Here is a 72,089-nt window from a genome sequence, read left to right as displayed (position 1 = left end):
TGTCCGGTGGCGAGTGTATCAGCATATGCAAATTGGAGGGAAGCCCGCCGCTATTTAAATCCCTTCAACCCGGCGCGCAGTGCACGTCCAGCCGGACGTGACGCACGCACGCTGGGTCAGGTCCCCAACGGCGCCCGCCCCCATTGGGAGCATGCGCCGTGCTGCACAGTGATCAGCCACAAGAGCAGCTGTGAGCAGCCACATAGCCAGAAGTGGGAGGAGAATCCTCCCAGCATATCAGCATGTCCGGGGACCACACATCCATTAGGAGTGCTGGGGAAGGCTGACCCCTACTGGCCAATATGGGGAAGGGCATGAGACAGCACAAAAGAACATGTACAGAAGTTTCACATACAGAACAATACTTGGAACAAAAAATTAATAACAAAAGATTTCTAATATTAGTCAATATATGTAGTTCATACAACACCCTTTACAATATGCAATAATAATGGATATATTCATATATTATACAGCCAGAAGAACAAGCTTATAAATCTGTATGTGAAACTTCTGTACATGTTCTTTCGGTAGAGGCTTATCAGTTAAAAACAGGAAGTGCTAATATTACCAGGATCTCCACGCATGTAACTCTTCAACAGCTACACAAAAACAACTTGCTTAAAGGTTAACTCCACTTTCATTGGGAAAAAATCAGCAAATAAAGCAAAAACAAAATTGCATATACAATTGTGACACAAATCATATTGTAATTTACTGGGCATGGCCGCAGCGCGAAAGATGGACGCATGTTGATCCAGCTCCTCTGAGCCACCAGGGACACGCTACGACTACAAGAGCATCGGGAACCGCTGAACCCCGCAAGATACTCCCCGCACTCCCGTTTACTGCCGCCAACATGACACGCCGCAAGAAAGGACCGGAGCAGGCGAACAAGCTATCCGGTTTCTTTATTTCTCAGAGCTCCGGGCTCCAACAAAATGGCGGCGGCCCAGGAACTTGAAGAGGACACAGCGCTGCACCGCTGCAAAAACTGTCTCCGCTGCCTTCATCTCCTCATGCTCACAGGGTAATTGCCAACCCCGATAGTGGCCAATCCTCCGGTTCTCCTTTGCCTCCATCTCCCTCATCCAGAAGCCCAGCTAAGACGCGGCAGAGGAGGGACTCACCGCAGACGTCACACGTGCACTCAGGTATGGACATCAGCCTTCCAGCACAAGCCATCCCTGCCTCTCAATCCATTATATCTGACCCATTTGCATCTTTCCCCTCTGGGCCCAATCCCATATCCGAAGGGGTCATGAGAGACATGATGTACACATTACGTACTACCATGTAGAGATGTATAGAACTGTTCGCCGGCGAACAGTTCCCGGCGAACTTAGCATGTTCGCGTTCGCCGCTGCCGGCGAACATATGCGATGTTCGGTCCGCCCCCCATAAGACATCATTGAGGCAAACTTTGACCCTGAACTTTACAGTCAGCAGACACATTTCCAGCCAATCAGTGTACCTCCCTCCCACACCCTCCCACCTCCTATAAATAAGCAAGGGCAGCATCCATCTTAGATCATTCTGAAGCAGTGTGTGTAGTGAGAATAGGGAGAGAGCTGCTGCTGCTGCTGCTGCTGCTGCTGTTAAGCTAGGGACAGTTAGTCAGTGTTCCTGGTCTTGCAGTGTTCTTGGTCCACTACTGCTGTAATATCAGCACCCCAAAAAGCCCTTCTAAGGGCTGGTATTTGTGTTTTTTTTTTTATATATATATATATATATATATATATATATATATATATATATACCTAGCGTCCCCAAAAGCCCTTTTAAGGGCTGGTAATTGAGTTGTTTCTTCATATATATATATATCTATATCTATCTAGTGTCCCCAAAAGCCCTTTTAAGGGCTGGTAATTGAGGATTTTTTTATTTATATATATACATATATATATATATATATATAGTGTCCCCAAAAGCCCTTTTAAGGGCTGGTAAGGTAATAGATTTTTTTCTTTATATATATATATATATATATATCTATTGTACACTGCAGTTGCCTGCCCGCTGTGTGTGAGAGGCCACAGACCTACCACAGACTGTACTGTGTGCACACCACACTCATTTCGGGTGGCACAGGCACAGTACCTGGCATTTTAAAAAATATTTTTTTTTCCTCTGTCATAATTGCAGTGAGTGCTGTGTCAGGTCCACAGAGTGCACTGTACCCACTGCAGTGCACTGCCCACCACTGATATATATACGTTGGCACAGCATCTTGTTGCAATAAATTGAAAAAAAAAAATATTTTTTATTATTGCAGTTGCCTGGGCTGCCAGTGACTGTCAGGTCCACAGAGTGTACTGTGCCCACTGCAGTGCCACTGTGTGCCCACCCACCACTGATATATAAGGTGGCACAGCAGCTTGCAAAGTAAAAAAAATATATATATTTTTTTAAATTGCAGTTGCCTGGGTGCCAGTGACTGCTGTCAGGTCCACAGAGAGTGTACTGTGCCACTGCCCACCCACCACTGATATATAAGGTGGCACAGCAGCTTGCAAAGTAAAATAAAATATATTTTTTTAAAATTGCAGTTGCCTGGGTGCCAGTGACTGCTGTCAGGTCCACAGAGAGTGTACTGTGCCACTGCCCACCCACCACTGATATATAAGGTGGCACAGCAGCTTGCAAAGTAAAAAAATATATATATTTTTTTAAATTGCAGTTGCCTGGGTGCCAGTGACTGCTGTCAGGTCCACAGAGAGTGTACTGTGCCACTGCCCACCCACCACTGATATATAAAGTGGCACAGCAGCTTGCAAAGTAAAAAAATATATATATTTTTTTAAATTGCAGTTGCCTGGGTGCCAGTGACTGCTGTCAGGTCCACAGAGAGTGTACTGTGCCACTGCCCACCCACCACTGATATATAAAGTGGCACAGCAGCTTGCAAAGTAAAAAAATATATATATATTTTTTAAATTGCAGTTGCCTGGGTGCCAGTGACTGCTGTCAGGTCCACAGAGAGTGTACTGTGCCACTGCCCACCCACCACTGATATATAAAGTGGCACAGCAGCTTGCAAAGTAAAAAAAAAATATATATATTTTTTAAATTGCAGTTGCCTGGGTGCCAGTGACTGCTGCCAGGTCCACAGAGAGTGTACTGTGCCACTGCCCACCCACCACTGATATATATGCCTGCAAGAGAAAAAGACAGCCGCAGAGAAGCCGTATTCCTGAAAATATAAGAAAAATGCTGTTTTTTAGGGGTTCTGGACATGCTACAGAGCTGAAACTTGACAGGTACACTTTTTAGACCCCCCAGACACTAAATACAAAAAATGACATGCCTGCCTAAAAAAATGCCCGATAAATGCCTGCAAGAGAAAAAGACAGCCGCAGAGAAGCCGTATTCCTGAAAATATAAGAAAAATGCTGTTTTTTAGGGGTTCTGGACATGCTACAGAGCTGAAACTTGACAGGTACACTTTTTAGACCCCCCAGACACTAAATACAAAAAATGACATGCCTGCCTAAAAAAATGCCCGATAAATGCCTGCAAGAGAAAAAGCCAGCCGCAGAGAAGCCGTATTCCTGAAAATATAAGAAAAATGCTGTTTTTTAGGGGTTCTGGACATGCTACAGAGCTGAAACTTGACAGGTACACTTTTGTGACCCCCCAGACACTATATTCAAAAAATGACATGCCTGCCTAAAAAAATGCCCGATAAATGCCTGCAAGAGAAAAAGACAGCCGCAGAGAAGCCGTATTCCTGAAAATATAAGAAAAATGCTGTTTTTTAGGGGTTCTGGACATGCTACAGAGCTAAAACTTGACAGGTACACTTTTGTGACCCCCCAGACACTAAATACAAAAAATGACATGCCTGCCTAAAAAAATGCCCGATAAATGCCTGCAAGAGTAAAAGCCAGCCGCAGAGAAGCCGTATTCCTGAAAATATAAGAAAAATGCTGTTTTTTAGGGGTTCTGGACATGCTACAGAGCTGAAACTTGACAGGTACACTTTTGTGACCCCCCAGACACTAAATACAATAAATGACATGCCTGCCTAAAAAAATGCCCGATAAATGCCTGCAAGAGAAAAAGACAGCCGCAGAGAAGCCGTATTCCTGAAAATATAAGAAAAATGCTGTTTTTTAGGGGTTCTGGACATGCTACAGAGCTAAAACTTGACAGGTACACTTTTGTGACCCCCCAGACACTAAATACAAAAAATGACATGCCTGCCTAAAAAAATGCCCGATAAATGCCTGCAAGAGAAAAAGCCAGCCGCAGAGAAGCCGTATTCCTGAAAATATAAGAAAAATGCTGTTTTTTAGGGGTTCTGGACATGCTACAGAGCTGAAACTTGACAGGTACACTTTTGTGACCCCCCCAGACACTAAATACAAAAAATGACATGCCTGCCTAAAAAAATGCCCGATAAATGCCTGCAAGAGAAAAAGACAGCCGCAGAGAAGCCGTATTCCTGAAAATATAAGAAAAATGCTGTTTTTTAGGGGTTCTGGACATGCTACAGAGCTAAAACTTGACAGGTACACTTTTGTGACCCCCCAGACACTAAATACAAAAAATGACATGCCTGCCTAAAAAAATGCCCGATAAATGCCTGCAAGAGTAAAAGCCAGCCGCAGAGAAGCCGTATTCCTGAAAATATAAGAAAAATGCTGTTTTTTAGGGGTTCTGGACATGCTACAGAGCTGAAACTTGACAGGTACACTTTTGTGACCCCCCAGACACTAAATACAAAAAATGACATGCCTGCCTAAAAAAATGCCCGATAAATGCCTGCAAGAGAAAAAGACAGCCGCAGAGAAGCCGTATTCCTGAAAATATAAGAAAAATGCTGTTTTTTAGGGGTTCTGGACATGCTACAGAGCTGAAACTTGACAGGTACACTTTTGTGACCCCCCAGACACTAAATACAAAAAATGACATGCCTGCCTAAAAAAATGCCCGATAAATGCCTGCAAGAGAAAAAGACAGCCGCAGAGAAGCCGTATTCCTGAAAATATAAGAAAAATGCTGTTTTTTAGGGGTTCTGGACATGCTACAGAGCTAAAACTTGACAGGTACACTTTTGTGACCCCCCAGACACTAAATACAAAAAATGACATGCCTGCCTAAAAAAATGCCCGATAAATGCCTGCAAGAGAAAAAGACAGCCGCAGAGAAGCCGTATTCCTGAAAATATAAGAAAAATGCTGTTTTTTAGGGGTTCTGGACATGCTACAGAGCTAAAACTTGACAGGTACACTTTTGTGACCCCCCAGACACTAAATACAAAAAATGACATGCCTGCCTAAAAAAATGCCCGCTAAATGCCTGCAAGAGAAAAAGCCAGCCGCAGAGAAGCCATATTCCTGAAAATATAAGAAAAATGCTGTTTTTTAGGGGTTCTGGACATGCTACAGAGCTGAAAATTGACAGGTACACTTTTTAGACCCCCCAGACACTAAATACAAAAAATGACATGCCTGCCTAAAAAAATGCCCGCTAAATGCCTGCAAGAGTAAAAGCCAGCCGCAGAGAAGCCATATTCCTGAAAATATAAGAAAAATGCTGTTTTTTAGGGGTTCTGGACATGCTACAGAGCTGAAACTTCACAGGTACACTTTTTAGACCCCCCAGATGCTAAATCCAAAGAGATTTTTTATTTTTATTTTTTTTTAATTTTTCCAATAATTGGCTCTCTATCAAAAAATTATAATTTTTAAGAACTTTTTTTTGCGTGATCCCTCTCCGGCATGCCACAGTCCAGGTGTTAGTCCCCTTGAAACAACTTTTCCATCACTATTGTGGCCAGAAAGAGTCCCTGTGTGTTTTAAAATTCGCCTGCCTATTGAAGTCTATGGCGGTTCGCCCGGTTCGCCGGTTCGCGAACATTTGCCGATGTTCGCGTTCGCCGTTCGCGAACCGCGAATTTTAGGTTCGCGACATCACTACTACCATGCAGGCAGACATGTTGTCATGTATGCAGCAACTTAGATCTGATGTGGGTTCCCTGGGCTCTCGGGTGGATATCGTGGAGCGAACGGTGGACACACATGCTTCCACAATAAATTCCATCATTACCACAATTATTACGCAAACAGATGAGATTCAGTGGCTAAAGGGAAAAGTGGCAGATTTGGAAGACCGTTCCAGACGGAACAACATTAAAATCCGGGGAATTCCAGAGACGGTCCTTCCTAACCAGATACTAGAACACGTCACCGCACCTTTTTATGCCCTGGTTCCTTCTGCATCTGCCTCTGATTTAGTTGTGGATAGGATACACAGACTGCCTAAACCATCGTTCCGGGAGATATTAGGAGAATATCAGGAGATATTCCCAGGGATGTACTACTCAGGATACACTTCTACCACATTAAAGAACAGATTACGCTTGCCGCCAGGCAGAACGCAACTCTTCCTGAGGGGTACGGCAACCTACAATTACTCCCGGATCTTTCCCGGCATACGCTACAAGCCCAACGAAACCTGGTTACTATAACGAAAGCCCTCATCTCCAAAAGACTACAACACCTCTTGCCTGACCTCATTGCTAGAGACCAAATGGGCTTTACTCCCGGGCGCCAGACTTCTGACGCTACCAGACGCATGGTTAATGTTCTCCATTTAGCTTGCACGCACAAAACCCCCTCAGTACTACTCACCCTAGCTGCAGAAAAAGCTTTTGATAGGGTACATTGGGGATATATGAATGCCACCCTGCGTAAATTTGGATTTTCAGGCCCTATCCTATCAGCTATCCAAGCCCTTTACTGCTGTCCATCCGCCCAGGTGTACACATCTGGTATATTTTCCAAAAAATTCCACATCACTAATGGCACGAGGCAGGGTTGTCCCCTGTCCCCCACAATATTTAATTTACTCATAGAGCCCCTCGCAGAGATGATTGGATCTCATACCCAGATTACTGGCTTCCGATTTCCTATGTCCCATCACAAAATCACCCTATTTGCGGATGATATCATCCTGATGCTCACCCACCCTTCTAAATCTCTACCAGCTGCCTACAAAGTTCTGCGACGATTCCATCGCATCTCCTACTATAAATTGAATGAATCCAAATCTACAATACTCAACCTAGGAGTTGACTCACATACTCAAAACAAGCTTGAATCTTCCATACCCATTCCATGGTCCTCCAATAAAATTCATTATTTGGGCATTGATCTCACCACAGATCCCACAAAACTATTAGCAGCTAACCTTGCCTGACTTCTTTCCAAACTGGAGGCGGAGACTGTGCGCATGAAGACCCTGCAATTAACCTGGCATGGTAGGGTGACCGCGTACAAAATGTTTCTATTGCCGCAAATTCTGGTCTGTGGTCTGTGGATAGGATACACAGACTGCCTAAACCATCGTTCCGGGAGATATTAGGAGAATATCAGGAGATATTCCCAGGGATGTACTACTCAGGATACACTTCTACCACATTAAAGAACAGATTACGCTTGCCGCCAGGCAGAACGCAACTCTTCCTGAGGGGTACGGCAACCTACAATTACTCCCGGATCTTTCCCGGCATACGCTACAAGCCCGACGAAACCTGGTTACTATAACGAAAGCCCTGCGGAACCACAATGTGCCACACAAGTGGAAATACCCGGCAACCCTCTCTCTCACTCATGGTGGATCAACGGTGCTAATGAAATCACTGGATGAGGGCATACAGGCCCTAAGGAGATGGAATATCCTGCCACAACAACATGCTGATCCTCCTGCATCACCACCTCTCAGGCTTCTAGAAGCGGACTGGCAAGTGGTCTCTCGCAAAAGACCCTCCAAAGCGGATTCCAACCTCCCGAGCTCTACCATGTAACTAAACTTTCCTCCACAAGTGTCCCTGGCCATAGGAGCAGTTGCCCTCTGGCCCCACGAGTTTTGAATCGGATATGACCGATCACGGACTGCAGAGACGGTCCTGTTCTTATCTTTGTCTCCAGTTTTTTCTTTGTTTTTTTTCATATTTTCATTTTTCATTTTCTCTGCATGGCATTTTCATTACCTGTTTTGAAGTGATACATCAGTGTGACGAGTCTCGGATTACAATCCCTGGTCATTTGGTTGACTCCTATTCCCCGGCTGTCTACAGTACCACACCATCTGAGTCCCCGAATCCTTCTTCAACTTATTACATGACCATTAAGTTCCTGTCTATAAGTACGAATGGACTGAATCATCCTGCCAAAAGACGTACTCTCTGGAATGAAGCTCTAGCTCACAGGGTGGACGTTCTGGCGGTCCAGGAGACCCACTTCAAAAAGGGAGATCACCCACCATGCAACCATAAGGACTTTCCCCAGACTCTACTGGCTTCTGCGGAAGATAAGAAGAGAGGAGTCCTACTGGCCTTTCGGTCTTCATTGTCCGCTAAAATTATCCTTTCAGTTTTAGACCCTCAGGGCAGATTTATAATTGCAGTCTGCCATCTTAACCACTCTCTCTTCACTATAGTGAATCTATACGCCCCGAACTCCCACCAACTTCGGTTCCTGAGGCGCCTGCTCAAGCAAGTATACAAAATTCGACAAGGCCGTTTGTTACTCTGTGGGGACTTTAATATTGTTTCAGACCCCAGGCTGGACGTCTCTTCGTCCCTCCGGGGCCGGCAACAATCGATCTGAGGGTTGCTACATGCTGAGAAATTGTACGATGTATGGTGGTGTCAACATGCTAGTGAGAGGGACTACTCTTTTTTTTCATCTAGGAATTTTGTTAATTTAATCTCCGTCGGTCTCTGACCCCTGGGTGTTGTGGGGTGCACACAAGGCCTTCGTTCAGGGTGTGTGCATCCAGCAGCAGGCTAGGAGGAAGAGGCTGCGGAACAAGAAAATGTCTTCACTGTTAAATGATATCCATGTTTTAGAAGAATGCAACAAACGAAATCCCACTGCCACTGTGTCCACACAACTGACCCAACTCAGACATGATCTCCGCCTCCTTCTACTAGAGCAATCGGATAAACATCTCAATTATCTGAAACAAACGTCCTATTCCCAGGCAAATAAGGCAGCAAATTTCAGTCAGAAGCAAACAGGCCAAGTCTCGAATCCCATTCCTTATAGACCCTATCACCAAACACAAAATATCTCATCCACATAGTATTAAGACACTACCAAAAGGGAAATCCCCGGGCCCCGACGGTCTTCCCAACGAATTTTACCAGTTTTTTTTCCAACATATAGGCCCTACTCTAACTGTCGTCTACAATAAAGCCATGAGCGAATCTGCTCTTCCCTCGGACATCTTGGGTGCCCATGTAGTTACATTACCAAAGCCTGGCAAAGACCCCACCACCCCGGCAAATTTTCGTCCTATTTACCTCCTAAACTCTGACGCCAAGATATATGCGAGGATCATCTCCAAAAGACTACAACACCTCTTGCCTGACCTCATTGCTAGAGACCAAATGGGCTTTACTCCCGGGCGCCAGACTTCTGACGCTACCAGACGCATGGTTAATGTTCTCCATTTAGCTTGCACGCACAAAACCCCCTCAGTACTACTCACCCTAGCTGCAGAAAAAGCTTTTGATAGGGTACATTGGGGATATATGAATGCCACCCTGCGTAAATTTGGATTTTCAGGCCCTATCCTATCAGCTATCCAAGCCCTTTACTGCTGTCCATCCGCCCAGGTGTACACATCTGGTATATTTTCCAAAAAATTCCACATCACTAATGGCACGAGGCAGGGTTGTCCCCTGTCCCCCACAATATTTAATTTACTCATAGAGCCCCTCGCAGAGATGATTGGATCTCATACCCAGATTACTGGCTTCCGATTTCCTATGTCCCATCACAAAATCACCCTATTTGCGGATGATATCATCCTGATGCTCACCCACCCTTCTAAATCTCTACCAGCTGCCTACAAAGTTCTGCGACGATTCCATCGCATCTCCTACTATAAATTGAATGAATCCAAATCTACAATACTCAACCTAGGAGTTGACTCACATACTCAAAACAAGCTTGAATCTTCCATACCCATTCCATGGTCCTCCAATAAAATTCATTATTTGGGCATTGATCTCACCACAGATCCCACAAAACTATTAGCAGCTAACCTTGCCTGACTTCTTTCCAAACTGGAGGCGGAGACTGTGCGCATGAAGACCCTGCAATTAACCTGGCATGGTAGGGTGACCGCGTACAAAATGTTTCTATTGCCGCAAATTCTGTATTTATTCAGGGCCCTCCCTATACATTATCCAACCACAAGTCTTATTAAATTCTCTGCACATATGAAAATATTTATCTGGGATGGCAAGAAGGCTCGCTGTGCTCCGTCTATTCTCACTACCAAACGATGTTTCGGGGGAGCTGCGGTGCCTGATATTCAAAAATACTAAAAATACTACTGGGCCACCATTTTGACCCAAACGTGTAAATGGCTTAGCACATTAGACGCCCCCCTTTGGGTGGATTTTGAAACTAACATGGCCCCTACAAAGAATCTCTGGGATATGCTCTTGGGAGATATATGGATTCCGTGGAATCTAGCTGCCCTTTCCCCCACAATGCAAGCCTCGCTTAGAGCCTGGCACACAGTCACTGGGACACATAAGGATCGCGACATAACACATTCCTATCCCATTCCATCCTCGGTTCTACATAGCCACATTTCAGACATCCCCTCGAGCCTTACTATGAAGGGAAGCTTTAGTACCCTGAAAAACCTTTATGAAAATAACATTTTGTTAGCTCCGGTTGAGATACAGGCCAAGTACCACATGCCAAGCTCGAGTCTCTTTCACATCTTTGGCATGCACCACTTTATGAAACAACACCCCCTACAATGCACAAAGGTGGATGGCAAGATATGGGATCTATTTGTAGCCACTTCAAAGACCCCTCCGAGACTTTCTAGCTATTACCATGTCCTGCTAGGTAACGACACATTCTTTAACCACTTAAGCTCCGGAAGATTTTACCCCCTTCCTGACCAGGGCCTATTTTGCGATTCGGCACTGCGTGAATTTAATGGACAATTGCGCGGTCGTGCGACGCTGTACCCAAATGAAATTGACATCCTTTTTTTTCCCACAAACAGAGCTTTCTTTTGGTGGTATGTGATCACCTGTGTGATTTTTTGATCATGCGCTATAAACAAAAAAAGAGTGACAATTTTGCAAAAATAACAATATTTTTCACATTTTTTTTATATAAAATTCCCCCCAAAAAAACTTAAAAATCTAAATTTTTTAACATTTTAGGCCAATTTGTTTTCTGTTACATATGTTTGGTGAAAAAAATCACAAAAAGAGTACTTTGATTGGTTTGCGCAAAAGTTATTGCGTTTACTAACTAAGGGAAAGATTTTTGTCATTTTTATTGTTTTTTTTTTTTTTTTTAACGAGTAATGGCGGCGATCTGCAATTTTTTTTGCGGTACTGCGACATTACGGCGGATAGATCGGACCCTTGACTGACATTTTTGACACTTTTGGGGGTACCAGTGACATTACTACAGTAATCAGTGTTATATATATGCACTGTTACTGTAAAAATGACACTGGGAGGGAAGGGGTTAACTTTATTGGAGAGGGAGGGGTTAAGTGTGTCCCTAGGGGCGTGATTCTTACTGTGATTGGATGTAGCTTTGTGTGTAACAGCACAGATCAACGGTCCTACATAGCAGGACCGAGTGATCAGTGCTTTTACACAGGGGAGAGTGAAAGGCGGCTTTGTTTACATTAGCCGCCTGCCTTTCTCCCTCTCCACCCGGCGATCGCGAGTGACCGGCGGACATCGGGTCCACCGGTCATACGCGCCGGCTTCTTCGGGTACGAGCGGGGGCGGGAGCGCGCCTCCGGCGGCGCGCGCTCGCCCCCTATTCGCTCCCAGGCTAGAGACGTACCGGTATATAGTCGGGCGGCGGTCGGCAAGTGGTTAAACCGTGGACCATGTTAAAATGGGATAGAGACTTACGAGAAAGCTTCACGATATCACAATGGCAACGTGCAGTCTCAGAAGCCAATCGCCATACGCACTGTGCTAACCACTGGGAGATGACCCTTAAACTTACTCATAGGTGGTACTATACCCCTTACAGGTTAGCAGGGTTTTCCAACAAATACTCCCAATTATGTTGGAGGGACTGCTCTAATGTTGGAACATTATTACATATTATGTGGGCATGCCCATCCCTCACTAGCCTGTGGAATCAGGTGTTTAGCTTCGTTGCCAAACACACTGGGTGTATATTTAAACCCAACCCAGCTCTAGCTGTTCTACACTTGGGTATAGAACGACTCCCCTCACAATATAGACCTTGGACCTCACATGTCCTGCTGGCAACTAAGGATGATCGAACTTTTGAAAAGTTCGGTTCGACCAGAACACCCGAATTTTCCAAATGTTTGGTTCGGATTTCAGAACCCCATTGAAATCAATGGGACCCGAACTTCGGTAATCAAAAAACACAATTTTTAAGCCCTAAAACCCAATAAATGCCCCTAAAAAGTGCATAGGGTTCTGGGTCATGCCCCATTAACTATTAATCACACAAAAAAAGTTCTTAAAAATTTTCATTTTTGATAAAAAAAGCCAATTATTGAAAAATTAAAAAAAAAAAAAAGAGAATTTTTGATTTTTACTTTGGATTTAGTATCTGGGGGGTCTAAAATGTGTGCACGTGAAGTTTCAGCTCTGTAGCATGTCCAGAACCATGAAAAAAAAAAGATAATTTTTCAGTAGAACAGGGATGTGGGTCGGGACCCTCCTTTAACTTTAACACCTATATGATCTTTTTTTCTGGTTCTGGACATGCTACAGAGCTGAAACTTCACAGGTACACCTTTTAGACCCCCCAGACACAAAATCACACAAAAAAAGTTCTTAAAATTGTCATTTTTGATAAAAAAGCCAATTATTGAAAAATTTAAAAAAAAAAAGAGATTTTTTGATTTTTACTTTGGATTTCGTATCTGGGGGGTCTAAAAAGTGTACATGTGAAGTTTCAGCTCTGTAGCATGTCCAGAACCATGAAAAAAAAGATTGTTTGTATTAGAAAACTTTCAGCACAGGAGGTTGGCTCCGCTGCTGTAACACCTTGCCGGTTTAACCACTTCCATACCGAGTCATGTAAAATGACGTCGGCAAAGTGGTTGTCTAGATCCGGGCCGCCGTCATATGACGTCGGCCCGTTCTAGCTGCTACTGCGCGCTCCCGGCGGCACGCAGCGGCGCGATCGGGGATGAGGCTCGTCCCTCGGACATAGCCCATCCCTGATCAAGGTAAACAGCCGATAGAAATTGGCTGTATACCACGTGATCGGCTGTGTCAATCACAGCTGATCACATGAGCGGCTCTAGCACGAGCCGCTCGTTCTCTCTGCAATGCGTGCCCCCGGGGGCGCGCAGAGCAGCGATCGGGGACGAGGCTCGTCCCTCGGACAGAGTCGATCCCCGATCTAGGTAAAGAGCCAATGAAATTGGCTCTTTACCACGTGACCGGCTGTGTCCAATCACAGCCGGTCACAAATGTCAACAGAGAACACGGTAACTAGCTGTCACCGTGTTCTCCTCCTCACACACTGATCCTGTGTGAGGAAGAGAGTGTGGTAACAGCTAGTTACCAACTACAGTGCACCCCAAACACACTGATTGCCCCCCCCCCCAATAAAGAGCACCTGTCACTAGCCCATCAAAGTACCCGAGTACCTGTCATCAGCCCATCAGGTACTCAGATGACAGGTACTTGGGTACTCTGATGGGCTGGTGACAGGTACTCGGGTACTCTGATGACAGGTACTCGGGTACTCTGATGGGTACTCGGGTACTCTGATGGGTACTCGGGTACTCTGATGACAGGTACTCGGGTACTCTGATGGGTACTCGGGTACTCTGATGACAGGTACTCGGGTACTCTGACGGGTACTCGGGTACTCTGATGACGGGTACTCGGGTACTCTGATGACAGGTACTCGGGTACTCTGATGACGGGTACTCAGGTACTCTGATGACGGGTACTCGGGTACTCTGATGACAGGTACTCGAGTACTCTGATGACAGGTACTCGGGTACTCTGACAGGTACTCGGGTACTCTGATGACAGGTACTCGGGTACTCTGATGACGGGTACTCGGGTACTCTGATGACAGGTACTCGGGTACTCTGATGACGGGTACTCGGGTACTCTGATGACAGGTACTCGGGTACTCTGATGACGGGTACTCGGGTACTTTGAGTACCTGTCAACGGAGTAGCCGTCATCAGAGTACCTGAGTACCTGTCACCTACCCATCAGAGTACCCGAGTACCTTCCACCTGCTCATCAGAGTACCTGACGCCTGAAGTACCCAAGTACTTGCCGCCTGCTCATCAGTACCCATCACTACTCATCAGTACTCATCAGTACCTATCACGTATCAGTACTGATCATCAGTACCCATCAGTACAGTATCACCTATCAGTCAGTGAGTACTACTCATCAGTACCTATCACCTGCCTGTCACCTGCCCATCAGAGTACCCGAGTACCTGTCACCTGCCTATCGGAGTACCCGAGTACGTGCCACCTGCTCATCAGTACCAGAGTACCTGCCACCTGCCCAACAAAGTACCCGAGTACCTGTCACCCTTCATACAGCCACCATGTCCAAGTCCAAAAAGGTTTATATACGTCCTCCGTTTAAACCTAAATACCGGTGTTATGGCAGCAGATAGCTGCCATAACCCTGGTATTTTTTTAAACGGTGGACGGTTGGCTTTCCGATAAGGGTGGTCCCAGCGGCGGATTCGCCGTGGGATCACCCTTCTGGGATGGCGGAAGAGGCGCCCCCCCCCCCTCCCGACGCGTTCCGGTCCTTTTCCCCGCTTACCGGACCCGCCGGCAGCGGGGAAAACGATCCGGTCCCGAATCCTCACAGACAGGATGTCGAGTGAGGGCAAGCTTGCCCTCACTTGACTCTATGGTCTTGGAGGACCGGAGCTACGGAAAATGTTGTTGCCTAGCAACCGGTTTAAAGGTCCTTTTTTTTTTTTTTTTCATTTTATATTATAATTATTTATTTTTTTTTTTTTCTATCTTTTAGTGTACTTGTGAGATCTGAGGACTTTTTGACCCCAGATCTCACAAAAAAGAGGTCCTGTCGTGCCTATTTCTATTACGAGGAATATTTACATTTCTTTTAATAGAAATAAAAATGATCAATTTTTTTTTTTTTTTTAAACGGTGTAAAAATAAAAAATAATAAATAAAATAAATAGTAAAAAAAAAAAAAAAATTAAAGCGCCCTGTCCTCGTTAGCTCGCGCGCAGAAGCGAATGCATACAGAAACCCCGCCCACATATGTAAACGGTGTTCAAACCACACATGTGAGGTATCGCCGCGATCGTTAGAGCAAGGGGAATAATTTGAGCCCTAGACCTCCTCTGTAACTCAAAGATGGCAACCTGTAGAAATTTTTAAATTGTCGCCTATGGGGATTTTTAAGTACCAAAGTTTGTCACCATTCCGTGAGCGTGCGCAATTTTGAAACATGGCATGTTGGGTATCTATTTACTCGGCGTAACATTATCTTTCACATTATGGAAAAAAATTGGGCTAACTTTACTGGTTTCTTATTTTTTAATTAAAAAAAGTGAATTTTTTCCAAAAAAATTGCGTTTGGAAGACCGCTACGCAAATACGGTGTGATAAAAAATATTGCAATAATCTCCATTTTATTCTCTAGGGTCTCTGCTAAAAAAAAATATATAATGTTTGGGGGTTCTAAGCAGTTTTCCAGCAAAACAACTGATTTTAGCTTTTAAACACCAAATGTCAAAAATAGGCCTAGGCAAGTGGCTAGGATGCATGATGATGCTCCTTGGATGTTAGGCCCCTCTATATGGCTAGGCTGTGAAAAAGTCTCACACATGTGGTATTGCCATACTCAGGAGGAGTGGCAGAATGTATTTTGGGGTGTCATTTTTGCTGTGTACATGCTATGTGTTAGGAATATCCTATAAATTGACAACTTTGTGTAAAAAAAAAAAGTTTTCATTTTTTTCCCACATTTTCCAAAAACCTGTGGAAAAAAATGATATGTTCAAACGACCCATAATGCCTCATAGAATATACGTTGGAGTGTTTGCTTTCCAAAATGGGGTCATTTTGTGGACTTTTCCATTGTATTGGTGCTCTAGGGCCTTGAAAAGTGTGATAGGTAGTAAGAAAGTTTTATGTGTATTTATGCTCCTAGAACGCCTGAATGTGCTTCTTGGACGTGGAGTCTCTTTTTGTGGCCAGGCTGTGTAAAAGTCTCACACATGTGGTATCGCCATACTCGGAAGGAGTAGCAGAATGTATTTTTGGGTGTAATTTTTGCTGTGTACATGCTATGTGTTAGAAATAGCTTATAAATTGACAACTTTGTGGGAAAAAAAAGAAAAAAAAATTTTTTTCTTCATTTTCCCAAGAATTGTGGGAAAAAATTACAACTTCAAAAAACTCACCATGCCTCTTACTAAATACCTTGGACTGTCTACTTTACAAAAAGGGGTCATTTGGTCGGTATTTGTACTGTCCTGACATTTCAGGGCCTCAAGAAAGGAGATAGGCAGTCAGTGCATCTGGTGTGATCAATTTTCAGTAATTGGTACCATAGCTTCTAGACTCAATAACTTTCACACAGACTAAATAATATACACTAATTTGGGTTAATTTTACCAGAGACATGTAGCAGTATACATTTTGGCCCAAATGTATGAAGAAAAATTTATTTTTTGCAAAATTTCATAATTGAAACTAAAAAAAAGTGTTTTTTTTTCAAAATTTTTGCTCTTTTTTTGCATATATCACGAAAAAAAAAACCCCAGTTGTGATCAAATACCACCAAAAGAAAGCTCTATTTGTGTGAAAAAAATGATAAAAATTTTGTTTGGTTACAGTGTAGCATGCCTGAGCAATTGTCATTCAAAGTGTGAGAGTGCTGAAAGCTGAAAATTGGTCTGGGCAGGAAGGGTGTCAAACTGCTCTGTATGGAAGCGGTTAATAGAAGGCATTTTTTTGGGTTCTTTGCAGTCAGGAAAAACATCTGAACTTGTGTATAGTGGTACTGTGCACAAGTTCTGATGTTTTGCCTGCCTCCAAAAACCCCCAAAAAATGCCAGCAAAAACACACCTGGGCATTTTTTTTTGACGCTAGCGTTTTTTTTGGCATTTTTGGGGGTTCTTTTGAGGCAGGCAAAACATCTGAACTTGTGTATAGTGGTATATATACACACATACATATATTTATATACACACCTAGACATATATAGGTGTGATAGTAGCAGAAATATATTACTGTAAATGATTTCATTAGCGCAAGCATATATTTCTGCTACTATCACACCTATATATGTCTAGGTGTGTATATAAATATATGGATGTGTGTATATACACCACTATACACAAGTTCAGATGTTTTGCCTGCCTCAAAAGAACCCCAAAAATGCCAAAAAAAACGCTAGCGTCAAAAAAAAATGCCCAGGTGTGTTTTTGCTGGCATTTTTTGGGGGTTTTTGGAGGCAGGCAAAACATTAGTACTTGTGCACAGTACCACTATACACAAGTTCAGATGTTTTTCCTGACTGCAAAGAACCCAAAAAAATGCCTTCTATTAAACCGGCTAGGTGTTACAGCAGCGAAGCCAACCCCCTGTCAGAAAGTTTTCTAATACAAACAATCTTTTTTTATGGTTCTGGACATGCTACAGAGCTGAAACTTCACATGTACACTTTGTAGACCCCCCAGATCTGAAATCCAAAGTAAAAATCAAAAAATCTCTTTTTTTTTTTCAATAATTGGCTTTTTTATCAAAAATTACAATTTTTAAGAACTTTTGTTTTGTGTGATTTTGTGTCTGGGGGGTCTAAAAGGTGTACCTGTGAAGTTTCAGCTCTGTAGCATGTCCAGAACCAGAAAAAAAAAAGGATTGTATGTATTAGAAAACTTTCAGCTCAGGGGGTTAGCTTCTCTCCACACCTTGCCGGTTTCAAAGCAGGCATTTTTTTTGGGTTCTTTGCAGTCAGGAAAAACATCTGAACTTGTGTATAGTGGTACTGTGCACAAGTTCAGATGTTTTGCCTGCCTCCAAAACCCCCCAAAAAATGCCAGCAAAAACACACCTGGGCATTTTTTTTTTGACGCTAGCGTTTGTTTGGCATTTTTTTGGGTTCTTTTGAGGCAGGCAAAACATCTGAACTTGTATATAGTGGTATATATACACACATACATATATTTATATACACACCTAGACATATATAGGTGTGATAGTAGCAGAAATATATTATTGTAAATGATTTCATTAGCGCAATCATATATTTCTGCTACTATCACACCTATATATGTCTAGGTGTGTATATAAATATATGGATGTGTGTATATACACCACTATACACAAGTTCAGATGTTTTGCCTGCCTCCAAAACCCCCCAAAAAATGCCAGCAAAAACACACCTGGGCATTTTTTTTTTGACGCTAGCGTTTTTTTGGCATTTTTTTGGGTTCTTTTGAGGCAGGCAAAACATCTGAACATGTGTATAGGGGGTATATATACACATATATGTCTGAATATATACCCCTAGACATATATAGGTGTGATAGTAGCAGAAATATATTACTGTAAATGATTTCATTAGCGCAAGCATTTATTTCTGCTACTATCACACCTATATATGTCTAGGGGTATATATTCAGACATATATGTCTATATATACCCCCTATACACATGTTCAGATGTCATGTCTGACATCAAACATGTCCTCAAAAAAGCACTGGCAGTGGCAGCCCCTGCAGCATGAAAAATGCTTGGCTGGTGAGAAGCCATATGGGTGTGCCGAAGCTATTCAGAGAAATGATCATTTCTCTATAGCGGTCACCCTGCTATGGAAGGGTTTTGTCACCCTGCCATAGCAGTCACTGCCAGTTAACCCTACACTACACTACGGTCCCCTTACACTGAACACTTTCCCTACAGAAACTCAATTTTTGAAGCTAACTTAAGTGTAAAGGAGCACTCTAACTACACTAGATATCCCTTTCCTCACTCTAAAAATAGCTAAATGACACTTTTAAAGTAAAATGAACAGAACTGCTTCCACTCTCTTCCATGTCCAGTATAACAATGCTAGGAATATGGCGGGGGCGATCTTATATACTGGGGGGCGTATTCACTAATGATTGGTCTAGGGACCCCCTAGTCACTCCAATCACATTCCTAGCATTCTCCTGCCCCCTCAATTGGCTTTTGCTAATGGTTCTGGTCCAATCACAGGCTTTTAAAGCCCATTTCCTGAAGCATTGCATTTTGGGCGGTTCTGGTTGCTAGGTGTATGTATTTGCCTATTTTAGTGTCTAAATAAGTGTTACCTGGGACAGGAAAGCTGTTTGGACCATTACAAACAACAGGAGATTACAGCCATAATCACATCATTATTGTAATTGGTATTGGTGGCATTACAACCAGGGTATACAAGTTTTCATTGAGTAGCTGCATATTATTAGAACAGATCCATCCCATCTCACTAGAACATCATTTGAAAGTCAGTACTTTGCAATTTTTTTTTAAGCAGAACACAATACTTTGCCTAAAAATAGTTTTAGAACTTTATCCACACATGGTATTTTTTTATCAATACTTTTACTGAGTTTTACAAAACAGTACAGAGATAAGGAAAAAAAAATAAATGACCAAAGTAACACATGCTTGTTGCTCAAGGTTACACAAGTCCAGTACACAGCATGAGAAAACTTAAAGCCAGTGGTGAAAATATGAGCTACATACATATGGAATTTTAATAAAGTCAGAGAGCTACAACCTAATATCAGAAAACCTTAGATCTCCTTAGATCATGTAAGAATGTAACAATTTGCCCCAATGCCTTCAAATAGATTTGTATGCTTTAGTTATTAAGGCACTTGGGTCTTTTCTACAACCTTTGTTTTTAACTAGAATTGCCATGGTGAGAACGTTTATTGTGCGGTTGAGCATATGGTAGCGTATTTGGATAGTACAGGGAATATAGTTTATAAATTTGTATGATCCCTTTCCAATTCTCAATTTTCTGCCCCCCCCCCCCCCACAACAAAGGCTCAAATATGTTTTTTAGGCTAAGCTGCCATAGAGGCACAAGGGGTTAAGACTGGTGATTTCATTGTGGATATTACAATTTAGTACTTAAAAGAGAATTCTGTTAAAGTATCAAGAATGGAAACTCTGCTTCGTGAGCAGAATGCTTTGTGAATGCTTTGGTAAAATACATACAGTACGTTTTTCTCTTTTGTTTTCTAGTTTTGTCTAATTTTGTTGAAACTGTATTTATGTAATGTATACAATTCCACAATCTATGAAGAATTCATATTGGTCCTGAAGAAGCTGAATAATCCGCAAAACACGTAGATTTGATGATGACATGATTTCAGAGTTGTACCATTGGTTTTATACAGTATATACGCTGACTTTTTATCTTAATTGCGAATAAAGTATATACAAAGTTTTTTTCTCTCTTTCTCCTTGGTGGACATCAGTGGTATATTGGAAGTCCCATTTCTTAATTTTTTTCAGAACATCTATATATACTGTATATACAGGATGATACTGTGATAGTCCACATAGACGATTTATTACACCCCATACCCTGCCATACTATATCTACAAAGAAATAGAGTTACAAGGCATAAATAAAACAGCGTGCAGCTCGGCTGAATGTGCATGCATGCACAATGACGTCAGTGGGGGGCAGAGCTTGGGCACTGATGTCATTGGGCACGCATGCTCGGCTGAGTGGTGTGCTATTTTATTCATATGTTTTTCACAATTAGTGAGTGCAATTAGGCTGCAATAACATTTTAAAATGATAATGCACTATAGTTCCTCCTTATATTTTTATGGTGAATGAGGTGTTGCACTGTGGCCATTTCTGGTGTGAGCCTGTGATTTCCTTAAAGATAGCATTTGAAGAGGGAGAGCTGAGAAGTTTGTGCTTTTTGCTGCATGGTGAGAAGGCTGCCTCTTGGGTTTTATCCCATATGTAAACATTCTTGTTTTTTGGGGAGGGTCTAACATTCCGGCAAGCAGGTAGCAACTTATCTGTGGTGACGGAACACTGAGATTACATAGAGAATTGCTGACACTTATGGTACTTGTGGTATGACTGCATTATAATATTGATTTGATGATTTATTCAGACTATTTATTGCACCATTTATTTTGGGCACTTGTATCACTGATGGTGTTATTGTATGTACAACATTGAGTACTATATGATTTAAAGGTATAGTGTGTGTATATTTATTTAAAGGGAGGGTGCATTTCATTTTTGTTATCATACTATTTGTGTTGATATCCTGAAAATTAATAGTTTGTAGCAACTCTTTGTTTTCAATTGACTGATTATTGTTTTTTTTTTAATATTACATGTATTTTTTGACTTATGTATGTACAGTGAGGGAAAAAAAGTATTTTATCCCCTACTGATTTTGTACGTTTGCCCAATGACAAACAAATGATCAGTCTATAATTTTGGTAGGTATATTTTAACAGCGAGAGACAAAATAACAACACAAAAATCCAGAGAAACGCATTTCAAAAAAGTTATAAATTGATTTGCATTTAAAGAATGAAATAAGTATTTGACCCCTTCGCAAAACATGACTTAGTACTTGGTGGCAAAACCCTTGTTGGCAATCACAGAGGTCAGATTTTTCTTGTAATTGACCACCAGGTTTGCAAACATCTCAGGAGGGATTTTGTCCCACTCCTCTTTGCAGATCTTCTCCAAGTCATTAATGTTTTCAGGCTGACATTTGGTAGCGTGAACCTTCAGCTCCCTCCACATATTTTCTATAGGATTAAGGTCTGGAGACTGGCTAGGCCACTCCAGGACCTTAATGTGCTTCTTCTTGAGCCACTCCTTTGTTGCCTTGGCCGTGTGTTTTTGGCCATTGTCATGCTGGAATACCCATCCATGACCCATTTTCAATGCCCTGGTTGAAGGAAGGAGGTTCTCACCCAAGATTTGATGGTACATGGCCCCATCTGTCGTCCCTTTGATGCAGTGAAGTTGTCCTGTCCCCTTAGCAGAAAAACACCCCCAAAGCATAATGTTTCCGCCTCCATGTTGGACAGTGGGGATGGTGTTCTTAGGGTCATATGCAGCATTCCTCCTCCTCAAAACACGGTGAGTTGATTTGATGCCAAAGAGCTTATTTTGGTTTCATCCGACCACAACACTTTTACCCAGTTCTCCACTGAATCATTTAGATGTTCATTAGCAAACTTCAGACGGGCCTGTACATGTGCTTTTTTGAGCAGAGGGACCTTGCAGGCACTGCAGGATTTCAGTCCTTTATGGCGTAGTGTGTAACCAATTGTTTTTGTGGTGACTATGGTTCCATCTGCCTTGAGACCATTGACAAGATTCTTTAGTGTGCTTCTGGGCTGATTCTTCCCCCTTCTCATGAACATTGAAACTCCACAAGGTGAGAACTTGCATGGAGCCCCAGACCGAGAGGGAGTAACAAGTATTTTGTGCTTCTTCCATTTGCGAATAATTGCACCAACTGTTGTCACCCTCTCACTAAGCTGCTTGGTGATGGTCTTGTAGCCCATTCCAGCCCCTTGTGTAGGTCTACAATCTTTTCCCTGATATCCATGGACAGATTTTTGGTCGTGTCTATAGTGGAGGGATTGGAATCTGATTGATAGATTGATTGATTGCTTCTGTTGACAGGTGTGTTTTATACAGGTAACAAGCTGAGGTTAGGAGCACTCCCTTTAAGAGTCTGCTGCTAATCTCAGCTTATTACCTGTATAGGAGACACATGGGAGCCATAAATCTTGCTGATTGATAGGGGATCAAATAATTATTTCACAAATTAAAAGGCAAATCAATTAATAACTTTTTTAAAATGCGTTTCGGTGAATATTTTTCTTGTTTTTTTTGTCTCTCATTGTTAAAATAAACATACCGTTCAAATTATAGACTGATTATTTATTTGTCAGTGGGCAAACATACAACATACCCAGGGGCAGGGTTTGAAGGACGTAAAGCAGTTTAGGAAATGAGACCATTTTGTACAGATGGCATCTGCCAATGATAGGGGGAGTTTGGCCCAGCCAGTCAGTTCTTTAGTGAGTTTGGCAAAGAGAGGGGTGTAGTTTAGGGGGTATAGAGAGGACGGGGTCCTTCCAATCAGTATCCCTAGATATTTGATATGAGTTTTGGCCAATGGGAAAGGGGAAGAGGTTGCCCAGTATGGGGTGTAGGGGGAACTTAAGGGGAGTATCTCGCTCTTGGAGTAATTGTCCTGGAGCCCAGAACACAGTTGGAATCTAGCGAAAATTTGCTTGACTATACCAGCGTCATGTGCGGGGTCAGAGGTGAAGAGGAGAATGTCATCTGCGAAAAGAACGGAGCGCAGTTCCTCCCAGCCAATTTTGACACCAGATAGGGGGGCATGGAGCGCTAGGAATCGGGAGAGAGGTTCTAAGGCTATGTTAAAGAGGAGGGGAGAAAGGGGCAGCCCTGGCGAGTGCCCTTGTGAAGGGGAATATCATTGGACAAAAAGTTTGAGGTGACTACTTTTGCAGTGGGCAATTTATACATGGCAGCAAGAAGATGTAGGAATGGGCCTGAGAAACCGAATTTTTGTAGGGTGAGGTGGAGCCAGTGGAAGCTAACATTATCGAATGCCTTTTTGGCATCTAATGTAAGTATAGCTATGTCAGAAGAAGGTCGGGTTTGTTGTTGGGATAGCACCGCCAAAACCTTACGAATATTGGCAGTAGCTGAATGCCCTTTGGTAAAGCCTGATTGGGAGGGATGAAGAATTGTGGGCATGTTGAGTGCAAGGCGATTTGCCACAATCTTGGAATGTAATTTGGCGTCTAGATTAATAAGGAAGATTGGGCAGTAAGAACCCGGCTCAGAGGGGTCCTTGCCGGGCTTGGGAATAAGTTTAATAAAGGCTTGGGCTCCCGAGGAGATATAATTCCCTCCGTCTAAGATATGTTGGTATAGAGTAAGTAGGTTGGGGGAGAGGATGTCTTTAGTTAGTTTATAGAACTCAGAGGAAAAGCCGGCCCGGGGCTTTACCAGGGGACAACGAGGAGATGGCGTTGAGAACTTCGGTGAGATCGATTGGGGCATTGAGTTGGGATAGTTGGGAATCCGAAATCTTGGGTAGTGCAATTTCTTGGAGGAAAGAGAGAGCTGCCGTCTCATCAATGGGGTCAGGGCCATAAAGGGTAGCATAAAAGTGTTCCATTATCTTATTTATGCCCTCTGGAGTGGAGTGCTGCGTTCCCGAGGGGTCTTTTAGGGAATGTATGGGGGTGTTGGTGTAGGGGCCCTTGCACAGTCGGGCCAGCAGTTTGCCAGACTTGTTCCCGAATTTGTGGAACTGAATGTCCTGGACAGACTTATGAAACCCTTCCTGAGCCATTGCCCACTTGTCAAAGTCTTTTTTTGCTGCTTTCCATTGTGCAACATGTTGGGGAGAGTGTTGCTGCTGAAGACGGGCGTACGCAGATTGGAGTGCTCCGCTGGCTTGTTTATATTTATCAGCTGCCCTCTTTTTATAGGCTGATGCGAAAGCAATGATCCGGCCTCTCAGGACCGCCTTGCCTGTCTCCCACATCAACACCGGATCAACAGCATGCTGAGCATTGTCTGTTAGGAAATTGTTCAACGTGTCAGCCAAGACAGAACGTAGGTCGTCATCGTCTGCTAGAGAGGAGGGAAAGCGCTACGGCTTGAAGGTGGATTTCGGGGTGGATAATGTGAGCAGGACCGACAACGGGGAGTGATCGGATATGACCATTTCGTTAATTTCAGGAGTGTGCAAAGAGTGGAGTATGGGGGCATTTCCGAAGAAATAATCTATCCGTGAAAACATATCTGTAACGACTACCCAGGTGGTGAAAGGGTATCAGCCGTTGGAGACGTCCTTTTTCCCGGCAAGTCCTTGTGTAGTAATGGAGTAGTATAATCCCAACCATAAGATCCAAGAGGAGAGTCAGGTTCAGCTGTTGAACGACCGGGTAATAATGCAGTAAAATCCCCCTCCAGGAATGAGACGCGGCTACGTTTTGAAGGGTCAAGAAAAACTGTTTATTGAAACAAGAATACAGGCTTTTATACACCTGGAGAGTATATCAGACACTACTTAAACAATGGCCCGACATCCACCCAGACAAATAGGTAGGGTCATTACCACACTTAACAAAAGCTGCCTCAGCCCAAATCAACATAATGTAGACAAAAGCACATTGTTAATCAATGAAAAGAATTTTGGTGGCCCAAAAGAAACTGCGCAAAATTGGTGATATTCGATACTAAATTAATCAATCAAATTGTCATAAATTAATTAAATTTATATAAGAGGAATTGCTTCCATAGTGCAAGCTGCAATAAAAACGTATAAAACGCATAAATGTGAAAAGAGTGGAATAAATTGCGCTCAACACTTAACACAACCAAAAAGTGCTTGTGTGCATAAATATGTGAATAAATGATTATAAATAAATAAATATATACAAAATCCTAAATGTGAAAGGTCCTTGGTAAATAAATATCAACAGTCTTTAAAGTGCCCAGTGCAATACAGAACTCTCAGCAATGACTGAAAATCACTCCAACTTCAAGTGAGGGACCTCCACCTTAAGAAACTTTTCTCCACCCAGTGCTCGGGGTAAATACTTCTTACCAAAGCTGATGGACCCCTTAATTACAGGGGGTCTAAAACAGCGTAGATGGTCCACAAATGCCTCCAAGCTATCCTTCAGGTCCCTTGATATAAGACTCAGCTCGCATAAGGAACTCCAAGTATTTCAGGATATTTTTGTGGGGAGAAAGATAAGGAAACTCCGATAGTGTAGTATGTTCTGGTAATTAGGGTTTATTAATGAAATTGCACTTACTCAAAACATTAGAATCAAACGCCTTCATGCAGTAAATGCAGCATGGGTTCGGTGTACGGGACGCTCCTAAGCTTCTGCGTATCACCAACCCGAAACTCCACGGTCTCACGTTCCCGACGCACGTTTCGTCAGACGCGCTGACGTCATCAGGGGATCATGTGACCGTACGTTTCCATTCACAATAAATAGAGGTATCTAGCTGACAACATCCAATCGCTGGCCGGCGGTTTCAGAACCGCCCATTCCTTTCGGGATGCTAGGTTCACTCCCATGCCCGGAAGTGCTCCGCGGCCATTTCTTATTTGGGCAAATCGCCAGTGATTTACTATAACAAGCCCGAATAGACAATCGGCAGTATTATACTAATACAAAAAAGGAAAAAAGGGGAGGGTCCGATTGCCATACTAAAGATTGAAGGAATAATTGGATGCCAATCAATGTATAACAAATTAAGGCGATGGGATGCTGTTTACAATAAATGAATGTTGTATATAGATATAATACCCTCAATGCGATATTAATACCATACTACATAGACTATATTTTAATAAAATCTTAAAAAATATTAAATAATAATAAATAAAATTTATTGGTTTAAACATATCCCTAAAAATATTAATGTGTAGTAAAAATTCATTAAAAATTATTAAAAAATATATATTTTATTCATATTAATATTAATATTGGTATGGAAAGATAAAGTGCACTATATATTCCTATAATTTGTGAAATTGCTCAAAGGTATGTTTTTACAAGTATTTTATAAAGTATTTGAAATTACATTTTTTAAAAATTGGAAATATAACAATTTAGGTCGATGTCAATATTCATACCTGACGGCTGTAAAGTCTGCATTTTGTAGATCCATTGGGTCTCATTCATTGAGATCTTTTTAGTCATGTTTCCCCCTCTCCAATGGCGATCTACTCTGTCAATACCACAAAAGGTCATCTGAGATGGATCCTTATTGTGATATAGACGGAAATGGTTGGAAAGGCTATGCTTGGGAAAGCCTCTCCTAACATTTCCTACATGCTCATTGATCCGGATAGAAAGCTCTCGTGTGGTCCTGCCTATATATTGTAATCCACATGGACAACTTATCAAGTAAGTCACATGTGTAGATCTGCATGAAATGAGCTTTTTGATTGCAAATTGTTGTCCTGTGACTTTCGACTGGAAACTGGTAATTTTCCTAGGGTTTTTTCTTGTCATAAGGCAGGCATTGCACCTACCACAAGGAAAAAAACCCTTTACATCCAGAAAGGTCGGTTTGTTTTTTGGGGGGTCAGGTATATTTGGTGCCAGCATATGTCTCAAATTTGGGGCCTTCCTGTAAATAAAATGCGGTCTTTCAGGGAGGACTTTATTCAGAGTTTTGTCTTTCAATAAAATCGACCAGTGCTTACGCACAATTGCTTCAACCTGTTTATAATTCCTGCTAAAATCTGTTAAAAACGCTAATTCCCCTTTTGTCTCTGCTTCCTTCTTTTTAGTTTTCAGTAACTCACTCCTAGGCATCCGATGTACCTGGTCTCTAATTTTAGTAACCTCTTCTTGTTTGTAGCCCTTTTCTACAAATCTTTGTGTCAATAAATTAGATTGGGCTAAAAAGTCTTCATCATTTTTACAGTTTCGCTTGATGCGCATGTATTGTCCTTTTGGGATGGCACCCAGCCATTTGGGATGGTGACAACTGCGGGTAGGGATATAACTATTTCTATCTGTTTCTTTGAAGAAACTCTTTGTAGCGATAGAACAACCCTGTTTCACCAGTGTTAGGTCTAAGAAGTTTACAGATACTTTGTCCCATGTGGCTGTGAATACAAGGCCGTACTGATTCCTATTCATGTCATCAAGGAATATTTTTAGAGATTCCTCTGACCCATTCCATACTAACAGTAAATCGTCAATGAATCTTTTGTATAGAATGAGTGACGGGTTCAGATTGGCAAAGACTTCTTTCTCTTCCCATTGCCCAAGAAGGATATTTGCCACACTAGGGGCATATTTAGCGCCCATTGCCACGCCTCTAATTTGGTTATAATAACCTCCATCATGCCAAAAATAATTATTTTCCATGGCTAGGCTTAGGGCATCACAAATAAACTTTTTTTGTTGAGGTTTTATGTTGGTTTTAGTGTTTAGGGCAGCTATAGTAGTGTTAAGTACATCATCCTGCTTCAAGCTGGTGTACAGGGATTCGATATCAACTGTTACCAAGAAAGTGTTTGGCTGTACTTCTACTTGCTCCAATAGGTTGATCAAGTGTTTACTGTCTTTCAAATGAGAAGGATAAAGTGGTACAATCGGTTGCAAAAAATGGTCCACATATTCCCCTATCCGGGAAAAAATCGATTCGATGCCACTAATAATAGGCCTCCCAGGGGGCTTAGTCTTGTTTTTGTGGACCTTTGGCAACTGGTAAATTGTGGGTAAGCGTGGTGCTTTGGGCACAAGATACTGTGCCTCTTTTTTGGTTAGTATACCTTTTTCTTTAGCCTTTTTCACAATTTTCTCAAGTTTTGATTTTAGACTCTGGGTGGGGTTGGTTCTCAACTTTTGATAGGTGACTTGGTCACCCACTAGTCTGTCCAGTTCTAGTTTGTAATCACTTTTGTTGAGAACTACTATTCCCCCCCCTTTGTCTGCTCCTCGTATGACTATGTCTTTACGGTCCTCTAGTTCCTTGAGGCCCTTTTCTAATTCTTTTTTGGTGTAGTGGTGTTTTAATTTAATTTTCCGCACATCATCTTCTACCATACTTTTAAAAACTTCCAAACAATGGTTGGAAGCTTTGGGAGGATTAAAAACAGAACGATTTTTCAATCCACTGTCCTGATAATCAGCATTATTAGAGGTAGGGTTAAACGGTTTTTCTAAAAAATGTTTTTTAATTTTAAGCTTCCTGACATATTTTTCAATATCTATAAAGGTGTTGAACTTGTCAACACTTTTGTCAGGGGCAAATTTAAGACCAAGTTCCAGTATTTTTAATTCGTCAGAAGTGAACTGGGCATTACTGAGATTGAAGATCCCAGCCCCTAGGACTCTCTTTTCCTTTTGTTTCTTTCGTCCACCTCTGCACCCTCTCCTCTGTTTTCCGTTCTTTCGTTTGGTGGAGGATTTCTTTGGGGTGTCATTTCCTGTTGATAATGGGGATAAGTATCCCCTCCCCATTGCTGCCAATGGTTCTCTTTCTGCCAGTAATTCCCTTGGTTCCATTGTTGTTGTTGGGGTCTCCAATTCTGTGAACCCCTCCCTCGTTGCCAAGGCTGGCCTCTCCCACCTCCTCTGTGTCCCCGCCAGGTTCCATGGAGGTTGAAACAAAAAGATTAATAAATACCAAAGAGATTTATTGGACTACAAAGAGTCTAAAGTGTACAAATGGCAGGATATTCCGTTGGGACCAAATGCCACAAACATTAATAATATCCCTACACAGTCCCCGGCAGTGAGAGAGATGGGAATTGAGAGATTCATAGATCCTAATTTCACTCCCACTGGGGGGACTCCAAACTTTGATGATAATGGTAGGAATGAATATACTGGAAATAGAAACAATAGACCACAATATTTTAACACCTCCCAGTACAATGTACCCACGTATAACAGCTACTCCCCTCTGGCCTATACCCCAGAAAATCAACAGAAGGGTTTTCGGGGGAGGGGGCGAGGTGGCGCCCCGGGTCAAAGAGGGAGGGGAAGAGGCTCCAACCACCCGAATGGAACCTGGCGGGGACACAGAGGAGGTGGGAGAGGCCAGCCTTGGCAACGAGGGAGGGGTTCACAGAATTGGAGACCCCAACAACAACAATGGAACCAAGGGAATTACTGGCAGAAAGAGAACCATTGGCAGCAATGGGGAGGGGATACTTATCCCCATTATCAACAGGAAATGACACCCCAAAGAAATCCTCCACCAAACGAAAGAACGGAAAACAGAGGAGAGGGTGCAGAGGTGGACGAAAGAAACAAAAGGAAAAGAGAGTCCTAGGGGCTGGGATCTTCAATCTCAGTAATGCCCAGTTCACTTCTGACGAATTAAAAATACTGGAACTTGGTCTTAAATTTGCCCCTGACAAAAGTGTTGACAAGTTCAACACCTTTATAGATATTGAAAAATATGTCAGGAAGCTTAAAATTAAAAAACATTTTTTAGAAAAACCGTTTAACCCTACCTCTAATAATGCTGATTATCAGGACAGTGGATTGAAAAATCGTTCTGTTTTTAATCCTCCCAAAGCTTCCAACCATTGTTTGGAAGTTTTTAAAAGTATGGTAGAAGATGATGTGCGGAAAATTAAATTAAAACACCACTACACCAAAAAAGAATTAGAAAAGGGCCTCAAGGAACTAGAGGACCGTAAAGACATAGTCATACGAGGAGCAGACAAAGGGGGGGGAATAGTAGTTCTCAACAAAAGTGATTACAAACTAGAACTGGACAGACTAGTGGGTGACCAAGTCACCTATCAAAAGTTGAGAACCAACCCCACCCAGAGTCTAAAATCAAAACTTGAGAAAATTGTGAAAAAGGCTAAAGAAAAAGGTATACTAACCAAAAAAGAGGCACAGTATCTTGTGCCCAAAGCACCACGCTTACCCACAATTTACCAGTTGCCAAAGGTCCACAAAAACAAGACTAAGCCCCCTGGGAGGCCTATTATTAGTGGCATCGAATCGATTTTTTCCCGGATAGGGGAATATGTGGACCATTTTTTGCAACCGATTGTACCACTTTATCCTTCTCATTTGAAAGACAGTAAACACTTGATCAACCTATTGGAGCAAGTAGAAGTACAGCCAAACACTTTCTTGGTAACAGTTGATATCGAATCCCTGTACACCAGCTTGAAGCAGGATGATGTACTTAACACTACTATAGCTGCCCTAAACACTAAAACCAACATAAAACCTCAACAAAAAAAGTTTATTTGTGATGCCCTAAGCCTAGCCATGGAAAATAATTATTTTTGGCATGATGGAGGTTATTATAACCAAATTAGAGGCGTGGCAATGGGCGCTAAATATGCCCCTAGTGTGGCAAATATCCTTCTTGGGCAATGGGAAGAGAAAGAAGTCTTTGCCAATCTGAACCCGTCACTCATTCTATACAAAAGATTCATTGACGATTTACTGTTAGTATGGAATGGGTCAGAGGAATCTCTAAAAATATTCCTTGATGACATGAATAGGAATCAGTACGGCCTTGTATTCACAGCCACATGGGACAAAGTATCTGTAAACTTCTTAGACCTAACACTGGTGAAACAGGGTTGTTCTATCGCTACAAAGAGTTTCTTCAAAGAAACAGATAGAAATAGTTATATCCCTACCCGCAGTTGTCACCATCCCAAATGGCTGGGTGCCATCCCAAAAGGACAATACATGCGCATCAAGCGAAACTGTAAAAATGATGAAGACTTTTTAGCCCAATCTAATTTATTGACACAAAGATTTGTAGAAAAGGGCTACAAACAAGAAGAGGTTACTAAAATTAGAGACCAGGTACATCGGATGCCTAGGAGTGAGTTACTGAAAACTAAAAAGAAGGAAGCAGAGACAAAAGGGGAATTAGCGTTTTTAACAGATTTTAGCAGGAATTATAAACAGGTTGAAGCAATTGTGCGTAAGCACTGGTCGATTTTATTGAAAGACAAAACTCTGAATAAAGTCCTCCCTGAAAGACCGCATTTTATTTACAGGAAGGCCCCAAATTTGAGACATATGCTGGCACCAAATATACCTGACCCCCCAAAAAACAAACCGACCTTTCTGGATGTAAAGGGTTTTTTTCCTTGTGGTAGGTGCAATGCCTGCCTTATGACAAGAAAAAACCCTAGGAAAATTACCAGTTTCCAGTCGAAAGTCACAGGACAACAATTTGCAATCAAAAAGCTCATTTCATGCAGATCTACACATGTGACTTACTTGATAAGTTGTCCATGTGGATTACAATACATAGGCAGGACCACACGAGAGCTTTCTATCCGGATCAATGAGCATGTAGGAAATGTTAGGAGAGGCTTTCCCAAGCATAGCCTTTCCAACCATTTCCGTCTATATCACAATAAGGATCCATCTCAGATGACCTTTTGTGGTATTGACAGAGTAGATCGCCATTGGAGAGGGGGAAACATGACTAAAAAGATCTCAATGAATGAGACCCAATGGATCTACAAAATGCAGACTTTACAGCCGTCAGGTATGAATATTGACATCGACCTAAATTGTTATATTTCCAATTTTTAAAAAATGTAATTTCAAATACTTTATAAAATACTTGTAAAAACATACCTTTGAGCAATTTCACAAATTATAGGAATATATAGTGCACTTTATCTTTCCATACCAATATTAATATTAATATGAATAAAATATATATTTTTTAATAATTTTTAATGAATTTTTACTACACATTAATATTTTTAGGGATATGTTTAAACCAATAAATTTTATTTATTATTATTTAATATTTTTTAAGATTTTATTAAAATATAGTCTATGTAGTATGGTATTAATATCGCATTGAGGGTATTATATCTATATACAACATTCATTTATTGTAAACAGCATCCCATCGCCTTAATTTGTTATACATTGATTGGCATCCAATTATTCCTTCAATCTTTAGTATGGCAATCGGACCCTCCCCTTTTTTCCTTTTTTGTATTAGTATAATACTGCCGATTGTCTATTCGGGCTTGTTATAGTAAATCACTGGCGATTTGCCCAAATAAGAAATGGCCGCGGAGCACTTCCGGGCATGGGAGTGAACCTAGCATCCCGAAAGGAATGGGCGGTTCTGAAACCGCCGGCCAGCGATTGGATGTTGTCAGCTAGATACCTCTATTTATTGTGAATGGAAACGTACGGTCACATGATCCCCTGATGACGTCAGCGCGTCTGACGAAACGTGCGTCGGGAACGTGAGACCGTGGAGTTTCGGGTTGGTGATACGCAGAAGCTTAGGAGCGTCCCGTACACCGAACCCATGCTGCATTTACTGCATGAAGGCGTTTGATTCTAATGTTTTGAGTAAGTGCAATTTCATTAATAAACCCTAATTACCAGAACATACTACACTATCGGAGTTTCCTTATCTTTCTCCCCACAAAAATATCCTGAAATACTTGGAGTTCCTTATGCGAGCTGAGTCTTATATCAAGGGACCTGAAGGATAGCTTGGAGGCATTTGTGGACCATCTACGCTGTTTTAGACCCCCTGTAATTAAGGGGTCCATCAGCTTTGGTAAGAAGTATTTACCCCGAGCACTGGGTGGAGAAAAGTTTCTTAAGGTGGAGGTCCCTCACTTGAAGTTGGAGTGATTTTCAGTCATTGCTGAGAGTTCTGTATTGCACTGGGCACTTTAAAGACTGTTGATATTTATTTACCAAGGACCTTTCACATTTAGGATTTTGTATATATTTATTTATTTATAATCATTTATTCACATATTTATGCACACAAGCACTTTTTGGTTGTGTTAAGTGTTGAGCGCAATTTATTCCACTCTTTTCACATTGTTAATCAGCAGACATTCCATCTCTAGGCTGGCCATACCTTGAATTCATGGAATGTCCATATAAGGAGTCACTTCCTGGGGGCTCACAGTGCAAAGAGAGATATGATAGCAGGGAGTGTAAATAACCAAATGGTTGCTGGGAAATCCTTCACACACATGAACCAGGTAAGCACAAATATTCTCTGTCAAAGGTAAGGTTCTGTTACACTGCTCCCCTTTTGTGGAACACTCCGGCAGACCCGGATTGATCCTTTTCGGGTCAACTTGGGGCTGTCCGACCGACTGTCAGGATAAAAGTTCTGTTTGCCTGGACAATCCGTCCGCGTTCCCATTTAACTTGCCAGGGCGGTATTGGATGGAGAAATTGTATGGTTGTAGTGCTAGGCTCCATCTCAACAAGCGTGCATTATCTCCAGCCACTTGGTTCAACCATACCAAGGGATTATGATTTGTAATGAGGGTAAATTCTTGGCCATACAGATATGGTGTAAGTTTCTTTAGAGCCCAGACCAGGGCTAAACACTCCTTTTCCACTGCCGTGTAACTCACTTCTCTGGGTAACAATTTTCTACTCAGGTACGCGACAGGGTGTTCTCCTCCGTCTTCCCTGATCAGGCTTATAACTGCCCCCAGTCCGTACATGGACGCATCTGTATGGACTACAAATCTTTTGTTAGGGGCGGGGGCAGATAGAACAGGTGCGTGGATCAGAGCTTTCTTTAAGGCTTGGAAGGCTGTTTCACAGGCGGGAGACCACAGGACTACTCTAGGCACGTTCTTTTTAGTCAGATCTGTCAGGGGTTTGGCGATGGCGCTATAGTCAGGGACAAACTTCCTGTAGCATCCGGCTGTCCCCAAAAATACTTGAGTCTTGGTATGGGGTGTGGGCCAGTTGGCCAAAGCCTCGACCTTAGCGGGTTCTGGTCGCTGCTTCCCACACCCTACCCTGTGTCCCAAGTACTGGACTTCGGCCATACCGAAGTGACATTTTTCTGGCTTCAGAGTTAGGCCTGCGGCCCGAATCTGATCCAGTACGGCCTCTACATGTCGCAAGTGATCTCCCCAAGTTTCGCTATAGATCACAATGTCATCCAGGTACGCGCAAGCGAACTCCTGGAAGCCATAAAGGAGTCTATCCACCAAGAGCTGAAATGTAGCTGGGGCGTTCTTCATCCCGAATGGCATGCCCTTAAATTGGTACAGGCCAAACGGGGTGACGAACGCCGACTTGGGGATAGCTTCCTTGGCCAGGGGAATCTGCCAGTATCCCTTGCACAGATCAATGATGGTCAGATACCGCCCCCTGGCAATGCGATCTAATAGTTCGTCGACTCTGGGTATGGGGTATGCATCCGTCACTGTACGGTCATTGAGTCGTCTAAAGTCCACACAAAACCTGGTAGTTCCGTCCTTTTTGGGTACTAGGACCACTGGCGAGGCCCAGGGGCTGTAGGAGGGCTCTATGCCTCCTAGTCTCAACATCTCTTGTATTTCCTTTCACATTTCCTCCTGCACTGCCTCAAGAATCCTGTATGCGGTCTGTCTAAGGGGGGTTTGTCCTGGGGTTTCTACGAATTGGGTCGCTAGCGGGGTGTATCCCAGCTCCTGGGAAAACGTTAATCCCTTTTTCGTTAATAACTGGCTGAGCTGACCCTTTTCTGCTGGGTTTAAGCGCTCCCCTAGTTGCACCGTACTGAGCAAGCTATTGGGTTCGGTGCGTGCTAAAATATGGTTAGGCTGTCGGGATCCTCAGTAGCAGGGATACATATAGCTGCAATATCCTCTGGCCTCTCTTGATATTCTTTTAACAAATTAACGTGAAAGGATTTCTGAACCCTTTCATCCTTGCTGCTGGCAATCGCATAAGTAGGGGGCGGAGCCGGCAGCCAGAGCGGATGGCCGTGTGATTCCATCGCTCTGTCTCAGCGGGCTAAATTAAGCAGCACACAGCGTACTTTCAGCTCCTTCACCCTGCCACATCCCTTCCCGAGTCTCCGGAGGACAAGATGTCGCAAACAGGCAAGAGAAAGCAAAAGGATCGGCCGAAGAAACTGACCGAATTCTTCTCTCCAGCCGCAGGCCGTTCCTCCCAAGATGGCGCCGGCGCCTGGTCCCGCGCCAGCACCTCGGCGAACACAGCTGCCGATCGGACCTCACAGGCATCGGAGGAGGTAGGAGATAATCACATCCTGACACAGCAGGAACGTCCATCCCCTTTCACAAGCCCTCTAAAACAACGTAGAAAGCTGACAGAGGATGGGGAAGAGCAGGGTCAGGAGGACTCCTTCCTTGAGGAGGGGGAGGCTATGGAGCAGACCATCTCGTATGGGCAGCAGCTAGACTCATACCCCACAACTGGCCAAGCTATCACTGATACAGCCATGAAGGAGATGATGAGAACTCTCAGGGGGGCACTTCAGCAGGACATGAATGCCTTCATGAAAAGCACTAACAGACAGATTGATAAGCTGGGGGACAGAGTGGATTACACAGAACGCAAAATGGGAGACTTTACAGCAGCACATAACGATCTGGTGGACGCTCACTTTGAGTTAGAGGAGGAGCTTAAACAACTGAAATTGAAAGTGGCGGACATAGAGGACAGATCCCGTAGGAACAACGTTAAATTCAGGGGGGTCCCGGAATCTGTTAAGCCTGCGGAGCTATCTTCTTACTTGCAACACCTTATGCAAACTGCACTTCCCTCCCTGACTCCATCGGACCTCATCATTGACAGAGCGCATAGACTGCCCAAACCGTCCTACATTCCAGAAGCGGTCCCAAGAGATGTGATAGCTCGCATACATTTCTACCACGTAAAAGACCAGCTTATGCGTTTCTCAAGACAACACCCAGCTCTCCCAGACCCGTTCGCTGGCATCTCCCTATTCACGGATCTGTCTCAAGCTACCCTGGCGGCCAGGCAATCGCATAAGTAGTGTCGCAGACTTGCGCTACTACCTTGTAAGGGCCCTGCCAGGAGGTCTGAAGTTTATTCCCTTTAACGGGTCTAAGCACCAGAACCTTCTGTCCTACCTGGAATGTTCTTTGCCAGGCGCCCCTATCGTACCAACGTTTCTGTCGGTCCCGCATCTCCAGAACATATGGCACAATGGGGATCCCCTCGTGTTCCATCTCTCCTTCCCAGTGCTCCCGGATGAGGTCGAGAGGTCCTCGAACTCTCCTTCCGTAGAGCAGTTAGAAAGGAGAGAACCCAGGGGATTCCTGCGGTACCTCCCGATATGCAAACAAGAGGTGCGACAAGAATCGCTCCCAGTCTCTGTATTCCGCTGCAAAGGTCCGCAGTAGCTGCTTCGGGGTACCATTAAAGCGTTCACAGAGACCGTTATTAGTCTGGTGGTGATATGGTGAGCTGAGGAGGGTCTTAATACCGCAGACCTTCCATAACTGTTGGGTTAGGTCAGCGGGAAACTGGGTCCCTCTGTCAGACAATATTTCTTGTGGGAATCCCACTCTGGTGAATATCCCAACTAGGGCACTGGCGACAGAGTCAGCCTGGATATTCGTCAGAGCGACGGCTTCCGGGTAGCGTAGTCCACCACGGTAAGAATATATTTCTTACCGGAGGGACTGGGGTTAGGCAGGGGTCCTACCAGGTCGACTGCCACCCTGCTAAATGGTTCCTTGATTATGGGCATAGGTGACAGTCACGCCTTAGGATGATCCCCTCTGTTCCCTACTCGTTGGCAAACGTCGCATGTACTGCAGTAGCACCGCACATCCTTCGAGATCCCCCGGCCAAAAAAAAAGTCTGGGTGATCATGTAGGTAGTGCGGTTACCCCCCAAATGTCCTGCTAAGGGAATATCATGGCCATTCGGAGAAGTTCCAACCGGTACTTTCTGGGTACCACTAATTGGCGCTTCTGCGCAGGGACACAGCCTCTCTTCCTACCTTCAGTCAATCTATACAAATCGGTCGTTATCCCATACAAAGCATTCCCGCTCATCCTCCCCATTGTCAGCTAGTTCACTGTATTTTTGGAGGGTTGGGTCTTCTCTGGTTTCCCTCCCAAACTCCTTTGGGGTGTCCCAAGCTAAAGGTCCCTCTAACGTAGGGGGTCTAAGGGTCGTTTCTTGGCTTACCTGGGTCTCCCGCCGTCCTGTTGTAGGATCGTCTGCATTGTAGGATCGTCTGCGATATGGCTCTGGGCACGGGTGGTCACGGGGCAAGCAGCAGCAGTGATGGGCAATTAGGCTAAGGCCAGGGGGCCAATATCATTGCCCAATACTACTTCAGCAATATGTCCAGTTTTGCTGGACCGATGGCAAGTCGTTCTTGACAAGTCCTGGGGGTAGTTGTTTGACCCCTGAGGGCGAGATGGCCCTGGAGGTACGGGGCCACTGAACTCCGGGCGAGGGGTGATGGCTGGGGTATGAGGCTCTACCTTGTTAGCTGGTTGTGTGGTACCCTGGCTCACCTTCCTAGTCTCGGCGTATTCATCTGCCAGCCGGGCCGCCTCGTTGAGGTTGTTGGGGCGCCGGTCTCTTACACAGTCCTTCAAGTCAGCAGATAAATCTTGGAAAAAATGTTCTAGTAGAAATAACTGCAGCACTTCCTCCCCGGTGTTTGCGTTGCACCCTCATACCCAGTGTGATGCCACCCTTTGTATCCTGTTAGCCCATTCCATGTGGGAGTCCACAGCCTTTTTTTGGACTCCCAGAAGCAACGGCGGTAGGTTTCTGGGGTTATGGCATATCGGGTTAGCAGCGCCTCTTTGACCCGCTGGTATTGTAATATGTCCTCTGGGGTGAGCGCCCGAAAGGCTTCGCTCGCTTTGCTCGACAGTTTCCCAGACAAAATAGTGACCCATTGCTCTGGGGGTACATGATGTAGGGAGCATTGTCGCTCAAAATCCGCCAAATACCCATCAATTTCCTCTTCCAATGTAACGACTACCCAGGTGGTGAGAGGGTATCAGCAATTGGAGATGTCCTTTTTCCCGGCAAGTCCCTGTGTAGTAATGGAGTAGTATAATCCCAACCATAAGATCCAAGAGGAGAGTCAGGTTCAGCTGTTGAACGACCGGGTAATAATGCAGTAAAATCCCCCTCCAGGAATGAGATGCGGCTACGTTTTGAAGGGTCAAGAAAAACTGTTTATTGAAACAAGAATACAAGCTTTTATACACCTGGGGAGTATATCAGACACTACTTAAACAATGGCCTGACAAAAGCACATCGTTAAGGGGGGGGGCGTGGCCAGCGCGGGACCTTGATGGACGTCTGATCCTTCGCTCCGGCTCCAGGCTTGCTGAATCCAGCGACATCCGCACAGCTAAGACCGGTATCCAGCACACAACTGCCTCCCTAAGCTGCCCTGCACCTGCTGTCATGACGGGAAAGAGGAAAAACGACAAGGGCCCGAAAAAACTTACGGCCTTTTTCCCACCGCCATCCCAGAGTGGTTGACAAGATGGCGCCAGCGGTTCGGGCCTTACCGCTCCGGAGCAGCGGCGGGCGCACTACTCGGACTTGCCTGACGATCTTCCTCTGGGGGACCACTCCAATCCAGGTACTGTGTCTCCTCGAAACCCAGAGCCCTCCAGCCCCTCATGCAGCAGCCCTGCCAAATCCAAGCTCAGACTAGATCCACAGGACCAGGCCTCAGTCACAGGCCACACAGGCGCCTCTCTGCTGTCAGTTTCCTTAGGGCCTTCTCCCATAGCAGAGTTCCCTACTCATGGAAAGCCTATCATGGACACTGCCCTCAAGGACATGATGTACACTCTCCACACTTCCCTGCAGGCTGACATAATGGCACTTGCAAACAGATTTACCTCTGAGATCCACTCACTGGGTGATAGAGTACACAATGTGGAATCCTCCATGTCTGATATGGTCACCACGGTTAATGACCTGGTAGAAGAGTACGAGGACAATATCACGGAACGCCAGTGGTTAAAAGCAAAAATCACAGATCTGGAGGATCGCTCCAGAAGAAATAACTTAAAAATCCTGGGCATCCCTGAGACCGTTCCGCCTGCAGAGCTACACAAATTCGCCCTGGAGCTATTCACTACACTTATCCCTGAGGTGACCGCTCTTGATCTTACTATTGATCGCATCCACAGAGTTCCAAAGCCCCCATTTCTCTCTCAGCAAGTTCCTCGAGACACCCTTTTACGGGTACACTTCTACCACATCAAGGAATCTATATTGCAGAAATCAAGACAACTGGGTCAGTTTCCAGACCCGTACTCTACCATCCAGATATTTGCAGATCTATCCAAGCACACCCTGGATATGAGGAGACAGCTGTCCACAATCACCAAAGTTCTCCGTAATCACAACCTTCCCTATAAATGGAAACATCCTTCTAAGATTCTAGTGGAACGGAATGGTGCCTCGCATTCCATTACCAATCTGCAAAGAGGCCTGGCCCTGCTTCAATCATGGGGGATCATTCCTGAAGTCGCACCTCCGGCAGGAGCCAAAAAGTCCCCGAGCAGGGTACCCCAGCAGTGGTACACTGTACCCCAACGCACCCCTAATGACACCTGATCTTGTATATCTGATCTATAAATCCTTCCTTTTCATCATTTTGGATGCATGGCTGCCACACGGTTTTGCCTGGAGCTACTTGGCCTGACTGGCTATCATACTGTTTCACCCCACCAGGAGATGGCTTCTTTGCCGAAGATCTCCACTGCGTTTTGTTTGTCTCTGTTGTTTTTTTTCACTGGACTGTTTTGTTCTTCGTTCTTCTTTCTCCCCGCAAGCAGGCAACTCCCTTACTTCCATGTCGAAAGGTATATGCAAGATCATCAAGTATACTACAGCTGTCAGAGTCTACGCACAGCCTCAAGTCTTCCGCATCTCTCCAGACACCGGTCGTGTCAAGATCCTCCATACTTCCTGGATCGCCAACACCTGTACCATGGAATCATCGAAATTGTGAGTAGCTACACCACACGCAGGCCGTTAGTCTTCAATGACAGTTAAAATTCTGTCGATGAACGTTAACGGCTTAAATCATCCGGCCAAAACGAGCCTCGCTGTGGAGGAAAGCGATCAGTCACAAGGTGCAGATTGTCTGCGTCCAGGAGACTCACTTCTTGGATTCTCATACACCTGCCTGTATGCATAAAGACTTTCCTAGTATCCATACAGCCTCCTGCCCTAAAAAGAGGAAGGGGGTACTGATAGCGATCCATAAATACCTGGACTTCACTCTTATCTCCTCCAATGTTGATCCCAATGGGAGACACCTTATTTTGGTCGGCACCATTGCCGGTCTCACCGTGACTATAGCCTCTGTTTATGCACCTAATGTACGTCAACTCCGGTTTTTGAACCGCACTATTAAAACTATCCGGTGTGCCCAGAAGGGCCCTTTGATACTGTGCGGGGACTTTAATTTACCACCAGATAGGTTCTTGGACACCTCTTCTACTTCAACAAGACATCAAGCATCCCTACAGAGCTTTCTCCACAAGAACGAACTGTTTGATGTGTGGCGGTGCCACCATCCCTCTGACAGGGAATATTCACATAATTCTGCTGTTCATAACACATATGCCCGTATTGATGTAATTTTGACTGACAGAGCGGTCCTTCAGAGGACCGTGGACTCCGAGATAGTCCCTATCACTTGGTCAGACCACGCTCCCGTTACCTTTTCCTTTACTGTGTCTCCTGTTACCCACGCGCCCAAACCGTGGCGAGCAAGGGCTGATGTCCTTAAGCCCCCAGAAAATGCTGAATACCTTAGCAAATCTGTGTCAGAGTTCTTCCAAACCAATGCGGGGTCGGTTTCGGGGTCCGCGGTCCTCTGGAATGCCCACAAGGCATACAGTAGGGGAGTACTATTGTAGCTACAGCATAGAATGAACAAACAAAGATCAAGGGAAATTGACAGGTTTACGAGGGAGATAGTGGTGGTGGAATCTAAGAACCAATCCGCACCTGCGGTAGATCTTAAACAGCAGCTAGTTACGCTTAGACAGGAACTTAGGGCTCACCTGCTAGGCTCTTATGAACGCAACCAAAAGTCTAGAGCGAAATGTATACAATTTTGGTTGGTGGTGCGCTTCAGAAGTGGACATAAAGTAAAATAAAGTGAATGTATAAACTGAAGTGGTAAAACGTGTTCTAGTGATAAAAAGTGTTGTCACTGGATAATACAAGGTGATCAAATTAATTCATATATAAATATCAATATAAGTAAACCATTCCAGTATATCTTCTATACAATAAAGTGCTGAGTATTAAACTTTCCTAAGAGATGTCAATAAATATGCCGTAGACAAGATGTAAATATAAATAAACTTCAAAAAAGGTACAAAGTGCTATGTGCTATTTTTCTTCAATCAAGAATAAATAAATAGATTAAGTGCTGTGTTTATAGTGTCCATATATACAAAAATCCAGAATCAGGTGTAATTCCCTTCGATATCATCAAATAAAACAAGGTGCTCTCATGCAAAATATGGGTGTTGTGACTTGTTGCCTCCACCAGGTGTCACATCTAGGTGCTCTATATTCTCACCTCAATAAGGTGTGTATTGCGCCTGTATACAAAGCTTAGCCTCCGAGTATCATATAGGCTTTTACTTATTCCGGTATCTTGTTCCAACCTCCGAGTGTTTCCTGTCCTGTCCTGTTAGTATTTTGGGGTGCATAAACTTTACGTCCTTAACTTCTTATCGTGGCCTCGGGCTCCTCTGCTGCCAGTTCCAGCAATGTCTCCTCTCTAGAGTTCCAAAATACTAACAGGACAGGAAACACTCGGAGGTTGGAACAAGATACCGGAATAAGTAAAAGCCTATATGATACTCGGAGGCTAAGCTTTGTATACAGGCGCAATACACACCTTATTGAGGTGAGAATATAGAGCACCTAGATGTGACACCTGGTGGAGGCAACAAGTCACAACACCCATATTTTGCATGAGAGCACCTTGTTTTATTTGATGATATCGAAGGGAATTACACCTGATTCTGGATTTTTGTATATATGGACACTATAAACACAGCACTTAATCTATTTATTTATTCTTGATTGAAGAAAAATAGCACATAGCACTTTGTACCTTTTTTGAAGTTTATTTATATTTACATCTTGTCTACGGCATATTTATTGACATCTCTTAGGAAAGTTTAATACTCAGCACTTTATTGTATAGAAGATATACTGGAATGGTTTACTTATATTGATATTTATATATGAATTAATTTGATCACCTTGTATTATCCAGTGACAACACTTTTTATCACTAGAACACGTTTTACCACTTCAGTTTATACATTCACTTTATTTTACTTTATGTCCACTTCTGAAGCGCACCACCAACCAAAATTGTATACATTGTATTAACTGGTTCCTGGTACCAGTACTGTGGTGCAGCAGCAAGAAGGGAAATACACACATCCTCAGATAGCGCAGGAACCACCCATACATATAAGAATATCTAGAGCGAAATACTATGCCACCAGCAATAAGGCGGGCAAAGTGCTTGCCGCGAAAATAAAAGGTCAGCGCATTAAGAGCAGGATTACCTCCATTAAATATCCGACCACGGTCGCATCACCTCAGGACCCCAGAGACATAGCGAATGCGTTTAGCAGCTATTATGATTCCCTTTATAATCTTCAAGTGACTCAAACCTCATCTCCCACTCCAGAACTCATAAATGCTTTTCTGGATTCCATTACTCTCCCCACCTTGTCACCCACGCAACTGGCCCACCTTAATAGCCCATTCACGGTAGACGAAATAATATCCGCAATTATGTCCCTGCCTTCCGGGAAGTCTCCTGGCCCGGATGGTATGATTAACGAACACTACAAGCAGCTTAAGGACATCCTGGCCCCACACCTGTGCTCGGTTTTTAACGAGGCCGATTCAATGTCCTCATTTTCCTCGGAAATGCTAACGGTGACTATCATCACACTACCTAAACCGGGGAAAGATCCTGACACCCCACAAAACTTCCGCCCAATATCACTGTTAAATATGGGCGTTAAAATCTATGCCAAGACAGTGGCCACTAGACTAATGACTTACCTGCCGCAGATCATCCATGCGGACCAGGCTGACTTTACTAGAGGCTGACGCGACTAGACGACTCATAAACATCGTACATGCCGCCCAGACTTCTAGAACGCCTTCTCTGCTCCTCTCTTTGGATGCAGAGAAGGCGTTCCACAGGGTACACTGGGGCTACTTGCGCGAGGTGCTTAGGCGCTTCGGCATAGTAGTCAGAATGCATTCTGCAATAATGGCATTATATGCCAATCCCTCAGCCCAGGTTCTAGTGGATAACACCCTTTCAACGCCATTCTTGATCACAAATGGGACGAGACAGGGCTGTCCTCTATCTCCTCTCATTTTTAACATGGCTATAGAGCCCCTAGCTCAAAAGATTAGGTCGGACCCCAATATCACTGGGATATTCGTAGGCTCCCAGGAACACCGCATTAGTCTCTTTGCAGACGATGTTATCCTCATGATATCGAATCCAACTGCTTCCCCTCCCGCGTATCAAACAAATTCTCGCGGACTTGGGAGACATATCTCTTTAGAAAGTCAACGAAAATAAATCAAATATTTTAGATCTAGGGGTGGATGGCACTACCAGAAACCTTCTCGAGCGTTGATTCCCGTATAAATGGTCGGACTCCAGTGTGACTTATCTAGGAATTAAGCTTACTAAATCCACTACCACCTTATTCCAGGCCAATTTTGTCCCATTTAAGTCCCAAATGTCCGCAGAACTCCAGTTTCTCTCCGGGACTGAACTTACCTGGTCTGGGAAATTGGCGGCCTTTAAGATGTGTACCCTGCCTAAGCTGCTTTACTTATACAGATCCCTACCAATTCCCATCCCCAAATCGTATATCAATGCACTTCAAAACATGGTCTCCAGGTACCTCTGGCAGGGTAAACATGCCAGATGTGCAAGGAGTTTATTGATGAAATCTACTGCTTTGGGGGGTGCATCCATGCCGAACCTGATGGATTACTACTTGGCTACCCTGCTATCGCAATTGCCAGCCGATTCCTGACAAAAGCTGGGGGGGGTAATGGAACAGGTTGAGACCTTGCGCTTTGACTTACGCACCTGGTTATGTAGCAGACAGCAAGGTGTACGTCTCCCTAAATACGTATCACCGACCGTTAGGGCATCGGTCTCAGCATGGTTGCACTTGACGCACACGAAATGGAAGAACACACCGCTCACTAACATTGTCTTACCGATTACGGGTATCCTTCAGATTGTCCCCGATATGGACCTGACAGCGTGGCGTCGCTCTCCCCATATTTGCTTGCATAATCTCTATAGAGGTGACAACCTGAAACCCTTCCAGCAACTTGCAGAGGAACTGCACCTGGACCACAAGGAATGGTTCAGATATAGCCAAATCAGTTCCTGTATACGTCGCAACCCGCAAATGTGTGATAAAAAATCCCTGTGGGCGCCTGGCACTACCTGACCGCATCCCAACCGACGGCTAAAGGTATATCGCTTTTTTACCCTCTGCTGGGTTAAAAGGACACATTCATCAAAACCCACCCTTTTAGGCAATGGGAACAAGAACTGGGGGGTCCTTCTCCCTGACCCAGTGGAAAAAGGCCTTGGTACCAAGCAATAAAGCCACGTTGAGTGCATCCCTGAGGGAACTTCACCTCAAATTGTCCCTAAGGTGGTATCTCACACCCTGTGTAATCGCGAAATTTGCTCCCTCAGCCCCGTCCACGTGTTGGAGGGGTTGTGGAGCACAGGGTACTCTTAAACACATCATGTGGTCATGCCCTCCCATCCTGGCATTATGGGAGGAAGTGTTCACACTGATCTCTAAACTTATTACGATTCCAGTACCACTGTCTCCGGCTTTTGCCCTGCTCCACCTGTCAATTGACCAAATCCCACTAGCATTCCGCAAAATAGTGATCAACATACTACTCGCCACCAAAATCAATATTACTAGACGTTGGAAAGTCGCACAACCACCATCCCTCTTTGAGGTGATAAGCACTACCCAAACGCATAAAACATTTGAATTAATAATGGCTCCCTCCCCCGAGAGATACCAAAGAGAGCTAAACTGGTGGAATCCCTGGAAACAATGGTATTCTTGGTATATAGCTCTGTGAGTGCATAATTTGTAGACAATACTCTGCTATGCCACTAGGTGGTACTATAGGTGTTAGAATCGTGGTCCTTTGTCTGGATTGTAATGTGAAATACTATTGGTGATGGTTCTTGCCAATGCTGTTACAGGAATTGTTTCTTCAGTTGGTATGCATAGTTTTGTATAATACCTGCTTGCTTCCCTCTTTTCTTTCTGTTGTTTATTTGACAAAATGCAATAAAAACTATTTGAACGAAAGAAAAAGCACATCGTTAATCAGCAGACATTCCCTCTTTAGGCTGGCCATACCTTGACTTCATGGAATGTCCCTATAAGGAGTCACTTCCTGGGGGCTCACAGTGCAAACAGAGATATGATAGCAGGGAGTGTAAATAACCGAATGGTTGCTGGGAAATCCTTCACGCACATGAACCAGGTAAGCACAAATATTCTCTCTCAAAGGTAAGGTTCTGTTACAGTATCATGTGGGGGGAATAAAACGTATAAGCCGCATCAACGGGATTGGCCAGACGCCATACATCAGTGAGATGAAGACTATCCACGAAGGTTGGAAGGTAGGAGGAAGGTGGTGGAGTATGTCCGGAGGGCGAGTTGGGGGGTCGTGTCGACCTGTCTGAGAGTGAATCCATCACGCATGAAAGTCGCCCCCTAGGAGAAGTGGCATGTGGACATGTGGGGCTAGTAGTCCGGTCAGGTGTTGGAAAAATGGGACTGAGGAGGGGGTAGGAGTGTAAACGTTGGCTAGAATGAAAGAGTCTGTGTTAGAGGATAATTTAAGGATTTGAACTCTACCGTCGGCATCCGAACATAGGGGGGAAACATCAAGTGTTATCCATTTGTGTATCAATATGAGGACGCCAGCCTTCCCCTTAGGTGAGGCAGAACCAAGGACAAGACCTACCTATAACTTTTTCATGCAGTCTAAATCTGTCTGATTAAGGTGAGTTTCCTGGAGAAGTGCAATATCAGTGCCTAAGCATCGTAGGTGGCGCAGCACGGCCATCCTCTTGTGTGGGGAACGGAGACTCTTCACGTTCCAAGAGACTATTCTTAGATCAAGGGGGTTTATGGAAGTGGATTAGTGGCTTGCGGGTGAGTACTAACACATGGAGAAGATAGAGTGCCACTTGGGCGAGATGATGTGGGGAGAAGAGTCAAGATTTAGGGGTGGCAGGAAAGGGGGGAATGTGGAAAGGGTGGGTTTCGCGCCATCTACATTCCAGAGGACCCAGAATGGAGAGGGGCGAAACAAATAATAAAACAAAGGGGAAAAAGAAACATACAGTCACAAATGTGAACTTCTATTTTTTCCGCATGAAGTCTAAGCCTCCGACAGCGTTACTGTACGTCAGCTGGTTCCGCTCGCTGATGCTGCGGGGGAAGTGCGGTGCAGAAGAGGAAGTAATAAAAGATGTTCCAGGCAGAGTACCCTCGAGAAGAAAGACGATAAGAATCAGTGACTGAGGCAAGGCTGTACGAGGAAAAAAAACAGAGATAAGCTAGCAATGTAACCAAACATCAAAAAACATATAAAGTTAGTGGCCTAACATTCCTGGCAGCCCATGACAGTATAACATGGCGTAGGGAGAAGAGCTCAGTAGAATATTGGGCAGGTAGTGTTGATGATACTGATACTTAACCAAGAACTGCTGAGCACAGCATTACCAAGATGCAGGGTCGTAATGGCACGGGTAAGCGTGATGCCTTAATGGATTATGTCTCTGTAAGATGAGTTTGCAGAGTAGCGATCCCATTTAGGTGACTCCTTGCGGGGGCTCCGTAGGTCTCTGCGAGAGGGAGAGATGGAGGGAGCAGCAGGGGGATGAGTGTCCATGGACAGGTGCAGGTGGGACTTGATATAGTCCATTGCCTTCTCTGGGTGCGTGAATGTTCTAAATTTGCCAAATTGATCCGTGAACCTGAGGGTTGCTGGATAGGCAAGGGTAAATTTCAGACCCTTTTGGAACAGAGCATTACAAGATGGTTGAAAGGCCTTGCATCTGCGTGCCACTTCCTGGGAGTAGTCCGCAAATATTAGCAATTTGTTGCCGTCCAGTGCCAGCGACTTGCCATTTTTAAAGGATTTTAAGTTGGCAAGTCTATCCGCGTAGTTCAGGTAATGAGCTATGACAGGCCGGGGGTTTTATGGTCGTTGGAGGGAGCGCCCAGGCGGTGTGCTCTTTCAATGGTGCAGTGGCATGTAATACCAAGAACCTGGGGTATGCGCGTAGAGCACACTTCAGGGAGTAGGCCCGTATTGAAGGATTCAGGAAGGCCTATGATCCTTAAGTTGTTCCTGCGGAAACTGCTGTGTTTGCACCGATTTGGCATCGTTTGTGAAGGAGGATTGTATTTCATCTTTCAGATCTGAGATTCTATGTTCCACCTCTGATAGCCTTTTGGTCTGGTCTCCCAGTTCCTTCTGGAGCTGGGAAATTCCCGCTGCGACCACCCCTTTCCACAGCCTCTGTGATGGTGGGGGATATGATGGAAGCCACAGCCTGAGCCATCAGGTGATATTGGGGGTCCATGTCGGGGGATAGTGCAGGCATTACAGGTGGCGGGATCACACTATCCACGGAGGTCACGGCCGCCATGTTGCTGGGATGCTGGGGAGAGGCCTGGTGAGTGGCGTCTTGTTGCGGCTGCAGGGGGACACCGCCGGCTCCGTGGACTAAGTATCGGTCCATGCGTGGGGGGAGGTAAGTCATGACTCACCGGCAGTGTCTGGGCTGATATCGGGTGTCAGCGAGCGGTGTTGAGCGGCTTTGTATGCAGAGTTTGTTGGAGCCGCTGTGACTCCCTCCCTCACCATGCGGCGCCGGAACCGGAAGTCCTGGCTGACTCTATTCTATACTCTATAACATCTATATCACATCTTCAACCTCTCTCTCTCTTCTGGCATCTTCCCCAACTCTCTTAAACACGTGCTAGTCACTCCCATCCTTAAAAAGCCCACGCTTAAAAACACAAACGACCTACTAACAGCAAACACCAATGGACCTTATTCTGTACTACTCCTCCTGGACCTCTCTGTTGCCTTTGACAAAGTGGACCACCCCCTCCTCCTCAAAAAAGCATCATTCCCTTGGTCTCCGTGACTGTACTCGTCACTGGTTCTCATCCTACCTATCCCAATGCACCTTCAGTGCTACTTACAACTCTACTACCTCCTCTCCTCTGCCTCTCTCTGTTGGGGTCTCCCAAGGTTCTGTTTTTGGACCGCTCCTTTTCTCAATCTACACCTCCTCCCTGGGTCAGCTGATTGCCTCCCATGGCTTTCAATATCATCTCTACGCTGATGACACCCAAATCTATCTCTCCACCCCTCAGCTCACTCCATCTATCTCTCCACCCCTCAGTCTCGTCACACACCACCAATTTACTAACAGACATATCAGCCTAGATGTCACATCCCTTCCTCAAACTCAACCTATCCAAAACTGAGCTCATGATATTTCCTCCCCCATGTTACTCTTCCCCTAATTTCTCTTTCAAAATCAACGGCTCAACTATCAACCCCCCATGCCAAGTTCCTAGGTGTAATCCTTTAAATAGGCTATCCCCCTTTTAGTCCATCATGAATGCTGCTGCCAGGCACATCCACCCTACAAACCGCTCTGTGTCTGCTACCCCTCTTTGCCAATCCCCCCATTGGCTGCCACTCAACCTTCAAATTGAATTTAAGTTACTAACCATAACTTACAAAGTCATCCATAACTTGGCACCCAGCTACATCACTTAACTCAAAATAACAACCAAATCGTTCCTTTGTTCCTCCCAGGACCTCCTGCTCTCTAGTTTCCTTGTCACCTCTTTCCACGCTCCCCTCCAGGACTTCTCCCAAGCCTCTCCCATCCTCTGGAATGCTCTACCCCAATCTGTCCGACTATCTCCTACTTTGTTCACTTTCAGATGATCCCCGAAAACACATCTCTTCAGAGAAATCTATCTGGCAACCACCTAACAACTGTACTTTTATTTTTTCCATCAGCCCATCCCCCACAGTTATTACCTCTTGTGTCTCTTGACCATTCCTCTTAGATTGTAAGCTCTAACGAGCAGGGCCCTCTGATCCCTACTGTATTAAAATGTATTGTATTTTTACTGTCTACCCTCAAGTTGTAAAGCGTTGCATATAATCCTATATAATTTAATAATAAGTAAAACATAGAGAGCACTACGCTTAGAGAAAGATTGATACAGGGCTTGAAGGCACTGGTAGGTCTATTGGAGTAGATGTAAATGCTTACTGAATGTTCTGTAGGTAGCAAAATGCTGTGTATCTTGGGGAATTGAGGGTGAATCAGAAAATCACTGTTGGCTGTAGCCAGTAGAGCTGATTGAGTGGCAAAAAAAATGACACAGCGGTTGTATAAAAGTCAATCGGTAGAACAACTTCTGTATAACCACCTTGCTCATACATAGGTAGAAATTTGGCCGGTCAAATTTTGATCCATATATAGCCAGCCTAAGGTTTGTTCTTTCATGTAATATTTTGGAAATAGATCTAAGGCAGAATGCCATGCTATTTACAGGGGCCTGTGGGTCCCTCACACTAAACTCAAGCTAAGAGAAGCAGAGATTATTATTAGATCAATAATTGTTATTTGAATTGCATGTTTATCAGGGGGAGATGGATACAAGGGAAGGTATATAATGTGTACATTACACTTCAGCTTTAAGCTTGGGGTGATGATAGTACATTGGTCAGTTTTTACTGGCAGTCCATTAAAGAGATGCCTTCTTTTGTAGCACCTCATTGTATCCTTTTAAACAAAAAAAAAGCGGTGCGTCTCGGACCGTTTGGGTGCCGTTTTTTGTGGGCTGCTGGACGGGGAGCCTCCCTGGGATGATCTGCTGCTGGCAGAGGGTGACAACAGGCTCGGATCGCCCCCGATCCCGGGAGGCGATCCGCCCGAGGCTCCAGCGCTTCCAGCCCTTGTATAGGCCTCGGCGCCATTTTGGGGCCTCGGAGTGCTCGTGGAGGAGAAAAAGTCCGTCACCTTACGTGGTCCCCCGCGGTCCTTTCGTTTCCGCATCGTCGCCAGTGGTGTCCCTAAGGGTTGTGAGGGTCACTGGAGTCGGAGTCGCTCACCCACGTCGCAGGAATCGTTGCGGAGAGACCGGGAGCTTCGGAGCTCTACACTCACGCGGCCATCTCCGTCGGCTGCCGGCCACGCCCCCCATGCAGATTTATTAAAAAAGAAAAACTGAAATATCACATGGTCCTAAGTATTCAGACCCTTTGCTGTGACACTCATATATTTAACTCAGGTGCTTTCCATTTCTTCTGATCATCCTTGAGATGGTTCTACACCTTCATTTGAGTCCAGCTGTGTTTGATTATACTGATTGGACTTGATTAGGAAAGCCACACACCTGTCTATATAAGACCTTCCTGATCACAATGCATGTCAGAGCAAATGAGAATCATGAGGTCAAAGGAACTGCCTGAAGAGCTCAGAGACAGAATTGTGGCAAGGCACAGATCTGGCCAAGGTTACAAAAAGATTTCTGCTGCACTTAAGGTTCCTAAGAGCACAGTGGCCTCCATAATCCTCAAATGGAAGACGTTTGGGACGACCAGAACCCTTCCTAGAGCTGGCCGTCCGGCCAAACTGAGCTATCGGGGGAGAAGAGCCTTGGTGAGAGAGGTAGAGAACGAACCCAAAGATCACTGTGGCTGAGCTCCGGAGATGCAGTCAGGAGATGGAAGAAAGTTGCAGAAAGTCAACCATCACTGCAGCCCTCCACCAGTCTGGCTTTATGGCAGAGTGGCCCGACGGAAGCCTCTCCTCAGTGTAAGACACATGAAAGCCCGCATGGAGTTTGCTAAAAAAACACCTGAAGGACTCCAAGATGGTGAGAAATAAGATTCTCTGGTCTGATGAGACCAAAATAGAACTTTTTGGCCTTAATTCTAAGCGGTATGTGTGGAGAAAACCAGGCACTGCTCATCACCTGTCCAATACAGTCCCAACAGTGAAGCATGGTGGTGGCAGCATCATGCTGTGGGGGTGTTTTTCAGCTGCAGGGACAGGACGACTGGTTGCAATCGAGGGAAAGATGAATGCGGCCAAGTACAGGGATATCCTGGACAAAAACCTTCTCCAGAGTGCTCTGGACCTCAGACTGGGCCGAAGGTTTACCTTCCAACAAGACAATGACCCTAAGCACACAGCTAAAATAACGAAGGAGTGGCTTCACAACAACTCCGTGAATGGCCCAGCCATAGCCATAGCCCTGACTTAAACCCAATTGAGCATCTCTGGAGAGACCTAAAAATGGCTGTCCACCAACGTTTACCATCCAACCTGACAGAACTGGAGAGGATCTGCAAGGAGGAATGGCAGAGGATCCCCAAATCCAGGTGTGAAAGACTTGTTGCATCTTTCCCAAAAAGACTCCTGGCTGTATTAGATCAAAAGGGGGCTTCTACTAAATACTGAGCAAAGGGTCTGAATACTTAGGACCATGTGATATTTCAGTTTTTCTTTTTTAATAAATCTGCAACAATGTCAACAATTCTGTGTTTTTCTGTCAGTATGGGGTGCTATGTGTACATTCATGAGGAAGAAGAATGAACCTAACTGATTTTAGCAAATGGCTGCAATATAACAAAGAGTGAAAAATTTAAGGGGGTCTGAATACTTTCCGTACCCACTGTATATACAAACATTTTTATGTATACTAGGTACATATTGTCAGTAGTTTACATTTTCATGGTAGAGAAAAGAAAGGACAAAGAAAGGTCACTTTGACAAGCCAGCCACTTTAAACATTTATTGCAGTATACAATGCAAACCAAGAACCCAGTAACCTCAGTTTTTCTAACACAATATTTGTTAAAAGAATAGAACCTTTTAACAATGTATATTTAAAACTGAAAACACTGCCATTGTGCAGACTAGCATTTCTCCTCAAACTGAGGGTCATGATTTCTGTACCTGCCCTGTTTTAATAGCAGCAAGAGTAGCAAGAGTCCAAGTGGAAGCAGTGCTGCATGCCCAAACAATCACTTCATAATAACTGAAGCACAGTAAGGAAAGTCAACATACAGAATGCAGTCAGTGATCTAACCCTAGGAAGCCGAATACTAATTGGATACTTTGGTCAACTACATGTTATACTTTTTGAATAAGACTGTGTTTCTTTTACAGGTAAGATGGTTACTTTTCTGAAATTGCACAGGATGTATGACATATCATTCGTTTAGCTGCAAATAGTGCCTAACTTCTTTAGGTTTTGTGTTATTCAATTAAAGCTACATAATTATGCACATCAGATATATCTTTAAGTAAAAAACAAACTGTGCATTCTGTGTTCATTTTATAAAAGAAATTCTAACAGAAGGGAACAGTGCATCACATCCAAGAGACCCCATTAAAAGACCACAAGTAAAACTCATTTTCATTAAAAATTCGGCATCTGTGCTCTTCTCTGCTGGGCATTGCCTCAGTAGTGCAAACAATCAAATCCAGACACATTATACATCTGCCATCTTTTATAATCTAAACTGCCTGGAGTAGGAACAATACATTTATTTTTTATAATGAATAGAAAGCATCTGAATGTCAACCAGGCAACACAAGATTATTTTTTGATTTGCTATGCTTCAATTGTGAGACATTACATTTTTTAGCAGCCTCTACCAGTGAATTATTGATGCTCCCATCATTTAGAAAATGGATCACATCACTGGCGTAATTAGCACCCTGCCAGTAGTGACTATCACAGTTAATGTGTCAAGGGAGAACTCCGAGTTGTTGAGCTATTTTTCCCGAGATGACTGTCTTTGTTTACAGCTAATTTGGTATGTTTAAATTACACCCTGGTGCCGAGAGAGAGTATTCCACAGGTAGAAGGTCATAACTGCCTATGTGCACATACCAGTTTTTTGTGTCTTTATTTTATGCTTTGCTAAGAATTCTCTTTCAATTAAAGAAGAACTTACCTAAACTATTTGATAACTATTTACAATATGTGTTAAACTATTTGATAACTATTTACAATATGTGTATCTTTATATCTATATCTATCTATATATATCTATGATAACACATTTTAATTTTTTTTTTTACAAATAAATATCTGGTGATACTGTTGTGATACACCCCTAACTAACAACCTAGTTGAACCAATGGCCTTCTGAAGTCACCTAACTAGTAAATAGAGTCCACTTGTGTGTAGTTTAATCTCAGTGTGAATACATCTGTTCTGTGAAGCCCTCAGAGGTATGTTCAAGAACCTTTGTGAACAAACAGCATTATGAAGGCAAAGGAACACACCAGACAGGTAAGGGATAAAGTTGTGTCCTTTAAATTTGCAAGATGCTTAACCCTTTTTTTTACTGTATGTATGATTTTTTTTTTTTGGATTGTTAGAAAAAAGAATGTTCCAATTATTTATGGCCCTGCAGTAAGTTAGTTTCAGGCACCGTCCTTTACACTCAAGACAACAAACAGACAGGGATTCAATATATTACATTTTTTCATTTAGGAAGAGCCAGTTTGTTATTTGTAATCTTCAGTATATAGGCACTGCAGCTTCTCACAATCTAACCTGAAAAAGATTTAGCCTCTGGCAATCTTATCACACAGTTTGGGACAAGCCAGCTGTAAATAACATAGTACTTACAGTAGGCAGCTTTCACCTACTGTTTTTCCATCTTGTCCTACATTCTGTGTAATTGTGCATCCTCAAGGAGGCTGCCATATTTTTGGAAAAGCTGCAATAGGCAGCTCTTCTGGTACCTGCCCCCTGATGCCTGTGTCAGTGTTCAGATGGAAGAATTTATTGGGATATGCCTCTGATGAAGGAAAACTCCTGAAATTATCCTGTATGGTTAGCAGAACTCTGGGTGTTTTGATACTGCCACGTGTAGAAGTATCTGCTTTTTCTACTAGGCAATTAAATACTAAAAGTGCATTCTTTTTTAACTAACTGCATTACATTGTACCAGCGAATCCCTACCAGAAGCTAACATTTAGATTTTAAAGTATATGTGAACCCTTAATTTGTAACATAACCCAATCCATGTAAAATAGAAATAAAAGGAAAAACCTTTGTCTATAAATATTATAATGTAAAAAAACATTATAAATACCTTTTTTTTCTGTTTTTAGAAGTGATCATCTCTGTTCTTGGCTGCATAAAGGGATTAGAGAGCTGCGGCATAGAAACAACAGTACACTGATCTTCCCAGTGAGTAGATGTTACTTATCTTCCCAGTAAATGGCAGTGCTGGGGGGCTGGGCAAGTCACAGAGGTCTGAGCATTGAAGGACAGGCATCATGTTCTCCCAGCACAACCAGAAACCTGACCGCACTGGTACTGATGTGCTCTCCCGCCCAGCATGGAAAAAGGAAAGCAAGGGGACTGGCAGGAACATCAGATGTTTAACACAAAGGAAGTAATACAAAGTGAACAGGATACTTTTTCAGTAGGTGGGGTTTTTTGACACTAAAGAAAAAAAACTGAAGAGGTATAAAAAAAAAAAAAAACGATAAAGCCTCATTCAAAAACAAATAGTGCAAAAAGTGAAATATTTTAACTGTTAAAAAAATCCCTAAATGATAATTACTAAACACTACTACACACCCTGCCCTGAAAGGTACCACCACATACTAAACACTACTGAAGCCCTGAAATATAACTAGTAAACACTATTATGCACACTACTACTACACTTATACTACACATTAACTTGTTTATTAACTGACCCTCATACGGCCACTGTAATAAAACAGCTGGATGGGAGCAGAGCCAACGCAGGTAGACAAACTCATACATCCTCCCGCATCAGAGGCTTGTGTGCTGTTCCTAGAGTGTGCACCAATTAGCCCAGTGATCAGTGTGTTGCCTGGAACAGCCAATCACATGACATAGAACAGGACCAATCAAATTGGTTCTGTACCATGCGATCGCTGTGTCTAATCACGACTTCACAGACACGTAAATAAAAGCCACATGGACCTTATTTCAAGCTCATCTCCTCATTTGTGAGAGAAGAGAGAGAGTCGTTACCAGTACAGTAGGTACCGTTCAGCCTAACACACAGTGTTTACACAGAATAGCCCTCATTGTGTCCCTAATCACTACAAACAGTTTATAGTGCATACTCTGCAGCCAGCCACCTGTCCCCTGTCACCAGTGCCTCTAGGAACATTGTCCCAGTTTGCAGTGACTATTTGTACACCAGTATCAGCGATTACCACCATACTAGGATCCTGATCACCACACCACATCCTGATCAATGCAATAGGAGTGTTTTGATCACCGCCACACCACGTCCTGATCACCACCATAACAATGTGTCCTGATCACTGCCATGCCACATCCTGCTCACCACCACACTAGCATTCCGATCACTGATATAACAGAGTATCCTGATCACTGCCACACCATGTCCTGATCTCAGCCATAACAGTGTGTCCTGATCACTGCCACACCAGTGTGTTGTGATCGTCATCATCAATGAAAAAAAGGCATCCAAGAGGTGCTGGGACTTTGATATGAGTTTGAACAAGGTAGAGTGAGGGCAAAAAAACATTTAAAGAGCCAACGGGCTCAGGTTAGGCAGCTCACAACAGGCAAGGCCTACTGTGGGTACTCCAGCAGGTTATAAGGAAAAGACATGCATTTGTGGAAGGAGAGCCAGACCAAAATAGTCCAAGCTAATTTATTGAGATTTTGTTAAAAGACAGCCAGTGTGTTTCAGGGTCAAAGGAGCTCCCTCTTGTCAGGGATACGAAAAAACATAATGTAATGCCAATATAATTGTGACTGATAAAACCAGGAGCCCAACAATTTAGAAAACATCATGGATAACATACTGTACATATGCTATAAATCCAAATATTGTATGCAAATCCCAAAAATACCTGCATATCACAAACATGCATACATGCAATGAAATGAAGATGAAGAGATAAGGGAATATTAGATATTAAGTGATAAGGTGCAATGATTCTTTTTTTCACTATAATAAAAACCCTAATATAGCAGTCAGAGAAACAAAAAAATCTACATCTATATGAGTGCATGTCTAAAATTGAAAAAAAAAAGATAGACACACTTTATGTTAAACTGAACATTAAAAATGCTGCATATGGAAGCTATACCTAAAAATGCTGCATATGGAAGCTATACCAAAAAATACATATGAAGGCTCATAAAAACTAAACATGGACAAGACCATGCTACAAGATCAGGGCGAAAGAAGTTGCTACCATTTTAAAGACCCTCAAAGAATTTTCAAAAACAGTGATTTGGAAAATGAGCAAACACCAGTTCACATCAGGTGCGACTTCAAAGTGGTGCAAATTGGTCAGATTTAAGCACAACTTCAGCACAACGACAATGCGACTTCAATGTTGACTTCAGTGTGATTTCTGACTATTTCAATGTACTGCCACTTGTCTATGCCCAATCAGAAAAGTACAGTGTGTGACACAATTCCTTTTCCTTCTAGCACACATACTGGTTTTTAAAAAATGGGAAGAAAAACTGCATGCCCCTTCCCCCCTCCCCTCTCTCAATCCATACCAGGCCCTTCTGGTTTGCTATGGATTTTGAAGGGAAACCCCAAGTCAACTTTTTTTAAAAAATGGAATGGGATCCTCCACAAAATCCATACCAGACTCTTGTCCGAGCGTGCAGCCTAGCAGGCCAGGAGAGGGGGGGGGGGTGAATGAGCCCCCACCTCCTGAATCATACCAGGACACACCCTCAAAATGGGGTGGTGCTTTGGGGTGGGGGGATCCTCCCAAAGTGCCTTATCCCCATGTTGATGAGAACAAGGGCCTCTTCCTCACAACCCTGGCCCGGTGGTTGTGGGGTTGCAAGGGGCAGCTATTCAGAATCTGAAAGCCCCCTTTACCAAGCAGGCCCCCAGATCTTGCCCCCTACTCATTCACAAAAAAAGTGTACAACAGTTTTTGACAAGCCCTTAAAATAAATAAATAAATGTCCCCCAAAGTAGATCCAACGTCAATCACGATGAACACCAGCCACCGACCCAAAAAAAAAAAAAAGAGCTCTGCACCTGATGAAGGCTGCATCCGTCTGACAGTTCCTAAATAACCAGGGGGCGGGTCCACCTGGTGACCCTATCCCTTGTGATGTCATCAACTATCATTGATTTAAAGGAAAGACAATAAATTGACTTATGCATACCTTCAGTTAAACTTGAGAACCTTGAGTGGACTCAAAATATGGCTTTTCTATTTGGATCTGTGTCAATGCAAAATGTATGGACATTTATGTAAGAACTGTAGTGACCAGCAGATAAGTACAACCAAGTATTTTGGGAGGAGAATCTATACCTGTGCAGGGAAGCTGATTGCTGGATTAAGATTCCTGGCCAGTAGTATCTGCATCAGAAGCTAGTCATGTTGGAGATCCACATTTATAAAGAAGAGGGGAGGGGATCCAAAAGCTGGAAGGTGGAGTGATTTGAAGGCTATGGAGTATGTAAAAAGATGATGTTGAAAGTGCAAGGTGGATGTATAAAACGATATTGCAAATGTGCAACAGAAAACCAGATGATGTCACATACAAAATGATAATTAAAAAATGCTCCCAAATGTGTGCTTACAAAAAGTGTGAAAGTGACTGTGATAGTGTAATCTGTATCCACACTGAAATGGTGAATGAATGGATAGGAACATTTAAATATAAATAAAGCTACAGGAAAGTTCCATGTTCAATTTTATTGCTGGCTTCCATGCCTGCGGTCGGTGCAAGGCATGCAAGCTGAGCAAATGCATTATGAAGAAGAGAAAAGAGTATATCTCGACCAGTACAGGTCAAAGATATCAGATTAAAGATTTAATCACATGTAGTACCATGGGAGTTGTCTATGTATTAGAATGTGGGTGCGGGCTCCAGTATGTAGGACGTACGTCCAGGGCTTTGAATGTGAGAGTAGGAGAGCATATTACAAATATAAAGAAAGGAAAAACTGAACACACTGTTAACACTTCAAAATGGTCCATAATCAAGATCCCAGCTCTCTAAAATGTTGGGGGATTGAAAAGGTAGAGCGTCACTGGAGGGGGGGGGGGGCAACTTTATCAGGAAACTTAGCAAAAGCAAACCATGTTGGATAAATAAAATGAAAGTTTTGGCACCAAAAGGATTAAACATAAAATTTGATCTGAATTGTTTTATTCGTGACAGAAAATGGATAGGCGTTTTTTAGCCTTTCTTATGAGAAATTTTGGTATTACTAGAGATTTCTAATCATTTTATATTTTAGTGATATATGTGTCATTTTTTAGTTTTCATAAAGGTTATGGTAAGGTATTGATTGTATTATAAATATTTTTAGATAGGATTTGTACAGCATACAGTGAGAGCTGGCAGTCTGGTAGAGAGGCTCTATATAGTTCATATTCCTATCGCACACCTTCCTGGTTTGTAGGCTCGTGTATATTGGGTGCTGAAGCGATCACCAATTGGCAACTAGATTAGTTACAAGTAAATACATATTCGCCAGCACACCAAGGCTCTTGCATAAGCAGTCCAAAAACTTTATTCAAGTTACGATCACATCAAAAAATAGTGCAACGTTTCGGAGCCGCACATGCCTGATGAAGGGGTCCTGTGCGGCTCCGAAACTTTGCACTATTTTTTGATGTGATCGTAACTTGAATAAAGTTTTTGGACTGCTTATGCAAGAGCCTTGGTGTGCTGGCGAATGTGTATTTACTGGTAGAGAGGCTCCTGATTTTATAGAGGTTTTATATATATATTTCTTATACAATCCTTTTAAACCTAATTTTATTTGCACTGAAGCACTGAAATATATTTAGGTCGGTCAGTGTCCCCATTACAATAGTCGATGTGTTATTTTCTATTTGCCGCATCGGAGTGTGTGTTCACAGAGGCTATTAAGTAATCAGTCATCACGGGCTTCGGGGAGGTACTAGACTCAGTGCCGTGCATACAATTAGTGATGGATTGATGCTGGCTCCACCCTTACTGACGAAGTCAATGGATGATGCAATGCGTATAGGGGGCGAAGCCTAATATCAGATGCCAGTTCACTGTTTGCTTAGGAGAGTACAGATTGCCTGTCACAGCCCGCACAGATGATTATGTTGGCATCTGTAAGTGTATTTCTTCTCTTTATTCGTATTAAACTGCCATAAAGAGAGCATTAGTTTGTGTCCATTTTTTCTTACATCAGGTGAGCTGCCATCTTATTAAAGGTAAAGGGATGCATGGATACTGGATTTAACATTGAGCACTTTTCATTACATCGGATTTTCAGTGTTTGCATGGATTATTTGCACACGATTTTTGCACTTTATTGGTTGCGCTGATTTTTGCTTACTTTGAAAGTGAAACTAATTCCAATGAATGATTATGTCACGATCAGGGGTCAGGCTCAAAGAACAGTAGCTATAGCAGATGAAGCTCACACAGGAACCCGCAGGATAGGAACACAGGCTGGACACCCAGGCAGATGACGCAGGCTCATCTGAGGTGCGGAATCTAAGAACTAACCAGTGTTCACCAGAGCTCCTGATGGTGTAAATGGATTTTGCTGCGTGTTAGCACCAGTTCACAGTCCTCAGGATCGCCCCACCAGGAGGTGAGCAATCCAGGGTCCAAAAGCAGATATAGCAGGTAGGAATCAAGCAGAAGCATAGTCAAGGAATAGCCAAGGTCGGTAACGAGTAGTTGCAGGTTGGGTTAAGCAGAAGCAAAGTCAAAGAACAAGCCAAATGTCAAAAATGAATGGTAGCGAAGATATGGACAGCAGCAGGAGAGACAATCAAGATATTGGCTGGGAAAGCACAATATTCTGGCAACCAGGAAGTGCAGAGACATGGCATAAATCAGGAAGTTCATGGGAGGAGCAAAGGGTTTCAAGGTTCAAGGCATTTAAGATTCAGGATCATTCAAGGATTTGTCCCAGGTTCAAGACCGGGTCGTCACAGGTTATATGTTATGTAAATGAGAACTGACAACACTGGGAAGGATTAGACTGCGGTATAAAGGTAATGCTAAATTGCTTCAGTCATCTTATTTAGACCATCAGAGAATAATGTATTGCGTCTGTAGATGCAAAACATTTCTCATTTGACTAACTTAGTGTATCTGTTGTAGTGTTTTGATTCCAGAACTTATAGTTGCTTTCAATAGTTTATAATCCGTATTGTGATGCATCGAAATGTGTAGAGAAAAATAAGAGACATACTCTCAATGTATTGATGCCACATCCCAAATAAATGTCTACTGAAGGATTGAAAGGGGAAAGAAGAATAATCCTCGTCCTATTATGTAGATGAAGGGACTTTTAAGGCATCTTTCTGGCTGATCACAAAAGGAATAGACACTAACAAGTAAATAAAACCAAATTTATTTGATACAAAAAAACACATAAGTATCATGGGATCACGATTCTTTGGTCATTATTCCGTTATAAGCAAACCCTGTATATCCAACAAAATTGATAAGGTTGACCATCTTTATGGTCTGGATATCATATATTCAATGTCATACTCTGCATAGCAGAAGGGTTTCCTCTGACGGAGGAGCAGATTGTTTTATGATTGTCTTTGTATATGATTTTGTATCCCATGATACTTATGTTTATTTTGTATCAAATAAATTTGGTTTTATTTACTTGTTAGTGTCTATTCTTTCGGGATCAGCCAGCAAGATGCCTTAAAAGTCCTTTCATCTACATAAGGGGATGAGGATTTTTCATCTTTCCCCTTTCAATCCTTCAGTATGCATTGAAAAGTGTCTTGAAACACTGTGATCTTTAAATCCAAGTCTAATATTCGATCTGTGTTTAGTAAGCCTTTGTCTGAAGGTTTGTATTGTTCTTCCCAAGTATTGTAAATTGCATGGACATAGCAAGACATAGAGTATATCACCTACTGGGAGGAGCAATTGAGAAACTGTTTATTTGGTCATGTTAAACCTGTGATGTTGGAAGTAATATTGATTGTCATGGGTCCCAAAGCGTTACTAATACATCTGGAGATCCCACATTTAGAGCAGCCGGATGTGGATGATACTGGGGCAGAGAGGTGATGACCCCCTGAGGATTTTATTTTGCTGGGAGCTAGTGCATTTTCAAAGTCAACCCTCTGCAGACTATCAATCTTGAGTTAGGTGGGAGTTACTTATTAAAAAAGGGATCTGAGTACAATATATGTCAATGTTTGGAAAGGATATTCCTTATCACTTTATGATCCTTATTGTATATAGTGATGAAAGTGAGAGATTGGATATACTTAATATCCTCTGGGTTTTTGGAGACAATTATCTGGTGTCGAAGCACCAGCCCTTTTTAAAGCCTCATATATTAGACCTTTTAGATACCGTAATTCTTCTGAAGGAAATGCCCTTTGAAAGTTTTAGTTTGCTTCAAAAAATCTACGTCTGATGTACAATTTCTGCTGAGCCTCTATATTTGCTAAAAGTTATGTTCATCAGCCAAGGTTTGTGATGGCTACTGTTAAAATTTAAATAACTGTAGCTGTCAACACTTTAAAAAAAAAAGTTTTAGTGGTGATCCTTCCATCTTGATTGCCTGTCAGAATTACATCCAAATATTCCATAGATGTAGGATGAGTGTGGCTTGTAAATGAAAGTCTAGAAGTATTGCCATTTAGATATTGATGAAGGTTCACCTCCCTAGATGAAGAATAAATCATCAATATATCTCTTGTACAGTATAATGTTGTGAAAAAGGATTCATAGAGGAAGAGATATATTTCTCTTCAACAGGACCCATATATAAATTTGCAAAACTGGGAGCAAACCGATGCAATGGCATCTACTAAACATGTAGAATCTCATATTATTATTTTGAAAATCAACCCATTGCACCTTATCACTTAATATCTGATATTTCCTCATCTCTTTATCTTCATTTCATTACATGTATGAATGTTTGTAAATATGTGGGCATTTTTGGATGCACATTTGAGTATACCCATGTATATGTATGTTATCTATGATGTGTTATGATTGTTAGCCTCATGATTTTATCAGTCACAATTATATTTACATTATATTATGTTTTATTGTAGCCCTGATAAAAGGGGGGTTCTTTTGACCCCAGAAACAAGTTGGACATCTTTTAACACAATATTAATAAATTAATATAGACTCTTATCTTTTGGTATAACGCTCCTTCCATATAGGCACTGATCATTGTCATAACAGTGTCCTGATCACTGCTCCTACAACATCCTGATCACCACCATAACAGTGTGTCCTGATCAACGCCACACTAGTGTCAACAGAGCAAGTGTTCCTGAATTCAGAGATGCCAGAAGGCTATACACTGTCATTAGTTAGTGTCCTGATCACCACCACAACAGTGTCAGCAGTACAATATCAACAAAACCTAAATACATGTCCAAAAAAAGTATACACTAGTGAGAAAACATTTCAGATTCTCAGCAAGACAGATGAGAATAGTGGGGAACTCTCACTGTCAGACTCAGATTCTGAATATGAAACAAACAGCAGCAGTTCAGTATTTGATTCAGAGGAGGAGAGGGTCCCAACAAAAATAATCAGCCATTCTGAAGAGCAGCAGGCAACCACCATCAGCGCACTACCTCTCTATAAAATGGATAACACCAGCAGTGCAGTTCACCCAAGTGAAAGGCCAAGTACTATTATACCTTTAAATTCTCTATGGCTACTTTCATATTCAGCAGCATCTGCAATGCCCCATTTACAGCACAGCAAGGCATTCAGGCAGAAACCCAAAATTTATGACCATTATTTTTAAAAGTATGTTTCCCAGAAGATTTTTTAAGATACAGTTGTGGACCAATACCCCCCAATATATCACCCAAACTCCCAGCTCCATTTATGCCTATTTGAGTGCAAATCCCTCACAGTTCAAGATTTGAAAGTGTTTCTTAGCCTTGCACTAAACATAGAAATTACAAAAAAAAATTGAACCGCAGGCCTATTTGTCCACAAATCCCATCCATCATGTCCAGGATATACTGTAAAATTATGTTACATAGTTACATAGTTAGCAAGGTAAAAAAAACACCAGTCCATCCAGTTCAATTTATGATGTGTGTGTGTGTGTGCGTGTTTGATGTTAACCGTACATTGTATACCCCTGTATGTTGTGGTCTTTAAGGTGCCCATCTAATCGTTTTTTAAAACTATTGATGCTCCTCGCTGATACCACTGCTTGTAGAAGAGAATTCCACATCCCTACTGCTCTGACAGTAAAGAACCCCCTTTGAAATTTAAGGTTAAACCGTTTTTCCTCTAGTTTTAGTGAGTGGCCACTTGTCTTATTGAACTCCCTTTCTCTTACTCGGGTCACCAGTACAATATTTGCACATTGATATCAATGCTTGTAGTCTTTCCTCATAGTTGAAGTCCTCCATTCCCCTAACCATTTTTGTTGCCCTTCTCTGGACCCTCTCCAGTTCCAGCACATCCTTCCTGAGGACCGGTGCCCAGAACTGGACAGAATACTCCAGAAGTGGCTCGACCAGAGTCTTGTAGAGTGGGAGAATAATTATTTATCCCCTTTATTATACATGCCAGTATTCTGTTGGCTTTGCTTGCAGCGGCTTGGCATTGTATGCTACTGCCAAGCCTGTTGTCCACTAGGACCCCCAGGTCCTTTTCCATCTTAGATTCACCCAGAGGTTCCCCCCCTAGTGAGTACTTTGCGTTCGTATTTCCAAGTGCATTACCTTACATTTTTCAACATTAAACCTCATCTGCCATGTAGTGGCCCACCCCATTATTTTGTTCAGGTCTGCTTGTAAGGTTACCACATCCTGCATAGAAGTTATTGCCCTGCTTAGCTTAGTATCATTCGCAAATACCGAGATTGTGCTGGATATCCCCTCTTCTAGATCATTTATGAATAAATTAAACAAGATTTGTCCCAGGACAGAACCTTGGGGGATCCCACTTTCCACACCCACCCAATCTGAGTACTCCCCATTTATCACCACCCTCTGGACTCTCCCCTGGAGCCAGTTCTATATCCAGGTACTCACCCTATGGTCCATACCTACGTACTTTAGTTTGTACAGTAAGCGTTTGTAGGGAACTGTGTCAAATGCCTTTGCAAAATCCAGATACATCACATCCACAGGCCTTCCTTTATCCAAGTGGCAACTCACTTCATCATAAAAGGTTAATAGCTTGGTCTGGCAAGAAAGATTTTTCATGAAACCATGCTGATTACTACTAATAATATAATTTTCATTGCTAAAATCTTGTATGTAGTTTCTTACCATCCCCTCCAAAATCTTGCAGACTACTGATGTTAGGCTGTCCAGCTTATAGTTACCCAGGATATATCTTGGCCCTTTTTTAAATATTTGTACCACGTTGGCTTTTTTCCAATCAGCTGGCACCATTGCTGTCTGTAGACTATCCGTAAAGATCAAGAATAATGGTTTGGCTATTTCCTGGCTGAGTTCCTTAAGAACCCTTGGGTGCAAGCCATCCGGTCCCGGTGATTTATTTATGTTACGTTTCTCTAGTTGAGTTCTAAGTCTGTCTTCTGATAACCATGGGGGTACTTCCTGGGGTGTATTATTTAATTCAGCATTACTAGCTGGGTTAGTGTAGCCCCGCAATTCTTTTGTGAAGACTGAAGAGAAGAAATTATTTAGCACTTTTGCCTTCTCCCTGTCCTCTGTGGCCAGATTCCCTTTGTCGTTCTTTATGGGGCCAATGTGTTCTGGCCTCGCTTACTTACTATTTATATACTTAAAGAATTTCTTGGGTTTTATTTTACTATCTTTCGCTATATGTCTCTCATGCTCTATTTTAGCGTCCTTGATTTCGCCTTTATATTTCTTATTGCACTCTGTGTACTGTTGGAATGCTGCCAATGACTCCTAAGCCTTGTATTTTTTGAATGCCCTTTCTTTAGTATTAATATGCCTTTTTATGTTGGAGTTTAGCCACCCAGGGCTTGCTTTTGCTGTTTTAAATGTATTCCCTTTTGGAATGCACTGGCCAATCCCTTTATTTAGTATGTTCTTGAAGCACTCCCATTTTTCCTCCATATTCTTTGTTATCAGGGTTCTAAACCATTTGATATTTTCTAGCAATGAGCGCAGTTTTGGGGAGTGTGCTCTTTTGAAATTCAGTGTCCTTATATTACCCTTGAGTTTCCTATTACTATGAATTATACTGAAACTAATTGACCTATAGTCACTTTTTCCTAAGTTGCCCCGTATTTCTATATCCGGGATCAGGTCTGTATTGTTGGTAATCAGTAGGTCAAGTACCGCATTGTTTCTTGTCGGTGCGTTCACCATCTTACCCATGAAATTGTCCTGCAAAACATTTAGGGAACTGCCGAACCTTGGATGAATGTGTGGTTCCTTCTGCCCAGTCTAAATCTGAATAATTAAAGTCCCCCATTATAATTACATTTCCCATCTTTGCTGCCAATCCAATCTGTGAAAGGAGGTCTGCCTCCCCCTTCTCCCTCTGGTTGGGGGGCCTTCCCTTTGAAGTTTTACCCATAAGGATTCTACCTCCTCCTTAGCTCCATTATTAATATCGTCCCTCCTATTTACCTGTACAGTGTTCTTAATATACAGACATACCCTCCCCCTTTTTTACCTTCTCTATCTCTGCAACAAAGGGAATCCCCCTGAATGGTCACCAGCTAATCATGAGAGCTGTAAAACCAAGTCTCTGAAATCCCCACAAAATCTAAGTCCTCCTCATACATCAGCAGCTCCAGCTCTCCCATCTTGTTGGCCAGGCTTCTAGCATTGGTATACAAACCTCGTAATTTTTTCTGGTTGCATACTATATCCTCGTTTGATGTTTTAAGGCTGCTCTTGCGATTTTTCCCCATACCCACCTTGGGTTTAGGAACTCTGAACACCCTACCTCTAATGTCCCCATTTAAGCCCGCTGAACCTTGCTCCCTATTGGCTTATTCTACATCTGTACCCTCCCCCCATCACCTAGTTTAAAAGCCCCTCTAACTTGTTGCCCATCTTCTCACCCAGAGACATTTGCAGTTTAAAAAAGAAAAACTGCCAACATTCAGCCGTGTGTATGTTGGTCCATCCGACAGAAGTCCGCCGGTTTCTGATGGACATGCATGCTGGAAAACCAGCAGCTGACCAACTCCCAATCATCGTTCTCAGCCAGTGGCAGAGAGTGCTGATTGAAGTGTTCTGTAATATTTAAACTTTATTTTTTTTTTTTTAAGAACATTTTATTGAAGTTCAACTCTGTACAACAAAATCAACATGTGAACCAGTAACAGAGACCATATACACGGTTTCAACAGCCAAAGAAGATCGGTCACACTACAATCTGAATGATTAGTGAGGAACTCCTCGTGTAGCAACAATGGTTGAAAAAGAACGAAATATGCAAGTATATGAGATACCATTTAACACGCTTTGGGGGGGGGGAGGGGGGGAAGCAGGATGGGGGGTCGCGGACTCAGAGAGAAGAAAGAGTAGGGGAAGCGGGTTGGCGGGGGAAGGGAGGAGAGAGAAAGGAGGAGAGATGAAGAGAAGGGAGGTGAGATGGGGGGGGGAACCAAGGGGGGTGAAAAGCATGAGTAGCAGGTGAAGGAGCATACATTTGCAATAGAGAATGTACTTCAATACGGCATTATGTGAGGCACCAGATATGGTAATGTCAACTACCTCTGGAGAAGTTTGAGTCATACCGCAGCAAACAATGTTGATATACAACTATTATGCACAAATGGTTGGCTCTCATTGACACTTGACTCCTGTTAGGATTAGGGAGGTTGTTGAAGTGAAGTGTCAACCGTTTTAATTGATAGCGTTCAGAGTATCAAGAAGACCAAAGATGAGGTCCTAGGTCAGATCAGAAGGGGAGCAGCTGTCCCTGGTAGGGAAGTTGGACCATTTCTTGACGAAGCGGATGTGGCTATTGGAAGAGTTTTGAGTTAGTCCTGTTGCTTCCCAAACCCGCAGGAGATATAGATCGTTAATCAGCTCGGTGAGCTTGGGTGGGGATGTATCCATCCAATGTTTGAGTATTAATCTTTGAGTTATCATAAGTGATGATATCAGCCAAGGCACGTGGTTTAGTAAAAGTTTCCGAGACTGCTTTGGCAAGGCTAGGCTCAATTGGGATAGATTTCCAAACAACAAGAGGTATATATCTTTCGGTAATGGCAGATCCGTGTGGTTGGCCACATATCACAGCACTTTATCCAAGAAAGAGGATATGATGGGGCAGAGCCAGAGTTTGTGAAGCAAGGAGGGGTATCGTTCATTGCATAGTGTACAAAAGTGATGAGAGCTATCTGAAGACCACCGAATATGGGGAATATATACACCATGCAGGATTTTAAATTGTTGCTCTCTCCAGAATTCGCTAGTGATATGTTTGCGGGTGGTTAAGTATCCTGCTAAGATTTGATGCTGAGCAGTGTCCGAATGGAGCACCCTTTTCCAGGGTTTTGCTATCTGATTGGCTAGTCCTTGGGAAAGTTCCATATGTAAAGGTTTGTACAGGTGCGATATCCTGTGCTTGCCATGTTGTATCCAGGTATCCAAGAGAGAAGACTGGAAACGGTGGTGGGAGGAGTGGCAGATGGAGTCCACAAAACAAATGCATTGTCGGTAATATAGATAGTGACTGGTCGGGAGATTATGTTTGGCCGAGAAGTCAGCATAGGGGAGGGGTTTACCATTCTGGACATTGAACAGATGAGCAAATTGAGTAACACCCCACTTAGACCATTCCCCATAAGTGGAGCCCTGTTGGGCCTGTGGAAACATGGGATGATTGCAGATCGGTAGATATCGGGAAAGGCGCTGGGGCATGCCCAGACGCTTTCGCATCTCCCTCCATGCCATCACAGTATCCCTGAGCAGCAGATTATTGCGCAGGGGCAGAGGGAAGTCCCCGATTCCACAGTGCAACAGCGCTGCCAAGTCATAAGGAGCGGCCATTTGCGTTTCTAGGGCTTAGTTAGTATACCTAGATTCACGGCTCAACCAATCCATACAAGCCCTCAGTAGACAAACTATATTGTAAATATGTGTATTTGGGAGATCTAGACCCCCTTATCGTTTGGACAAGTGCAGTTTGTGCAGTGATATTCTGGAATGCTTCCCTTTCCAGAGAAATTATGAGATCGCTTTATGTAGCCGGTGGACATCGGTGTGTTTGAGGAGGAGTGGGATTGTTTGAAGGGGTAGAGAAGTTTGGGGAAGGAGGCCATTTTGTACAAGTGACACCTGCCAATGAAGGATAGAGGCAGATTTGCCCAGTTTTTCAATTTCGCTATCATTTTGTCGATGACCGGGGTAAAATTTAAACGGTATAAGGAAGACGGGAAACGCCCTATTTTAATGCCAAGATATGTGATGTGATCATTGTTGACACGCAGGGTAGATGTGGAGGCCCAGTGAGGTGTGTGTACAGTATTTAACAGGAGAATCTCGCTCTTAGCAAAGTTAATGCATAAGCCTGAACACAAACGGTACTCTGCAAAGATCTCTTGTATGATGGGCAAGTCATGTTCGGGGTCTGACGTAAAAATAAGTACATCATCCGCGAACATTGCTGTCTGCAGTTCCTCTTGACCTACTTTGATGCCCCGTAGCCCAGGGTGTGCCAGCATGTATCTCGACAGTGGTTCCAGGGCCAGATTGAACAGCAGTAGCGAAAGAGGACAGCCCTGACGGGTTCCCTTATACAGTTTGAATGATTGAGAGATATGTCCTGCTACCACAACCTGCGCCCCGGGGGAGGCATACATGGTTCTGATCAAGTGGAGGAAGGGACCAGAAAATCCTAAGTGCACTAGCACTTTATCCAACCACTGGATATTGACATTGTCAAATGCCTTTTCGGAGTCAAGGGTGATTATGGCTGACTGGTCGTTTGGCTTTGATTTCGACATTTCGAGTGCCGCTAGGACTTTCCTGATATTGGAAGTGGCCGATCGGCCTTTGTGAAGCCCGATTGGGCCGGGTGTATGAGGGAGGGCAATATGGAAGCCAATCTTTCCGCCACAATTTTGGAGAGCAGCTTGGAGTCCACGTTCAGCAGCGAAATGGGTCTGTATGAGCCAGGATCTTTAGGGTCTTTTCCTTTCTTGTATATTAGTTTGATATGGGCCTGGTAGCCGGTGGGCAGGTAGGGGTTTCCGGAAATAATGTGGTTGAACACTAGTTGTTGAGTAGGTGCGGTCTTCCAGTGCTAGTTTGTAAAATTCTGGGGTGTATCCATCTGGACCAGGGGATTTCCTGGGTGTCAGGCGTTGGATAGACAATCTTATTTCTTCTAGAGAAATGGGGGCATTCAAGAGTGTCAGTTGGTCATGGGAAATGGTTGGCAGGTCAACCAAAGATAGCCAGCGAGCAGCCGTAACTAGAGATGTCACAAACATAAAATTATCCGTTCACGAGCGCGAACTTCCGCAAATGTTCGCGAACGGGCGAACCGGGCGAACCTGCATAGACTTCAATAGGCAGGCGAATTTTAAAACTCACAGGGACTCTTTCTGGCCAGAATAGTGATGAAAAAAGTTGTTTCAGGGGAACTAACACCTGGACTGTGGCATGCCGGAGGGGGATCCATGGCAAAACTCCCATGGAAAATTCCGTAGTTGATGCAGAGTCGGGTTTTAATCCATAAAGGGCATAAATCACCTAACATTCCTAAATTGTTTGGAATAATGTGCTTTAAAACATCCAGTGTGTGTATACGATCAGGTAAGATGTTGTATCGATCAGGTAGTGTAAGGGTTACGCCCACTTCACAGTGACAGACCAAACTCTGACAGACCAAACTCCCCGTTTAACAGTCAGTCAGTCCATTTGCACAACCGCAAACTCCCCATTTGCACAAGGTTGGATACCAAGCTAGCCATGTCCCGTTCCTTGTCCTCACTGACGTTATTGAAGGTATCTTCCTCCACCCAGCCACGTACAACACCAAGGGTCGCCGAAAGGTGACAACAAGCCCCCTGGGACGCCTGCTGTGGTTGGTCTTCCACCTCCTCAAAGCCACCTTCCTCCTCTGACTTCTCTTCTTCAGACTCCTCTCTCTGCGTTGCCACAGGTCCAGCAATCAACAACGACAAGGCTGCTTCTGGTGGTGATGGGGACCACAACTCTTCCTCTTCATGCTCATCTACGGCCTGATCCAGCACTTTTCGCAGGGCAGGCTCCAGAAAAAACTCATATGGGATGAGGTCGATGATGTTGCCTTGGGTTTGACTGGCCAAGTTTGTCACCTCCGCAAAAGGACGCATGAGCCTACAGCCATTCAGTAACGCGGCCAAAAAATACCCAGCTCCACAGAGGCTGTCCTCTTTTTTTTTTAAATTAAAAAAATCTATTCTTACCAGTTTAATCTCTGTTTTGTCCCCTATCAGGGGCCGGTGTATGGAATAGATTTTAGGAAACGGGAGATGGAAAAAGATGGTTGGTCAGTCCTCTTACTTCCAATTTGGGGCACTGCGCGTGCGCCGTGCAGTGTACTGTGCCATCCTATATGAGTGATGTGTTAAGTAGTACTATTGTTATCAGTTTAATCCCTGTTACGTCCCCTATCAGTGGCCAGTGTATAGAATAGATTTTAGGAACTGGGAGATGGAAAAAGATGGTTGGTCAGTCTTCTTACTTCCAATTTGGGGCACTGCGCATGCGCCGTGCAATGTACTGTGCCATCCTATATGAGCGATGTGTTAAGTAGTACTATTCTTATCATTTTAAACCCTGTTACATCCCCTATCAGGGGACGTGTCTCGAATAGATTTTAGGAACCGGGAGATGGAAAAAGATGGTTGGTGAGTCCTCTTACTTCCAATTTGGGGCACTGCGCGTGCGCCGTGCAATGTACTGTGCCATCCTATATGAGTGATGTGTTAAGTAGTACTATTCTTATCAGTTTAATCCCTGTTACGTCCCCTATCAGGGGCCGGTGTATGGAATAGATTTTAGACAACCGCAAAGAGTTGTCAATAGTTGACACACTCATGACATAAATTTTATTCCTCTATGCGTCAATCTTGGTGTAGTGATGACTGTGCTCATGCGCACGTTTGGGAGATTGCAGGCTAATGTAGTTTTTCAAAGCCTATGGTCATGCTGAGGTAGTTCAGTGACAATTAAGTGACCCAGAAAACAATGATTCTGCAGTGTGGGCCCATTGTTGGCCTAGTAGGCTTTAATGATCACCTATGATGATCATAAAGAAAATTAATGTTTTTTCTATGAAAAATTATCCAGCCGATCGCTTTTGGTCTGTTCACAATGAAGCAATGACCTTATCATCTGGGGTATGCCAACATTGCCAACACAATCCTAGAGGTGATTTCTTCATTGTGATACGCAAGCCCCTTCACCACAACAAGGTAACGATCACGAAGGGTAATTGACACATGTATGTGCTTTTTTTTGTGTTTTGTTTTTGCAGCCACAGTGTAGCACCAGAGGCCAGAAAAATTAGGCATGTACACATGCCTGAAAAATTAGGTATTGTTGCAGCCGCTGCTGTAGCAGTGGCCAGAAAAATCAATGTTGTCCAGGCAGAAAGTGCACTAA

Source organism: Pelophylax lessonae, assembly GCF_965119305.1.
Source record: "Pelophylax lessonae genome assembly, chromosome: 1".
In the NCBI taxonomy this organism is placed as follows: domain Eukaryota; kingdom Metazoa; phylum Chordata; class Amphibia; order Anura; family Ranidae; genus Pelophylax; species Pelophylax lessonae.
Note: the sequence above shows the minus strand (reverse complement) of the source record.